The sequence below is a fragment of the Triticum dicoccoides genome, chromosome 5A, assembly GCF_002162155.2.
Source record: "Triticum dicoccoides isolate Atlit2015 ecotype Zavitan chromosome 5A, WEW_v2.0, whole genome shotgun sequence".
Classification (NCBI taxonomy): domain Eukaryota; kingdom Viridiplantae; phylum Streptophyta; class Magnoliopsida; order Poales; family Poaceae; genus Triticum; species Triticum dicoccoides.
In genome coordinates this window covers 530,569,646-530,641,734 of record NC_041388.1, presented here as the reverse complement: position 1 = coordinate 530,641,734, position 72,089 = coordinate 530,569,646, and the positions used below count along the sequence as shown (strand labels likewise).

Below are 72,089 nucleotides of genomic sequence, written 5' to 3'. Positions count from 1 at the left end.
TATCACTAATGTGCAGTCGAATTGATCAGAAACTAAAATTACCAGCAGTCTCATGAACTCCGTCGTGACCGTGTTCGTCTCAGAAACCTTCTTCACTGGGTCCCAATGCTGTCGGGCCCTGAGGACATCACGCTCCTGTGGGACGGTGAACTCCGCCAAGGGGTCTGGGATGCCCAGACTCGCGGCTTTTGCGTCCTCCTTGGCCCATATGGACCTCTTCCCGCCGTAACCACGGCTTCCGAGGTGGTGGCACCCAATGTTCCTCTGTTGAAGCCCCTTCATGTACTTCGACTTTTTTTGGCAGCTTCGGCCTCGCAAGCCGCCTTGAATATTTGAAAGTGCTCTGCCATGATTGTCGGATTATCCTTTACAATCTCGGAGTAGGGTTCCTTTTTGTTGACGATCTGATATTTCACCCTTGATTTCCAAGCGGCCAACGCGTCGCTAAACTTGGTCATGGCGTGTTTGTTTATCTTCTTCATTGCCGGGTCCTTATCTGGATCCTTATAATCCTTTTCATTCCGGCCCGGGAACAAGAATATCTGGTGCAGCTTCTTTACGAGAGGGAGGGCCTCATATTATCTATCTTCTTTAGTTTCTCATCATTGATGGTGGCGGTTGTCTGTATGATGCAGCCTATTTGATTGGCATAGCACGCACACGCTTCCTCGGGCGCGTTTGGCTCAAAATTGTCGCCGTCCACCTCCGTGACCACCAGTCTAGTAGTCCTGAGCTTGTTAGGAAGCCGTTGCCTCTTTGCTTTCGGTTCTATACCGGCTCCGCTAGTCTCAGCGCCGGTCTCAATGCCGGTCTCAGTATCAGTGTCGGTCTCAGTCTCAGCGCCGGTCTCGATGTCGGTCTCAATCTCTGATGTGACAGGTGGACCCAACAACATCAACTCTTGATCATCGGCTTCCCTCAAAAATTCTTCTGCCGCCAGGTAGACATTGTCGCAGTCACCAGAACTCTGTCCTTCATCATTGCTAGCCATGTTTCCTATGATTAAATCTAGTCAATTAATTCTAGACCTAATAAAATGAATAATGACATGAAAAAGACCGATGCTTTGCAGGAACGTTGACTCCTTCCCGGTGCGGCAAACCCCAGGCACTCGATATGTCCTAGTTTGTAGCACAAGTCATGCCGAAATTCACGGAAAATTTCGGCATGACTTTTGCTAAGAACTGGACAAATTGAGAACCTGAATTTTGCCGGAACAGAAATGAATCAACATTCCGGCAAAACATATACCACTCGACTTCATTCCATGGAAACAACAAAGCCACTTGGGCACAATCAAACCACTGCAATGAAAAGATATAACATGAGCAAACACTATTGAGGAATTTGCATATAACATGGCCACTTCAATGAAAAGATATAATCAACAATAATGGAATATGCAAATGAACATCAATGACATATATCATATAACAACAATCTTGTTTTTTGTTTGCATAGCAACAATTAGTTTAACCAAGGTTTTGAAAAGAAAAACAATTTTGTTTTTTTGTTTATAGCTAAATGCCATAGCTAATGTTTTTTATTTATAGCTAAATACTTTTGTTTTTTGTCTAAAGCTAAAAGTCTAGGAACTCCATTTTATCTAACCCTTCTGACCTCACCAAAATTTCTGCAGCAAGACCTTAGTACCTACACCCAATTTCTTCAAAAATATTCAGGTCCATAGTCCAAATAATTCAAATTTCATTTGAATGAAATTTGGAACAGATTCAGGTCCATAGTCCAAATAATTTTTTATAGCAAAGTGTTTTTTTGTTTATAGCCTCTATTAATTTAAATCTAAATGCTACTATTATTTACATACCCTCTAATAATTTAAAGCTAAATGGAATTACTGTTTAGGCATTTTCATAAAAAAATCCCTAGCTAATTTCCTAAAGAATTGCTAATCATTTTTCCTAAATGCTAAAAATACCTACTGCCCTAAAGAAATCTAAGGTTCATATGAACACCTAGGGTTCATATGAACATCAACACAGCATCAACATATATATGAATTGCCCTAGCAGAGAGAGAGAGGAGGGTAGGGGAGAGGAGAGGCAGAGCCTTACGGCCGGCGGCAAGGGCAGGCTCTGGCTCGGGCGGCGGAGGTCCTGGGCGGGCTCGGGTGGCGGTGGTGAGGTCGAGGGCGGCGGCGGTGAGCTCGAGGGAGGCGACGGTGAGGTCGACGACGGCCTCAGGCGGCGGCTGTGAGGTCGAGGGCGGCCTCGGGCGGCGGCGGTGTGGTCGAAGGCGGCAGGGCGATGGCGATGATGGAGCAGTTGGGGGAGAGGGAGGAGTTGAGGGGGAAGGACTTAGCGAAATTTTGAGCCCGCGCGGCCGGGGGTTAAGTCAAACTAGTAGTAGCGCTTTTTGCCGAAATGCGCTATAGCTAAGTTAGCTATAGCATTTTCCAGCAAAACGCGCTACATCTATTCCTTTCTGTTTTATTTTTCTTTTGTTTTCTCTACATTTTCTTTTTCATTTCTTCTTTTTCTATTTCTTTCATTTTCATTTACTTTGCTACTTATTTTTATATTTATTTTCTTTTTCATAGCAGTAGCGCTCTACAGCATAAACGCGCTGCTACAAAGTTATTAGCAGTAGCGTGCTGCTGGAAGAACCGCTACTACTATTCCTAGCCTACCGGCACCACCGAGGGAATTATAGTAGTAGCGCTTTTCCGCGCAGACGCACTACTGCTACAACAATGGTTGTAGCGTGCTTTTGTAACAAGCGCTACTAATAAGTAGCAATAGCGTCGTGTTTTGACCAGCGCCACTGCTATACCTCTCTGTATAAGGTTTTCCCTAGTAGTGTCTCCTCAGGATGTTGTTCTTCCCTTGTAACTGTTCATCCTCAGCCCGAGAGGCAATCCACCACACCACACTGGAGTATGGTATTACACCACGTCGATGGCCCGAACCAGTATAAACTCTTGTGTCTCTTGTTCGTTGGGTTTGTCGAGCTAGGTCGTGAGATCATGATGTGCGCGAGCTAGCGGGAGGAGAGATCTTCATGCGCACCCCAGTGTTCGAACCTTGCTAGCTCTTGAGCACTTGCCTTGGTTTTCCCTTGAAGAGGAAAGGGTGGTGCAGCAAAGTAGCATAAGTATTTCCCTCAGTTTTTGAGAACCAAGGTATCAATCCAGTAGGAGGCTACGCGCGAGTCCCTCGCACCTACACAAAACAAATAAATCCTCGCAACCAACGCGATAAGGGGTTGTCAATCCCTACACGGTCACTTACGAGAGTGAGATCTGATAGATATGATAAGATAATATTTTTGGTATTTTTATGATAAAGATGCAAAGTAAAATAAAAGCAATGAAAATAACTAAGTATTAGAAGATTTAATATGATGAAGATAGACCCGGGGGCCATAGGTTTCACTAGTGGCTTCTCTCAAGAGCATAAGTATTTTACGGTGGGTGAACAAATTACTGTTGAGCAATTAACAGAATTGAGGATAGTTATGAGAATATGTAGGTATGATCATGTATATAGGCATCACGTCCGAGACAAGTAGACCGACTCCTGCCTGCATCTACTACTATTACTCCACACATCGACCGGTATCCAGCATGCATCTAGAGTATTAAGTTCATAAGAACAGAGTAACGCTTTAAGCAAGATGACATGATGTAGAGGGATAAACTCATGCAATATGATGAAAACCCCATCTTGTTATCCTCGATGGCAATAATACAATATGTGCCTTGCTGCCCCTACTGTCACTGGGAAAGGACACCGCAAGATTGAACCCAAAGCTAAACACTTCTCCCATTGCAAGAAAGATCAATCTAGTAGGCCAAACCAAACTAATAATTCGAAGAGACTTGCAAAGATAACCAATCATACATAAAAGAATTCAGAGAAGACTCAAATATTGTTCATAGATAAACTTGATCATAAACCCACAATTCATCGGTCTCAACAAACACACCGCAAAAGAAGATTACATTGAATAGATCTCCACAAGAGAGGGGGAGAACTTTGTATTGAGATCCAAAAAGAGAGAAGAAGCCATCTAGCTAATAACTATGGACCCGAAAGTCTGAGGTAAACTACTCACACTTCATAGGAGAGGCTATGGTGTTGATGTAGAAGCCCTCCGTGATCGATGCCCCCTCCGGCGGAGCTCCGGAACAGGCCCCAAGATGGGATCTCATGGATACAGAAAGTTACGGTGATGGAATTAGGGTTTTGGCTCCGTATCTGGTAGTTTGGGTGTACGTAGGTATATATAGGAGGAAGGAGTACGTTGGTGGAGCAACAGGGGGCCCACGAGGGTGGAGGGCACGCCCAGGGGGTAGGCGCGCCCACCTACCTCGTGCCCTCCTTGTTGATTGCTTGACGTGGGGTCCAAATCCTGTGGATCATGTTCGTTCCAAAAATCACGTTCCCGAAGGTTTCATTCCGTTTGGACTCCGTTTGATATTCTTTTTCTGCGAAACCCTAAAATAGGCAAAAACAGCAATTCTGGACTGGGCCTCCGGTTAATAGGTTAGTCCCAAAAACAATATAAAAGTGGAAAATAAAGCCCAATAATGTCCAAAACAGAATATAATATAGCATGGAACAATCAAAAATTATAGATACGTTGGAGACGTATCAAGCATCCCCAAGCTTAATTCCTGCTCGTCCTCGAGTAGGTAAATGATAAAAACAGAATTTTTGATGTGGAATGCTACTTGGCATAATTTCAATGTAATTCTTCTTCATTGTGGTATGAATATTCAGATCTGAAAGATTCAAGACAAAAGTTCAATATTGACATAGAAATAATAATACTTCAAGCATACTAACTAAGCAATTATGTCTCTTCAAAATAACATGGCCAAAGAAAGGTATCCCTACAAAATCATATAGTCTGGCTACGCTCTATCTTCACCACACAAAGTATTTAAATCATGCACCACCCTTATGACAAGCCAAGCAATTGTTTCATACTTTTGGTGTTCTCAAACTTTTTCAATCTTCACGCAATACATGAGCGTGATCCATGGACATAGCACTTTAGGTGGAATAGAGTGGTGGTTGTGGAGGAGACAAAAAAAGGGGAAAGATAGTCTCACATCAACTAGGCGTATCAACGGGCTATGGAGATGCCCATCAATAAATATCAATGTGAGTGAGTAGGGATTGCCATGCAACAGATGCACTAGAGCTAGAAGTATATGAAAGCTCAACAAAAGAAACTAAGTGGGTGTGCATCCAACTCGCTTGCTCACGAAGACCTAGGTCATTTTGAGGAAGCCCATCATTGGAATATACAAGCCAAGTTCTATAATGAAAAATTCCCACTAGTATATGAAAGTGATAACATAGGAGACTCTCTATTATGAAGATCATGGTGCTACTTTGAAGCACAAGTGTGGTAAAAGAATAGTAGCATTGTCCCTTCTCTCTTTTTCTCTCATATTCTTTTATTTGGGCCTTTTTTATGGCCTCTTTTTTTTCGTCCGGAGTCTCATCCCGACTTGTGGAGGAATCATAGTCTCCATCATCCTTTCTTCACTGGGACAATGCTCTAATAATGATGATCATCACACTTTTATTTTCTTACAACTCAAGAATTACAACTCGATACTTAGAACAAAATATGACTCTATGTGAATGCCTCCGGTGGTGTACCGGGATATGCAATGACTCATGAGTGACATGTATGAAAGAATTATGAACGGTGGCTTTGCCATAAATACAATGTCAACTACATGATCATGCAAAGCAATATGACAATGATGAAGTGTGTTATAATAAGCGGAACGGTGGAAAGTTGCATGGCAATATATCTCGGAATGGCTATGGAAATGCCATGATAGGTAGGTATGGTGGCTGTTTTGAGGAAGGTATATGGTGGGTGTATGATACCGGCGAAAGGTGCGCGGTATTAGAGAGGCTAGCAATGGTGGAAGGGTGAGAGTGTGTATAGTCCATGGACTCAACATTAGTCATAAAGAACTCATATACTTATTGCAAAAATCTACAAGTTATCAAAGCAAAATATTACGTGCATGCTCCTAGGGGGATATATTGGTAGGAAAAGACCATCGCTCGTCCCCGACCACCACTCATAAGGAAGACAATCAATAAATAAATCATGCTCCGACTTCATCACATAACAATTCACCATACGTGCATGCTATGGGAATCACAAACTTTAACACAAGTATTTCTCAAATTCACAACTACTCAACTAGCATGACTCTAATATCGCCATCTCCATATCTCAAAACAATTATCAAGTATCCAACTTCTCATAGTATTCAACACACTCATAAGAGAATTTTATTATTAATCTTGTATACCTAGCATATTAGGATTATTTAAGCAAATTACCATGCTATTTCAGACTCTCAAAATAATCTAAGTGAATCATGAGAGATCAATACTTTCTATAAAACAAATCCACCACCGTGCTCTAAAAGATATAAGTGAAGTACTAGAGCAAAACTATATAACTCAAAAGATATAAGTGAAGCACATAGAGTATTCTAATAATTTCTGAATCATGTGTGTCTCTCTCAAAAGGTGTGTACATCAAAGATGATTGTGGTAAACTAAAAAGCAAAGACTCAAATAATACAAGACGCTCCAAGCGAAACACATATCATGTGGTGAATAAAAATATAGCTCCAAGTAAAGTTACCGATGGAAGTAGACGAAAGAGGTGATGCCTTCCGGGGCATCCCCAAGCTTTGGCTTTTAGGTGTCCTTAGATTATCTTGTGAGTGCCATGGTCATCCCCGATCTTAGGCTCTTGCCACTCCTTGTTCCATAATCCATCAAATCTTTACCCAAAACTTGAAAACTTCACAACACAAAACTTAAAGTAGAAAATCTCGTGAGCTCCGTTAGCGAAAGGAAACAAAAGACCACTTCAAGGTACTGTAATGAACTCATTCTTTATTTATATTGGTGTTAAACCTACTGTATTCCAACTTCTCTATGGTTTGTAAACTATTTTACTAGCCATAGATTCATCAAAATAAGCAAACAACACACGAAAAACAGAATCTGTCAAAAACAGATCAGTCTGTAGTAATCTGTAGCTAGCGCAAGATCTGGAACCCCAAATATTCTAAAATAAATTTTTGTACGTGAGGAATTTATCTATTAATCATCTTCAAAACGAATTAACTAAATATCACTTTCCAACTAAAAATGGCAGCAGTTCTCGTGAGCGCTAAAGTTTCTGTTTTTTACAGCAAGATTAACAAGACTCCCCCCAAGTCTTCCCAACGGTTCTACTTGGCACAAACATTAATTAAACACAAAAACACAACCAAAACATAGGCTAGATAAATTATTTATTACTAAACAGGATAAAAAAGAAAGGAATAAAAATAAAATTGGGTTGCCTCACAACAAGCGCTATCGTTTAACGCCCCTAGCTAGGCATAAAAAGCAAGGATAGATCTAGGTATTGCCATCTTTGGTAGGAAATCCATAAGTGGCTCTCATAATAGATTAATAAGGTAATTTAATTTTATTTCTAGGAAAGTGTTCCATGCCTTTCCTTAATGGAAATTTGAATCTAATATATCCTTCCTTCATATCAATAATTGCACCAATCGTTCTAAGGAAAGGTCTACCAAGAATAATAGGACATGAAGGATTGCAATCTATATCAAGAACGATAAAATCTACGGGCACATAATTCCTATTTGCAACAATAAGAACATCATTAATTCTTCCCATAGGTTTCTTAATAGTGGAATCCGCAAGGTGCAAGTTTAAAGAGCAATCATCAAAATCACGGAAACCTAACAAATGACACAAAGTCTTTGGAATCGTGGAAACACTAGCACCCAAATCACACAAAGCATAGCATTCATTATCTTTAGTTTTAATTTTACTAGTTGGTTCCCACTCATCATAAAGTTTTCTAGGGATATAAACTTCCAACTCAAGTTTTTCTTCATAAGATAGCATCAAAGCATCAACGATATGTTTGGTAAAAGCTTTATTTTGACTATAAGCATGAGGAGAATTTAGCACGGATTGCAACAAGGAAATACAATCTATCAAAGAGAAATTATCATAATTAAATTACTTGAAATCCAAAATAGTAGGTTCATTACTATTTAAAGTTTTGATTTCTTCAATCCCACTTTTATCAAATTTAGCATCAAGATCTAAAAACTCCAAATTTTTGGAACGCCTTCTAGGTAAAGGTGGATCATATTCAGTCCCATCTTTATCAAGATTCATATTGCAAAACAAAGATTTAATAGGGGACACATCAATAACTTTTAGATCTTCATCTTTATTATCATGGTCTTTTGGTTTAGTGGCCATCTTATTAACTAAGGTAGCCTGCTTATCCGAAACTTCAACAATTAACTTCTCAAGACAAGCAATTTGGGATCTCAAACCATCAAATTCTTTAGACATATCATCAAGCTCTTTATTCATATAACTCATAAAGCTTTTTTGTTCTTTAAGCTCGTTTCTAAAGAAACTATTATGCTCAAATTGCAAGACCATAAAACTCCTAACGTTGCTTTCGGTTTCTTCCAACCTTTTAAGGTGAAGATCACCAAATCGGGGAAGAGACATCAAGGCAACCAAGCAATCCAACACACAAGCAAACGAGCAATGGGCAAAAAGAGGCAAATAGAGAAAGAGAGGGAGGATAGAGAGAGAGGGCGAATAAAACGGCAAGGGTGAAGTGGGGGAGAGGAAAACGAGAGGCAAATGGAAAATAATGTAATGTGGGAGATAAGGGTTTGTGATGGGTACTTGGTATGTTGACTTTTGTGTAGACCTCCCCGACAACGGCGCCAGAAATCCTTCTTGCTACCTCTTGAGCACTTGCGTTGGTTTTCCCTTGAAGAGGAAAGGGTGGTGCAGCAAAGTAGCATAAGTATTTCCCTCAGTTTTTGAGAACCAAGGTATCAATCCAGTAGGAGGCTACGCGCGAGTCCCTCGCACCTACACAAAATAAATAAATCCTAGCAACCAACACGATAAGGGGTTGTCAATCCCTACATGGTCACTTACGAGAGTGAGTTCTGATAGATATGATAAGATAATATTTTTGGTATTTTTATGATAAAGATGCAAAGTAAAATAAAAGCAATGAAAATAACTAAGTATTGGAAGATTTAATATGATGAAGATAGACACGGGGCCATAGGTTTCACTAGTGGCTTCTCTCAAGAGCATAAGTATTTTACGGTGGGTGAACAAATTACTGTTGAGCAATTGACAGAATTGAGCATAGTTATGAGAATATCTAGGTATGATCATGTATATAGGCATCACGTCCAAAACAAGTAGACCAACTCCTGCCTGCATCTACTACTAGTACTCCACACATCGACCGCTATCCAGCATGCATCTAGAGTATTAAGTTCATAAAAACAGAGTAACGCTTTAAGCAAGATGACATGATGTAGAGGGATAAACTCGTGCAATATGATGAAAACCCCATCTTGTTATCCTCGATGGCAACAATACAATACGTGCCTTGCTGCCTCTACTGTCACTGGGAAAGGACACCGCAAGATTGAACCCAAAGCTAAACACTTCTCCCATTGCAAGAAAGATCAATCTAGTAGGCCAAACCAAACTGATAATTCGAAGAGACTTGCAAAGATAACCAATCATACATAAAAGAATTCAGAGAAGATTCAAATATTGTTCATAGATAAAATTTGATCATAAACCCACAATTCATCGGTCTCAACAAACACACCACAAAAGAATATTACATTGAATATATCTCCACAAGAGAGGGGGAGAACTTTGTATTGAGATCCAAAAAGAGAGAAGAAGCCATCTAGTTAATAACTATGGACCCAAAGGTCTGAGGTAAACTACTCACACTTCATCGGAGAGGCTATGGTGTTGATGTAGAAGCCCTCTGTGATCGATGCCCCCTCCGGCGGAGCTCCGGAACAGGCCCCAAGATGGGATCTCGTGGATATAGAAAGTTACGTCGGTGGAATTAGGGTTTTGGCTCCGTATCTGGTAGCTTGAGGGTACGTAGGTATATATAGGAGGAAGGAGTACGTCGGTGGAGAAACAGGGGGCCAACGAGGGTGGAAGGCGCGCCCCCCTACCTCGTGCCCTCCTCGTTGATTGCTTGACGTAGGGTCCAAGTCCTTTAGATCATGTTCGTTCCGAAAATCATGTTCCCGAAGGTTTCATTCCGTTTGGACTCCATTTGATATTCTTTTTCTGCGAAACCCTAAAATAGGCCAAAAAAATAGCAATTCTGGGTTGGGCCTTTGGTTAATAGGTTAGTCCCAAAAATAATATAAAAGTGTATAATAAAACCCAATAATGTCCAAAACAGAATATAATATAGCATGGAACAATCAAAAATTATAGATACGTTGGAGACGTATCAAACCTCAAGGGTTTTGCCGGAACCCGAAATCCGACAGATACAGCCCGAGGGTTTTGTCGATCAGACTAGCACTAGTAAAGTATGCAAGCTCAAGAGATCCATTTATGGGTTGAGGCAAGCATCTCGGAGTTGGAACATTCATTTTGATGAGGTCGTCACTGGTCTCGGTTTCATCAAAAGCGATGAGGACGCTTGTTTATACAAGCAGTTAAGTGGGAGCTCGATTGTGTTTTTGATCTTGTATGTAGATGACATACTACTGATCGGAAATGATGTTTCGATGCTGAACTCGGTCAAGGAATCATTCAATGGCAAGTTTTCAATGAAGGACCTTGGTGAGGCAGTTTACATTTTAGAAATCAAGATCTATAGAGATAGATCGAGGAGGCTGCTTGGCTTGAGCCAAAGCACGTACATAGATAAAGTGTTGAAGCGGTTCAACATGAGTGAGGCCAAGAAAGGGTTCTTGCCTGTCTCACATGGTATAAGGCTAAGCAATACTTAGAGTCTAAGACATCTGATGAGCGAAGTAGGATGAGTCGAATTTTGTATGCCTCGGAAATTGGATCCATCATGTATGCCATGATATCTACATGACCTGATGTTGCTTTTGCAACAAGCCTAACAAGTAGATACCAGGCCAACCCAGGTGAGAGTCACTGGGCAGCGGTAAAGACTATTTTGAAGTACCTGAAAAGGACTAAAGAGATGTTCCTAGATTATGGAGGTGAGGAAAAGCTCGTTGTAAGGGGTTATGCCAATGCTAGTTTCCAAACCTACATAGATGATTGTCGATCACAGTCCGGATTCGTGTATGTCATGAACGAAGGAGCAGTGAGCTGGATGAGTTCCAAGCAAGATACGGTGGCCGATTCTACCACAGAAGCCGAATACATTGCAGCTTGTGAAGCTGCAAAGGAAGGTGTTTGGATCCGGAACTTTCTGGATGATCTTGGTATTTTCCCAGCCTCGGTAAAACCGTTGGACCTTTATTGTGATAATTCTAGTGCCATCGCACAAGCCAAGGAGCCGAGGGATCACCACAAGACCATACACATAGATCGGAAATATCACCTGATACGAAAGATCGTAAAGAATGGTGATGTTGAGTTATGCAAAATTCACACGGATGCAAATGTTGCAGATCCGTTGACTAAGCCGCTTCCACAAACCAAGCATCAGGGGCACGTTAGAGCTATGGGCATTCGATGTCTATTTGATTGACTCTAGTGCAAGTGGGAGACTGTTGGAGATATGCCCTAAAGGCAATCATGTATGATGGTATTTCCTATGTATTTATGAATAAAGATAGTCCTTGGACATTATCAATGATGTGTATTAGCAAGTACGTGACTTGTTTGTGGGACTATGCATTGTATGATGAATGTCCTAAAAGGTCCCTAGTCGAAAGGGGTGTGTGGACGCGTGGCCGACTAGACTAGCATATGACACGGTCGATGGCTTGGTCTCACTAGCCATGGGGCATTGGATGCTAACCAGATAATATGGACTTGGAAGGATCTGGTCGGATTCGACACAGTCGGATTCGACGCAGTCGGATTCGACGCAGTCGGATTCGAGTCGAGATAAGGTCCGAGTCAGACAGATGTAACATCCCAAATTTCCCATTTGGAATGTTATACATAGGTCATCATATGCATATCATATTTCATTTGCATTTCTGCTTTGTGATCCCAAAATCCTAAGCAACACAAAGACCCATTGAGAGAGTTGGGGATTTTATTGTTTTCATTTTGAATTCTCTCAAATATTGAAAAGTGGATCATTTTGGTTTTAATTATTTTTCTCTCCAAATAATATTTCTAATATGAAAACTATATGAGAGGAGATAATATGACTTCTCCAAAATAAATGAAATATTGGAGGAAAATTATTAAAACCAAATAAATTATTTTATTTGGTTTTTATTGCTATTTTATTTGCATTAGAAAAATATGCATTTTTCAAAATTGCATTTTAGGCCAAGAAAATGTTCACTTTTTTCTAAATACTTTATTTAGATGGTGAAAATTTGTTTTGGCATTTTTAGATTTTATTTTTATTTTATTTAGGATTTTTCTCAGCAAAATCTATTTTAAAAAAATGTTCTGGACCGACACGTCCGAAGCCCAGCCGGCCCACTCCCGCGCCGCCGTCCCCGTTGTCCCCGACACGGAATCCTGAAGGAGTCCGACGCCGCTACGCCGCCGCCCGCCCCCTCCCGCACACCAGCCCCCCTCTCGGGCCTTTAAAGGACAGAGTCGCCGCCCCTCCGCCCCACACCTCCCCGCCACTTGGCCCGCACCGTGTCGTCGCCTCGCGCCGCACACCGCGCCGCCGCTGCCGCATCCCGCTGCCGCACCGCCGTTGCCTAGCCGCCGGAGCCGCCTCCCCACGCCGCCTGCCCGCCGGAATCGAGCCGCCGAAGCCGCCGGATCCGTCGCTGTTTTTTTTGGTTTAGGTAAAAACCGCCCGGTTTTTCTTCAAAACCCTAGATTGGTTTTTTATTTAGATCGGTTCGGTTTTTCTTCGGTTTATGTTTTTAGCGGACGCTCGTCCGTTCGTTCATTTTAACGAACATTGTTCGCCGGTTAGGTTCAGACAGCAAACGTTCGTTTGTTAGTCCTTTCTTTTTTTTCGGCCAGGGACCTATCCATGATTATTTTTATTGTAGATTAGGCCCTGATCTTCAAACCCTCGTCGTTTCTTAACCGTTTATCCAAATCCAGTGAAACCAACGCCAAAATCTTCGTCTCGAACCCCTCTTTCTGTTTAATCAACTTGAACAAGGTTTTCGCAATTTAAAATTTGGTTCCAAGCAGATTTCTATTCTAAGTTCTTTTGACCGTAGTTTTAGTTCCGTACCTCCGTTTTGATCGTTTCCTTTTGCAAATCGAACCTTTTCAGTTGAACTTTCAGTTTGGATCTTCTTATTTGAAGTTTTACCCTTGCATATTTGCTTGAGTGCTTATGTATGTTATTGTTTGTTTGCGATAGAATTCCTGGAGTCCGCAGCGTGCTACTATGAGTCACTAGGTTTTGCAGATCATCAGCAAGGCAAGTAACACATTGATCATACCCCTTTATTACCCAGTTTTTATGCATTAGTTACAACCCTCAGACATTGCATGACTAGGATCTCTTAACATGTGGGTTTTGGGAAGTAGATGATGAGGTAGAACCTATTGCCCTTTTATTATCAAACCCTTGGGAGTTACTTATATGTTATGCTTATACTGCCATTCTATGCTCGTAGACATAGAATGGGTTTGAGTGATCCATCACAGATGTGAGATTATTAATTAATGGTTAACTTAAGGTGGATACTTAAATACACATCTGGGTGGATTGGTTGCGGGGACCTGGAGAATCTAGTGTTGTCCTAGGATATCCCGGAGTACCCGTGTGATCATCCTATGGTTCGCCACCTAGGCTCAAAGGGATCATAAGATTATTCATGCTAGAAACTTCCGTGTGCAGCCACAAGCTATTATGGGCTCTAGCATAGTTGAGTACGTTGCATGACCTCTTTCAGTGGTGGGCTAGCAGATGTAGGGGAAAGTAGGTGTAACTGTTGAGCCAGAGTAAAGAGTTAATGTTTCTGAAAGACTGTGTCTCGGTCATGCATTTCTCAAACACCATGTAGTGCGAGAAATGCAACATAGGAGATTGAGTCTTGTGGGGAAAAGTGTGCAAACCTCTGCAGAGTGTACAAACTAATCATGGTTAGCCGTGTCCCCGGTTATGGACATCTTGATTATCTGGTTCTTGGATTATCATGCTGATCTCATCACTCTAAATTAATTTGTTGGGTTGTTAATACTGCTTAATGGGGATTGCGTTGGAGGAACCTTCTCAATGTTTAACAACTACCATGATGGTTAAATAAAATATATTCCTTTGTTGTTGGGAAAAATTGGCTTTTCGCAAAAACACTGTAACCATAGAGCCTCCACCATCCATATATGCATGTAGTGATAGCTTTTATTCTGTTCATTACTTTACTGTGTTACATTGCCAGCATATTCCATGTGCTGACCCGTTTTTGAGCTGCAACGTATCATGTTGTAGACTTTTCAGACGAAGAGTAAGGTGCGCTAGGTCGTTGTCGAGCACTCGGCTATGCCGTTGGAGTTGATGGACTCACTTTATCTTCCAAGCCTTCCGCTTTATCATAATTAGATAGCCTTAAGCCATATTTATTGTATTAAGTTCTCTCCTGAGACTATCGATGTAATAAGTGTGTGATTGCTACTCTGTTATAAATCCTTCGAAGTACTGTGTGTGTCAGCATTACCGATCCAGGGATGACACTTATGCACAGAGATTCGACCGTTTGAGGTTGGATCGCTACAAGATGGTATCAGAGCACACACTGACTGTAGGACACGACCACTAAGATGAGCCATAGGTCACTCTACTCTACTCATTTATGACTTCTCTCCATCTTCTACTCTATAGGATGGCGGACACAAGGAACAAGTTTGCACAGCCGGATGAAGACACATCTTTTGGAAGACACTTGAAGGAAGTCACTAGGTACCTGAACATTAGAATACCAAGCTTCACCGGGACCTACACCGCCACTTTACCAGAAGAGCAGCATTGGATGATTCGAGTTCAAGTTCTAGGAAGGACATTCACTCCAGTAACTGAGCCCATAGAGTTTTCCTTTGATACACTAACTTGGAGCCTAGGAAAGAGCATGGCAGCCCACATCGCTATAGGACGCATCGGCGAAGTCTATCACAAGGATCTTAAGGACACCATCTACCAGATATGTGGGCTCCGAGATGAGCAATGGGAGATGATCAGCACCAGGAAAGGCAGGTCCATTGCAGCTTACATCCAGGAGTTAAACCAGCACATTCATCGCCAGGAGAACCAGATGTGCACTAGCATGATAGACCTGAAGAAGTTGATGACTAGGAACATGGAGCTGGAAGAGGAACTCAAGTCTACCCACGATGGATACAAGGAGGAAATCACCGTACTAGTGAAGATGAATGACGACCTGACAAGGAAGCTAGGAGTATTCATGGGAGACCCTGCGCCAGGAGGAGATGACGACCATCCCGAGGACTATATCATCATCGACGACATCGACTCTGGTCCCGACAGTAGTGATGATGATTATGAAGACAAAGACAAAGCTGGAGCAGATATCATGGAGTCTTCTACCGATCAATTTTTTTAGTAGACCACCATATTATTAGTAGTATCCCCCCATGTATATATTAGTAGTCCGAGCACTGTAACAATAGTTAGATCGATTGTATGCCCTTGCTTGAAATTGATTTGGTGTGATATGATTGTGTTTGTCTCATGTTCATATGGGTAGTACTTTCTCACTAGACCTCATTCTATTCTAACCTATCCCCTCTATACCCATCAGATGACTCCGAGACGTGACCCCGGATTTGTCTTCCCACCGGAGCTCACTCAGTTGATCCAATAGCAGAATACACTAATGCAGTGCTAGTTCAGAATCAAGGCAACAACAACAACAATAACAACAACAATGGACCGCCGCCACCTCCAGTTGACAACTTAGCCCATTTTCTGAGGTTACAACAGCTGGTGTTTTCCAGTAGCACCGAGCCCATAGTTGCTGATGACTGGCTACACGGGATTGGAAGGGAGTTGACCACTGCAGGTTGCACAGATGCTGAGAAGGTGCGTTTTGCCGCACATCAATTGGATGTTTTATATGCATTTATATGCTATTTTATATGATTATTGGGACTAACCTATTAACCTAGATCCTAGTGCCAGTTTCTGTCTTTTTCCTTGTTTTAGAGTATCGCAGAAAAGGAAAATCAAATGGAGTCCAATTGACCTGAAACTTCACGGAACTTATTTTTGGAACGGAAGCAATCTAGGAGACTTGGAGTAGACGTCAGGGAAGCTTCGAGGGAGGCACAAGGCAGGGAGGCGCACCCTACCCCCCTGGGTGTGCCCCCACCCTCGTGGGCCCCTCGTGGCTCCCCTGACTAACTTCTTTCGCCTATATATGTCCATATACCCTAAAAACATCAGGGAGCAGAATAGAACGGGAGTTCCGCCGCCAGAAGCCTCCGTAGCCACCGAAAACCAATCTAGACCCGTTTCGGCACCCTGTCGGAGGGGGGAATCCCTCTCTGGTGGCCATCTTCATCATCCCGGCGCTCTCCATGACGAGGAGGGAGTAGTTCTCCCTCAGGGCTGAGGGTATGTACCAGTAGTTGGCGACCGTATCTTTGGGGCGTATTCGCATGGATCACTACAGCATCAAGTTCTTGTTGGACCAGCGCCTCTTCACCGTGCCGCAACATCAGTGGATCATCAAGATCTTTGGCTTCGACTTCACCATCGAGTACCGTCCGGGTTGCCTCAACACCGTGGCTGATGCACTGTCCTGCTGCGACACCGACCACAACACAGACGCCATCGACCCCCGCGGTTGTGGTCCTCCGCATCCGCTCGGGGCCCTCCTTCGCCTTCATCGACGACATCCGCCGGGCCACCGCGAGCACCACGGACCCGCAACACCTTCGTTAGTGCCTCGAGGCCAGTGACCTAGAGGAGCCGTGGCACCTGGATGATGTCCTGCTCCTACACGGGCGATGGCTCTTCGTGCCGGATCACGGTGACCTCCGTCACCAGGCCTTGTTGCTGGCCCACTCGATTGACCACGAGGGTGTGTAGAAGATCCTTCAGCGTCTCCAAGCTGATTTCTACATCCCCGGCGACTGAGCATTGGTGCGAGACTGGGTGTGGTCTTGTGTGATGCTACCTCTTGAGCTTGCGTTGGTTTTTCCCTTGAAGAGAAAAGGGTTATGCAGCAAAGTAGAGTAACTATTTCCCTCAGCTTTTGAGAACCAAGGTATCAATCCAGTAGGAGACAACGCACAAGACACTGAATACCTGCACAAACAAACACCAACTTGCACCCAACGCGATAAGGGGTTGTTAATCCCTTCACGGTTATTTGCAAAGTGAGATCTGATATAGATGGATAAATGGTAAAGTAATATTTTTGGTATTTTTGGTTTATGGAATGGAAAGTAAAATATTGCAAAGAAAGTAAATAGGAAATAAAATTGTAGATCAGAAACTTATATGATGGAAAGTAGAAGATTATATGATGGAAAATAGACCCGGGGGCCATAGGTTTCACTAGAGGCTTCTCTCAAGATAGAAAATATCACGATGGGTGAACAAATTATTGCCAAGCAACTGAAAGAAAAGCGCAAAGTTATGATGATATCTAAGGCAATGATCATGAATATAGGCATCACGTCCGTATCAAGTAGACCAACTCCTGCCTGCATCTACTACCATTACTCCACACATCGACCGACTCCTGCCTACATCTAGAGTATTATGTTCATAGAACGGAGTAATGCATTAAGTAAGGTGACATGATGTAGCGGGATAAACTCATGCAATATGATGAAAACCCCATCTTGTTATCCTCGATGGCAACAATACAATACGTGTCGGTTCCCCTTCTATACTAGGATCGAACACCGCAAGATTGAACCCAAAGCTAACAACTTCTCCCATTGCAAGAAAAACCAATCTAGTTGGCCAAACCAAATCGATAGTTCGAAGAGACTTGCAAAGATATTAAATCATGCATATAAGAATTCAAACGAGATTCAAATAATATTCATAGATAAGTTGACCATAAATCCACAATTCATCGGATCTCGGCAAACACACCGCAAAAAAGTATTACATCAAATAGATCTCCAAGAACATCGAGGAGAAAATGGTATTGAGAATCAAAGAGGGAGAAGAAGCCATCTAGCTACTAGCTATGGACTCGTAGGTCTGTGGTAAACTACTCACGCTTCATCGGAGAGGCAATGGTGTTGATGTAGAAGACCTCCGTGATCGAATCCCCCTCCGTCAGGATGCCGGAAAAGGCCCCTAGATGGGATCTCATGGGTACAAAAGGTTGCGGCGGTGGAAAAGTGGTTTCATGGCTCCCCTTAAAGGTTTTGGGACACTTGAGAATATATATAGGCAGAAGAAATAGGTCGGTGGAGCCATGAGGGGCCCACAAGGGTGGGGGCGTGCCCTACCCCTGGGCGCGCCTCCCGACCTTGTGGCCGCCTCGTGGCTTTCCTGACATGCACTCCATGCCCTCTGGATGTCTTCTGGTCCAAGAAAAATCACCACGAAAGTTTCATTCCGTTTGGACTCGGTTTGGTATTCCTTTTCTGCGAAACTCTAAAACAAGGGAAAAAGAGGAACATGCACTGGGCTCTAGGTTAATATGTTAGTCCCAAAAACAATATAAAATAGCATATTAATGCATATAAAACATCCAAAACAGATAATATAATAGCATGGAACAATCAAAAATTATAGATACGTGGAGACGTATCACGTGACGTGCCAGCACAACAAGACGGAGACATTGCGGCCGGTGGGGCTGCTATAGCCCCTTGAGGTGCCTTCTTAGGTTTGGGCCGACATCTCCATGGACTTCACCGAGGGCCTTCCCAAGGTGGTCGGCAAGTCCGTCATCCTTACGGTGGTCGACCGCTTCTCCAAGTATGCGCACTTCATCGCGCTCGGCCATCCCTACACCACAGCCTCTATGGCACGTGCCTTCTTCGACGACATCGTACGCCTCCACGGGTTTCCCTCTTTGATTGTCAGAGACCGTGACCCGGTGTTCATTGGTCATGTCTGGCGTGATCTTCTTCGGATGGCGGGCGTGAAACTGTGCCTGAGTACGGCATTCCACCCTTAAACGAACGTCCAATCTGAGGTGGTCAGCAAGGTTATTGCTATGTATTTGTGATGTGTTACAGGTAATCGTCCCTGGGCTTGGGTGGACTGGCTAGCTTGGGCGGAGTACTGCTACAACACCTGCTACCACTCCGCCCTGCGCGCCACAACCTTCGAGGTGGTCTACGGCTGTCCTCCACCACCCATCTTGCTGTTTCAGCTCGGGAGAGCTCGGACAGAGGCGGCACGCGACCTTCTCCGTGGTAGGGATGAGATCCTTGCCGAGGTGCGCCAGCGTATTCTCCAGGCCTAGTAGTTGTCCAAGAAATACTATGACAGCCACCACTACGAGGCAGAGTTTGCGGTGGGCGACTGGGTGTGGCTGTGGCTCCTTCACCGCCCCACGCAGTCACTGGACCCGCACGCTAAGCGCAAGCTGGGCCCTCGCTACGCCGGACTGTTTTCCGTGTTGGAACACATCGGCAAGGTCGCATACCACCTTCAGCTTCCACCTGGCGCCCGCATCCATAGCGTCTTCCATGTGGGCTTGTTGAAGCCTTTCCGCGGTGATCCGCCGGCAGATGCGCCGGTGCTTCCTCTAGCCTCCGATGGACGTCTCCTTTCGGGTCCAAAGAAGGTGTTGAAGGCCCAGCAGAGCCGAGGAGTATGGCGTTTGTTGATCCAGTGGCAAGGCCTTCTGGAGGAGGACGCCACTTGGGAGCACCTCGAGGAGTTCCGCCAGCATTTTCTAGACTTCCAGCTCGAGGACGAGCTATTTGCGCAGGCGAGGAGAGATGTTATGACCGGCATTACTTATAGCCGGAGGAGGCACAATGCCGCGTCTAGTTAGGGGCTTGGCCCAACTTATCTTTATTTTTATTAGCTCATCGAGGATTATATAAACACTTGTAAGGACACGTTTTGGAATTAAGCAATAAGTCATAACAATTACCCGGCTCACTTCAGGATCGGAACCCTAAACCCTAGCCACCCCTCGCGCCCACCACCTCCCCATCCTCCCTTCCACCCGCACAACTTGAGGGCTAGGCTTGGTAGGATCCCAGCTCCTATCATGTGCTCTCATTTTCTTTTCATGTCTTGGAGGAGTAGAAATGTCAAACACAATGAGTTCTTCAGCGACTCTAACATCACCAATGACAATATCGTTAGAATCCTTTGAATGCGTTTCACAAAAATATGATCTTGACCTTGATGCCTGACATGAGGTAAACACAATGTTAATTGATTGCTCCAATGATACATTTAAATTTCAGAAATACCATGTAAAAAAAATGAAAATAATGATAATCCAAAGTTCCATATTTGTTATAAACCCATGTCTTTCGCAATATAGCCAGGCCACATCATCTATCTATCTATTTATATACTAAAAGCAAAACACGGTAGAAATAGAAAGGTAGACTTGAAATTCTCACAAAAATGCAAAAATCACACCGTTTGTTGAACAGGCCAGCTTATTGATCAAATTTTGACACAAATTGTTCCATTTAGAAAAGAAAGGAAAAAATTTGAGCACAAACTGCATGTTCCGCATCCTACCATTGTTAATCCTCACATACCTGTCATTTTTATAATGCATGGCAACAACGCACCTAAAAAAATGGTGCTTCCACTTTTAGGAGAAGCAACATACACAAAGTTATCTATTCTTGATGATTTCTTCGACAACAATAGATCACATGGGACGTAGGCAGTGATAGCCAAATAAAGAATTCTTTTGGACAATTGTAACTGTAGAGGGATCACGATCTGATATAGCCATTATCCCTTAATATCTAAAAACATGAGTGATGGAATCCAGTAACTAGTATTGCAACATGTAAAGACAATGCAAGCATCTTGACACTCTAGTCAGTGTCGCCCAACCCTTCTCTTCAACCAGAAATATAAACTAAATGTATATTGCATATACATAGGCAAAACATGGTAAGCATTGGACTAACTAAACTGTAGTACAGTCCTTAGATGTAGAAAAGTTTGTTTTAATTAGATCCATAAATTCCATACAGAAGGGTCCTAGTTCTATGTAGTCAACATTTGAAATAGTGGTTGTACCAACTGTGAAGATGGCATACTAATGCCCTATTATTTACCATCGCAAATTAAAAGAAGCAGTTCAAATGTTCAATATGTACTAAAATCTCCAGGTCTTCAAAGCTAAATGCTTAATTATGGCCATTGATCATTATAGAGGCAGTCCTTCATGCTGTTTTGTTCATAGAAATTAAATAGATTACCCAACAATCTTGAGTTGATGTTGAAATAAGCGCATGACATGACCGGTGCAAAGAATATGTTAGGGGGATCCATACAAGGAATGATGGGACAAATAGCTATGTGTAGGAAGAATCCAACAACTGTAATTAGAGTGTATAATACAAATACATGATACTAAAATAATACATTTGGATTTCTTTTTATATCACACACGCACGGAAAATGGAAAAAAACTCGCTAGAAGGAGGGATTGAACCTCCGACCTTGTGGTTAACAACCACACACTCTAGCCAACTAAGCTATTCCAGCTATTTGGATACAAAAAGTATTTAACTGTACGTAATATCACTAAGGCAAGTTGTAACATACAAAAGTTATATGATATCTTCCGTGGCGAATTCCATATCAAGTAATTGCAAAAGTTATCTATTTTGTAAATATTAATCTCAATCCATGAGATTGGAGAAAGTCATAATTCGCCCACCAAACATAAACCTTTACTTTTGTTAAACATTTGTAATAAAAAAATTTTGGATGCTCACAAAAAGTTTGAATGTTTGATCCACTGTCGCATACTGTCTTGTATGGGTCACGCAGATACATGATAAGTTACAATATGAAATAACAAACTAGAGCATCTCATACAACATGCAACTTATAATACCAATTCCACTTCTAATATAGGCTCATCATATCATATCAGGTAAGGCCCAAGAAACAATCAAGTTGTCCATTCTCGTTCATGAGGAAACAAAGGCAAAGGAAGCAGTTGCAAATTGAAGGTTTTGGATTGATATTGAAGAAACCAAAACCCACAAAGATGCATTAGTTGACCTCGAGCCAGCAAATAATTGAAGGACCAATTTGAGCGAATATTTGTCATGTATGCCAAACAAATAACCTGCAAAAATAAGCATCCCATTTTGTTTGAAGCCCACAACTGAACAAGTGTCGGCTTCATGCTATAGGCTCATATGTAAAAATATGTACTATAGTACGATAGTGAGTCACATACAAAGTATTGCACCAACAGTAGAAAGCCTGAAATTGACCATCTAGGGAACAAAATTTGATGTGCTAAAATACTAAGGAATGAAAAATAGTGGTAGCAATACGAGGCACTTGTCACAACATTTAGGTTAGAGCTATCTGCCAGATGCTGGATATCAAATGAATAAATTCATATAAGGAAAGATGTATGATACATAAAAAATTTAGTAAACACATAACCTACTGGAAGTGAAAGATGGCAGAAAAGAACATGGCAAATGGAGAGTTATTTACCCAAGACCACAACACTTGGGGCTAAGGTACCAACTTGGTACAACATTCAAGCCAGGGCACAAAAAACCACCAGGAATGTGCCTATGCGTAACACGGAGCACTGATGCTGGAATTTAGTTGCGAAACCAGCAAAATCGACAGGTGGGGTCCGCCTGCCAGGCTGATGTGGCATGCTTATGTGGAAAATTAGCGGAGGTGGACAAGGGTCCCACATGTCAATGACTTAGAGTGTTTATCTATTTTCCATTTTTTTCCTTTTTCTCTTGGGCATTTCAAAAAACAGGTAATGGGCACTTACCTACACACTGCACGTTGCCGGCGCCGCTCGCTAGTTGATGGTCATCCGACCTGGCTGCCACTGTCAGGCCGCTGGAGCTCCCCTTGTCGCCCTATCCTTTCCTTCCTCTCTGACCTCTCTCTCTCTCTCAAGCAGGAGCCACCTCCCATGCCCTCCGCCATGGATGAACTCGAGCTTGCCGCGCTACCCCATCGTCGTTGCACTGCCCCAGCCCTCTGCAGCACCTGGATCCGACGAGTTTTGGTCGCGAACTCGCGCGCGCCATGGTGGAGCGTCAGGGCCGCGCCTGCGGGCAGGCCCTGGTCGCGCATGCTGTCATGGAGCGCCATGGTCGCGCCTGTGTTCACGGCGCCCGTCGGGAAACCCTGGCCGTGCGTGCTGTCAGGGGCGCCATGGACATACCCGTGCTCGCCGCGAGAGCCATGGCCGCACCCGCCCGGAGTCCCTGGCCGCGCGCGCCATCGTGGAATGCCATGGCCATGGCCATGCTCGCCGCACCACCCTAGTCGCGCGCGTGCTCAAGCAAGCAGCAAGTGGCGGCAGAGGCAAGAACACACGAGGAGACGTCCTCTTTGACTCGGCGCCGGCGCCAGGCAGCGGTGTGGGCGGCGGGGCGGATCCTCGCTGGATCCGAGCGGCCGCTGGTGCCCGATGATGCATCCACCTTCATGGAGGTAGACTGAGGTCCAGTGGGGTGGCACAGCGTGGATGGCAGGTAGCCGTGGCGGTGGGGCAGCTCACCAGTGGTGGGATGGCTCGCCGGGGTTGGGCTCCGACAGTGGCGCAGGATATGGCAATGGTCGGGTCTTTTGCTTTTTTGATAGGAAGAGAGGGGAAGAGATGCATCCGACAGGTGGGGCATTGGGCCACCTCAGCCAATTATCCACATAGGTACGCCATGTCATCCCGACAGGTGGGGCCAACTTGTCAGTTTCACTGTTTTTGTGCGCAAATCAAACAATAGGTTCTCAGCGTTATGCATTAGGCACATTCCAGGTGGTTTTTTGAGCCCTGGCTTGAATGTGATACCAAGTTGTTACCCTAGCCCGAAGTGTGGCGATTTTGGGTAAATAACTCGCAAATGGATGTATCGTGCATGCAGATTCTAGAATGTTAACTCTAGCTCAGTAAGAACACGAAAGTTGTGCAACCAAATATTGAAACAACCAACAAGGATTGACAACTACCATAAGTACCTACATAAGAGTCACAATTTAGGCAAACAATGATATCGATGCAAAGGATGTGCAAACGATACTTCAAAAGATTTAGTGACATTAGTATTAAGTAGGATACTAGAATGTAGGAGACACAACTTAGATGACAAAAATGTTATAGTCACCTTGCAGAGACTTCATGACAGAAAACGCCAGGGCAGGAGTTTCTAAGAGAACATAAGCTATTATGTGTCTACTATTATATCCTCTTTGACCAGCCTTACTTCACATAACCCGGTAAAAGGGCAAAATATATGTAGAGAAGCAAGAATCAAGGAGCTGAAGCACTAAATGGTGAAAACAAAACAGAAAAGAAAAGATTGAGACATAGCTTGGTAAGGACATAAACATAAAATATAGTTCAGTTATGAACAAAATGACAAAAAATAATAATAGCAAGAGAATCATATGCATAAAGGGATACGTGCAAGCTCCTGTCAAGTACAGTTGGATGGGAGACTTTCAACATGTAGAGTGTTTGATGCATGTGAAGGAAGAGAAGGCCCATAAGAACCAATATAAGGTATCTGTAAAGATGTACCAAGTCAAGTATTTCCTATTTCTTTTGGTTCTAGAGGAGCCTTACTTGACAATAATGACAATATCGAACGATCGGAAAGCCATATATACATGGTGTATGTACAGCAGCCAGCCTGCCTTCACCTTGCATACAAAAAGCCTTGATGTCCTAGCACATCGTCCTGTTGTCCAGCAGCTCATTCCCACTGTTGTTGATATCAATTTCGTTCAGCTGGAAGTCCTCCGATGTGCAGCGCTGCTCGCTCCATTCAAACCACAGCTTTGGTATCACCTTCTTCAATGCAGTTTCATAGGTGTTCTCCAGAGAATCAGCTGCTACGAGCCAACCCTTTCTTTTGCTTCCCAGGCCAGTACGCCGGCCCGACTGCCTGATAGGTAATAGAGGGGTTCAAGTGAACATCTAGAATGATGACTCTTGATGCGCCCACCAGGGAGATGACCTCCCCACATGCCTTGGTAGAGCCAAACAGGACTTTTGCATCAATAGAGTTGTTAAACTGATCGATTGTTAGTTCTCTATCTTCTGAAGTAGATTTATTATCACCATGCATCACAAAGAACTCTAATACTTGCCAGCCCCTTGTCTTAACCAATAGGCTTTCCAAAAAATTCATGGGAAGTAATGTACTAACTAAATGCAATGACCTTCTCTGCCGCAGATTCCACAAGTGCCAGGATATTGGTGAAAAATCCGGCCTTCACAACGTTGGACACGTTGATATACCAGACCAGACTATCAATAGTTACATTTGTCAAGCTGGAAGCCCTATCTACAGCATCAACTTGTAATATTTTTGACAGACATGGATGCATGTACAGGGCAGTTCCTACTACGTATTTTTTACTTCTTATAGTCTTCCAACTTATGAACGATTTCTTTCTTAAGACACTGAAGTCCACTAGGTCAGGTAGTTCATCCAAGATATCACCCTTGTAGTAAGCATGCCTTTTGTTATTTCTCTGAGCCTTCTAATGAGATGTGCTTTTCTCGTTTAGTTATCATCATGTAGTAGGCCCTCTTCTACTAACTTAGTGAATTTATTAGTGGCCCCTTTTCAAATCCTGCGACCTGATATTGAATTATTGATCTTGATTCATTATCAACAATAGGATATATGCTACTATTTTGAGAAACTTTGGGCATAAAAGGTTCAAGATGTTGAACACATCTGCGACGTGATTCTGGGAAAGTGTAAGGACCAATTACGTGGAGTATGTACTCTGTGCAGTGATTATAAGTAGGTTAGGCACCATTAGCAACATGTCCCAGCATGCAGCTGCGAAGATGACAAACCCATCACTGTTAATGATCCAAGAGAACTGGGTGTATCCAACCAAGAGGATACTCCTATTGGTTTGCCAAGCGTTAAGGATTTCCAACTGGTCTCTCTATCACCCTTGACAGAGCACAAATCATACAGTGGTATGTCCTCCACTTGCCACCGTTGAAATTCCCGTTTCCATGTACTCCCTCCGTCCCAAAATTCTTCTCTTAGATTTGTCTAGATACAAATGTATCTAATACTAAAACGTGACTTGATACATTCGTATTTAGACAAATCTAAGACAAGAATTTTAGGACGGAGGGAGTACCTAGTATGCCTTTAGGGAGTACTACGAGAGGCCATCCAGAGGGATACTTTGCGAAGAAGCTCTGAATAAAACTAACCAGCATACATGTTTTCCCCGAACAGGGGCATAGCTAGAATGCAACCTCTTGGTTTGTCAGAGACTAAATTCTTAACCAGAAAGTGGAAACCTGCCAACTGATGTGGTCTCATTTGCTTTTCATGTCTTAGATGAATAACAATGTCTAATGCATTCAGTTCTTCAGCGATTCTAACATCCCCAGTGACAATCTCATCAGAATCCTTTGAACGATTTTCAGAGAAATATGATCTTGACCTTGATGCCTGACATGAGGTACACATAATGTCAATTGATTGTTCCAGTCATACATTTGAACTTCAATTCATTCCAAAGTTTATATTATGCCATCATGACATTTCTAAAAAATTATAATGCATAACAGTAGATATCGAATATCAGAAAATAACAACTACATGTGCTATACTAGAAAAGTTTCTTCATGCTCGAAATACAGGAATAACCAAAATAACAACCCATGAGGTCTAGCGTCAGGCTCTGCGGCATGAGCAAATGTGTCAATTTTGTGCGATAAGATGAGCAAATGTGTCAATTCTCAGGTATGATTGGCATATTGTGCCCCTTTAGGCACTTCGCTCTTACAAAAAGAGATTTTTTTCAAACAACGTAGTAGTGTAATACAAAATAAAAAATGTATTTCAAAGTAGTTTCAGCACACCAAATGGGAATCCCACACGTGCCTGTAGGCCACTTTGCTTGTTGCTAAAAAGGATATTCGCTAAGAACTTGCGAAAAAATAAAACTGCATATGTTGCGAAACGGCCTTGGAGTTATAGAAGCATCATCACATATCTTAAACAAATAACATACCTTTCTCCACTGGTTATCAATGATTGTTTCAGGCCTTCTCACAATCATACCATGGACACAGCATACATGGCCCAGATCTTCATGAATCTGTATTTCATGATTGCCGACGTTGTTCACCTCTTTCTCATTGGCTGCCTCTTCAAGTGTGTCGAGCTGGCCAATAAATATAACTAAATCATTATGGCAAACAACATAAATCCAAAAAAACAATTTACTGAAGATAAAGTTTGCAGATTTCTCTTATTGAGCTGAGCTCATCTATTCTCAAACTTAACAAGTTGAATAAATTTGCAGACAGAGCACGCTATTATAAGCACAACTATAAAATTACAAAATGATATGTTTCAAAATGCTACAGCAGAGTACTCATTCCAAAAATCTTCAAGACCATCACTTTCCTTTTCTTGTATATGTTCTTCCTCCATAGGCTCGTCTTCCCCCACAGGATTGTAAGGTTCTGAGAGCAAATCAAATACTGCTGGATTTGCTTCATTATTTCTTTTTCTTTGCACAATTTCAACATCCCCATCTACTTGGGAATTTGGATCAACTTTTCGTTTATTTTTCTCTCCTTAGGAAGTGAAGGGAAAACTTGTGTTTCTGCTATTTTCTCCTTGAGTAGCGACCTACATTGCACAGTAAGAGTTACGGCTCGAAGATGAGAACTTTCAGCATTGAATTGGAATAGATTTAGAAAATATCAAGCAATTATACTCCATTATTTTCAGTACAAGAGAAAGGGGTACTTTTGAACTAAGATGTGTCAAATAATTATGGATGAACATTAAAAAATTTAAAAACAAAGATAACAGTTTCGCAGTGCCCTTCAGAGATACTGATGAGGCAGTGCAAAGGTGATGCTACTAGTTTGTCATTACAAACATGTAGAACAAAAAACAACAATATAACTGTCAGTAACAAAATGCAAGTGAAAAGTACATACAGCCAGATCATGGATACGTTCCTCCTCAGGACTTATCTGCAATATAACTCTCTCAAATAGCAATGCTGATGGTTGACAGCTGGCCTAAGGATACTGATCATTCATTAAAGTTGCACTTGGAATATATGGAACAATATGACTGTTTTAGTCTCTATCAAGCATTGTCTCATTTACTTCATCAATTCCTTCGATTGGCACTCTCATGAGAGCACCAGCCTGTTCTGATGGTATCAGCTGTTTATTTTTCTCAGGCGCCGGTTGTTTGTGTGCTCCTGTGCTTTCATCATCATCATCCGAATCAAGAACTATTATGTCACTCTTTTTCTGTTTCTCTTTGCTCCATAGAATTGGCATATTAGTTTCAACACTCGGCCCATAACTCAGAGCGGGCTCGGGTAGAGTAGAAAGGAAAGTTAACAATTGGACCTTCTGAGCATACAAGATGTCCCACTCCTCGGTAACACTGCCACATCCCCAACTGCGAATCGTATTTGCAGTAAGTGAAATATAATTGATGGGGTCGGAAGGCTTTCTTTTTCCGCGGTAATACATGCCTACAGAAACAGATGACTAATTAGTTATTATCATATACTCCCTCCGTCCAGTGAAGAGTGTACATCTAGAAATTTTAGGACAAATTATGGAGTTAAGTAAAAAATGCATTGGAAAGATGCAAGTCACCATCTCTCTCCTCTTTAATCACCAACCCCCAATGAACTAAGTGCATGTAAAAACTAAGAAGACCATATGTAGATTGCTATTTGTCTTGATAACCGTGTGATGAGAGAGAAGTATTTTTTTTTCTACTCTAAAGTGCATTGGTAAGGTAGAAGTACACTTTTTTGTGGACAAATTTTGAAGCTAGATGTACACTCTTCACCGGACGGAGGGAGTAAGAGAGAAGAAATAAATCTGCACCAGCAATGGAAGTAGCACTTCTGCTGATGTTGCATATAAGCCCCATGCAAGGTGGACAAGAAAAATGTGGGATGCGTACAACGCAATCATAAGTAGAAGCACATACAGTTACATGTGGAGAACTATAATGGTCATAAAATGTTGCGGCCATTATGTAGTAGTCAACCCACTAATTGTTTAACACAAGCATAGTAATTGATGAACAAATAGGCACCTTATTCATCAATTCTTCTCCTAGGTTTACTAGGTATCCTTACTTTTGGCATCGAGCTCTGTATTTCACCTGGTACAATCCAATTCAAGTAGTAATGAAACTTTATGCATATAAAGCTAGTAGCTAGTAGCTACTAGAGATACACTAGAAATATCACCTACAGTAAATTCAGTCCAAATTCAAATACTGTTCTTTGCTTCTAATCATGCACAGAATACCCAGAAAAGGAGTGTCTAAAGAAAAGATAAACACAAAGGTGATGTGAGTGTACAGGGCAGTGGAAATACTTCAACTGGGCAAACTATATTCACACTAGCATTTCAAAGAGCAAAGTTGCTTCAATACCTACAAATATACAAGCTTGCAAACAACAATGTACTAGCAGGAAACAGATCACCACAATAACACCCATGACCTTATCCAGCATAGCAAAGAACAATACTCATGAAACAACCAGAAAGTGGAAACCTGCCAACTGATGTGGTCTCATTTGCTTTTCATGTCTTGGATGAATAGCAATGTCTAACGCAATGAGTTCTTCAGCGACTCTAACATCACCAACGGCAATATCGTCACAATCCTTTCAACGCATTTCACAGAAATATGATCTTGACCTTGATGCCTGACATGAGGTAAACTCAATTCCAATGATACATTTAAATTTCATGAATGCCATGAAAAACATTGAAAATAATGATAAGCCAAAGTTCCATATTTGTTACTAGACCCATGTCATGCGCAATATTGCCAGGCAACATCATCTATCTATCTATTTATACTAAAAGCACAATATGGTAGAGATAGAAAAGTAGACTATAAATTCTCACAAAAAGGCAAAACATCCAACCGTTGGTTGAACAGACCAGCTTATTGATCAAATTTTTGCACAAACTATTCTGTTTCAAAAAAAACATGTTTGAGCACAAACTGCATGAACCACATCCTACCATTGTTTATCCTCGCATACCTGACATTTTTATAATGCATGGCAACAATGCATCTAAAAAAAGTGGTGCTTCCACTTTTGGAGAAGCAGGAAATAATAATCTGCCATGCTTATGTTCTAGATTCTCGTTAACAAATCCAAACATGTATTAGTCTACAAAACAATATCTCAAATATCCCTGTTAAGCTAGAAAACAACCACAAAATTGACTATTAAGCTTCCCACAAATAATATTTGAAGATAGGGCTATACTGCTACTGTAGACCTATGTTTTTTGTAGACAAACAGAAAGCCAGGCATACACACAGCCAACAAATAGACAATTGCATAAGCTACAATCATAAGCATCGACAAAATCTATTGTATTAACTACTAGCATAAGCATCAACAAAATCTGATACGATTCCATTTATCTATGCTAAACTACCACATCTATTACCATTGTCCCTTACACTTTTATATGAATCTCAAAGAACAAAACAAACAATTAATCTACATAGGCAAAGAAATGAGGAGTAAACAAGCACAAACCAAATTCAGGAAGTCAAGATTAATGCACATACCTCAGCGAAACACAAGGGCCTTCATATTATGGTTTCCCATTAGCATACAGAACTACAAAAGGCAGCAGATCAGCACTCCTCACTGTACACACAAGAGTCAGGCCAGGCAGAAGTTAGAATCGCATCACAATATGACATGGTCAAATTTGAGCACCAATATTTATCTTGTTTTTTTAATCTTTTATGCATGGAAACACTACACCTAAAGAAGTGGTGCTTCCACTTTTGGACAAGCATCATACATGAAGTCGTTTATTCTTTACAATTTCTTCGACAAGAAACCCTAGCTGCCCTCTGCCTCTGACCGACGATCCGTTGTTGCGGCGCGGAGGGGAGAGGATTCTCTTTATCATCCTTTGTGCACTAGGTTTTGGTCCATGATGGCGGTGTCATCTCGAATAAAAGTCCTCCGGCTCCAATCCCATCTCGGTGATGCCTATTGCGGCGTTGTTGAGGTGCCTGGAAGTTTTCATCTCCATTTTTCGTTATGGACGATGGGCTGGTTATTTGTGTTGTCCGTCAGCATGGATCCATGTGCATCGTCAAGGAAACATCGTGTTCTTTACCAACCTCTTCTCTCAAGCCTTTGCAAGCAAGAACGTCGACTTGGTCTGACGATGCTAGCCCCGATGGCATCTTGACACTGGTCTAGTTAGGGTCGCTCAGCCCTTCTCTTGAGCCCGAGATATAACTAAATGTGTATCGCCATGCAATTATATGCAGGCTAAATTAGAAGGTAAGCATTGGACTACCCGAACTACATGTCAACATGGTCCTTAGATGCAGAAAGACTGTTTTGATTTGATCCAGTAATTCCATACAAAAGGGTCCTAGTTCTATGTAGTCAAATCTGAATGGCAAAACAAACAACACTTTACTGGCTGTACCAACTACCAAGATAGCATACCAGTACTAATGAGGGTCCTATTGTTTACCATTGCAAATTAAAAGATGTACACACTAAATCTGCAGGTCTTCAAAGCTACTGTGTTTAACTGTGGACAGCCATTGGCCTTTATACAAAGTCTCCAGCATGATGTCTTGTCATACAAAATAAATAGATTGCCAAACAATGTTCAGTTTATGTTGAAATAAGCGCATGACATGACCAGAGCGGAGAATACATTAGAGGCATCCAGATAAGGCATGATGGGAAAATAGCTCTGTGCAGAAAGAATCCAACAGCTAAATTAGTGTGTCTACTATAATGCATTAAGGCATATTCGAATAACCAGAGGATTGCACAAAGAATACACTAATATAATCACAATAGTAAACTGACAGGGAAATGTAAGTATGATATGGCAATGACTTGAATCAAACATACTGGTCTTTGTGTAGACAAACCAAACATCCATTTAACTACTATGTCATGCAATCTAATCCAATCCAATTCAAATTCATGGATAAATTTGAAAAACATTGCAAGGTCAAATTGATGGGAAAATAGGTTCATGTTTTTAGGGTCATGGACAAATAATTTCCTCTGAACTAACGCACACTCAACATTTCTGCTTGAGTTGCACATTTGTACAGAGCAGTCGCAGTGTCGCACCATCTGAGAATAATTTTACAGAGCTAGCATCTCCTACTTTTGTTCTTTCTAGAATAAACATGGAAAGATGCATCATTTTCTTAGAAGAAGAGCCAAAGCGGCTGATACAACATTTTTTGGCCTACTGTGCTAACCTGCGGGATTAGCAACCAAAATTGGCAATTTCTATTGACAAATGCAGTGACAGCTGACAAGAGAAGTATACAGAAACTAAGGGACGATTGCGGCTTGCCTCAGCTCCCTAGCGGTTGCTGCTTCACCCGTGGTGCGGGTGCGGCCATGCGCCACGACGCTGCCTGTTGCTCAGCCTCCCAACCATCCTCCTACGCGGCACGCTCTCTCCATCGCTGACCGCAAATACGATGCCACACCACACCTACCGCCGCCATCTACCTCTCCGTCTCCTAGAGGGGCCCTCTGTGTGCGCCCACCCGTCAGACAGCAGTGGCTCTCAGTGGGCTTTCCCGACTAGGCCTCCATAATGTACATCTAACACAATTAAGAGGCCCAGTACCAACCTCAAACGCCATCACCATTAAGGCTCATCATCTCGCCATCTTCCTCCTCAGCTCGAATCCTCCCATGACCCATTCTAAACAAAAAATGACTCCTCGCCGTTTCCTCCTTCCTCGCCGGCGGCACGGTTGGACAGAGAGATCCCCTACTATCTGCCACGGGCGGCAGGTACACGCACCCGCCACCAATGAGGTCACAGTACGACACAATACAACCAAAAAGATCTTCACAATTCCCAAGCATCCACGGGAAATCAGGACGCTCGGCGGGCAGTTCCATGCATCCCTCCCCTGCCAACGCGAGGCTCGCCCAAAACCGCAAGGAATCCTACCACCCCAACCCCGTGCGGCGCCCACACACAGAGGAACATGGATCGAGAGTCATGTCATATGGTTACTTGGTTGGCCGAAGTGTGATGGACACAATTGTGGTAATTTAGCCAAAAGAGCATGATGGGTGGGCTAGGTGACTAAGTGATTATGAAGCGAACACAATTGATCTTGCCTGAGTAACCCAACAACAGAAAACATCATTGGACCAAACAGAACTTTGCTTATCTTCAAGATAAGCAGCGTAAAGAGCACCAGGCACATGCCATGTCATGGCCCTTGTGTAATCCACAATAAAACTATATTGATGTAATATTCCCACCAAACAGAAACCTTTTACTTTTGTAAAATATTGGTGATATGAAACCTTCAGTTGCTCATAACTGTATTGTATGGGCCACGCAGATACATGATAAGTTACGGTACAAAATGACAAACTAGAGCATCTCATACAACATTTAACTTTAAATAACCAATTCCAGTTCTAATATAGGCTCGTCATAGTGTATCAGGTAAAGCCTAAAAAACAATTTAATCAAGTTGTCCATTCCCACCCATGAGGTAACATAAGCAAGGAAGAATTTGCAAATTGATGGATTCAGATTGATATATAAGAAACTGAGACCCACAAGGTTTATCGCCTAGCACGAGCCATCAGTTTACCTTGGACGGACCAGGAAGGAACTGGAGGTCCAATTTGACTGATTATCGGTCATGCATGTCAAACAAATAACCTGCAAAAAGAAGCGCCATTGTTTATTTCAAGCCCACAACCAAACAGGTGTGAATTTCATGCTATAACACTGACATTTTTTGGATAGTGAGAAACAAACAAAATAAGGGATTATGCTAACTGTAGAAAGTATGAAATCAATCATCTAGGGAACAAAGTTGAAGCACTAAAATACTAAAAAAAGGAAAAATAGTAGTAGCAATACAAGGCACTTATCTCAATATTCAGGTAAAAGTTATCTGGCAGATGCTGGATATGAAATGAATAAATGCTACACTTATATTTGCAAGATGTGTGATATATAAACAATAGTTAACACGCAACCTACTGGAAGTGAAACATAGCAGAAAAGAATAGAGCAAAGGGATGTATTATCTATTCTGCATGCAGATTCTAGCATGTAAACTCTAGCTCAGTAAGAACAGGAAAGTTATGCAAAGAAAAAATGAAACAATCAACAAGGGTTGACAACAGCTGTAAGTACTTATGTAAGAGTCACAACTTGGGAACACAACGATATTGATACAAAGGATGTGCAGACCAAAGCTCAAAAGAATTGGTAACGTAAGTATCAGGTATAGAATACTAGTAGAATGTAAGGGACACAGTTTCGGCTGACAATGATGTTATATTCACCTTGCAGAGACTTCTTGGCAGAGAAGGCTTGTGCAGGAGTTTCAAAGTCAACATAAGCTATTACATGTCGATTATTATATCCTGTGTTGACCAGCCTTACTGCACAGAACCCAGTAAAAGGGAGAACTATATCTAGAGAAGCAAGAGTCAAGTAGGTGAAGCACTAAATGGTGCAAGCTAAAACACAAAAGGAAAGACTGAGACACAAGATTGGTAAGAACATAAACATACAACATAGTTCCCTTATTAATAAAATGACAAATAAACTGAAAATAATAATGGCAAAGGATACGTGCAAGTTCCCGTCTAGTACAGTTGGGTGGGAAACCTTCAACATGTAGGGTGCTTGATGCGTCTAAAGGAAGATGTGGCTCATAAGAACCAACAGAAGGCATCTGTAAAGATGCACCAGGTCAAATAAAATAATCCACTACTTCACATTTACTGATGAAGCTGCTAGTCTTAATGAGGAACAAGGAATTATTGTGTTACCTCATTGTTTATGTAAGGCCCATAAGGCAGTCCCGTCGATTCATCAAATCCAGCCATTTCAGCTCAAAACCAGTCATTCGCGGTCCAAAAGGCATGTCTACAGAAGGGTGTAATAACTAAATTATATGCATGTATATGTTACTGGGAATGAATGAACTTCTAAAAGCCATTGAGCGCCACGTGACTCATGATTGCTAACAATCAGGGCTAAAGGGGGATGGATCCCTCCCTTAACTGCCCACTGTTAGGTAGAAGTGAGACCACTCCACCAATAAATGCGGATAGCACCCAAGCAGATAGGTAGAAGTGGGACCGCTCCACGAATAAACATGGATAGCACCCAAGTGGAGTCCCCGTGGCGATTCAAACACAGATATGTAGGTTCAACAACCTGAACTCCTACCATTGGGCTAGCGCTCAGTTCTCAACTCATGATTGCTTGAAATTATTAATTATACCTACCATTTAAAAAGCAAGCCCGATAAAAATAAACAGGACAACATTAACTAAAGTGTGGATCTAACTATATCACATATATCAAGAAATGAACATCTGGAGAGGGGGAAAAGGCAATCTCGTTGTTACAGCATTACCAATGTGAAAGGGATTTAAATAAGTTTAAAAAATGACGAGCATGTCAACGTTTCAGTATCATTTGCTAATGATGACCTCATTTGTCATCTATGAGGTTAAAATGGACATATGCACACTGATTTTTCATAACACGCATTAATAGGATAGCATTAACTAAAGTGTGGATCTAACTATATCACAGATCAAGAAAGGGACATCTGGAGAGGGGGAAAGGCAATCTCACTATTACAGCATTACCAATGTGAAAACGGTTTAAATAAGTTAAAAATGACGAGCATATCAACGTTTCAGTATCGTTTGCTAATGATGACCTCATTTGTCATCCATGAGGTTGAAATGGACATATGCACGCTGATTTTTCAAAACACGCGTTAACATGAGAGCATTAACTGAAGTGTGGATCTAACTATATCACATATCAAGAAAGGGACATCTGGAGAGGGGGAAAGGCAATCTCACTGTTACGGCGTTACCAATGTGAAAAGGGTTTAAACAAGTTAAAAAAAGAGGAGCATATCATCTACGAGGTAAAAATGGACATATGCACGCTGATTTTTCATAACAAGCATTAAAGATATTCACACGCATTGATAAATGTAAGGGACTTTGTGAGATGACAAAAATCTAAGCTGCCAACTGAAGAGATGGTGATTTATTTAACCTATCATGCAGCTCAGCGATGACAACAAATATACAACTAATGCCCAAATGGCAATTAGTCATACTCAATAAAATATTGGAAGGGTACTGATAGGAAAGAGGAACTAGCTTTATTAAACTATTAATTGCTGCGTCAAAAGTAAGGGTCCGACCGTGCTACGACGCAGCAGCATGCAAAACCTAAGCTAGATCGACCAGATTGACATAAGCACTCTTGACCAATTCAAATTTTTAATGATTTATAATATATTTGGTCATATGATGTCCATTTCAAAGCTCTTTAGAACAATAGTAGAAATATGTGCTGTCGGTTTTGCGCCAATGTTTTTAACATAGCAAAAGCTGGGAAACACTTAATCCACATGACAAAATGGTACCAACACCACAGAGAGAAAAATCCCAGAACTGTATCCTATAACTATCCTACTTATGTCCTCAATTCTCATTAACAAATCCAAACCTTCAGTCTAGAAACCTGATGCCGTGATTCTTAAAAACAGGTGCAATCTAACAATCAACAACATCTCGATTATCGATGTTGAACCATGCATAAGAGAAACAACCGCAGCGTTGACCATTAAGCTTCCCAGAAAAAATCAAAGATATGTCTGTAGCCATATGCTTTTTACATAGACATAACCAAAAGCCTAACCGTACATATGGCCAACAAATAGACAATTGTATAAGCTACCAACATAATAATAATAATAATAATAATAATAATAATAATAATAAACTATTGTATAAACTACAACCATAAGCATCAACAAAATCTACTCGATAAACTACAACCATAAGCATAAAAAAAACTGATAAGGTTGCATTTCTCTTTGCTAAACTTTTATATGAATCTGCAGGAACAAAACAAATAATTAATCTAACAGAGGCAGAGCATTGAGCAGTAAGCACAAACCAAAGTAGTCACTATGGTGACGCTTGAGAGGAGGGGGGCCAGCTGGCAAAGGCGGCTGTGCCACCATGTGTAAGGCCTGTGGGTGATGCAGCGCTGCCACCGGTGGAGGTCTGGCACACAACAACGGCTGGCCCACCATGTAATCGGCATGTGGAGGCTGCTGCACCGTCATTGGTGAAGCGACATCATAGAAGGACGGAGGTGCCATCATGGATGGAGGACCCCCGGGGAAAGGCAGAGGTGCCATCACAGGTCTGCCTTGTAGGGGCACGGTCATGAGCAGCTCCCGCAGGGGCATCGGCACCACCGTGTTTGCCCGTTGCATCATCGGGGGTCCTTGCAGGGGCGTCGGAGCCATCATGTTCACGCCCTGGACCGTCTTCATCACAGGCGTGCCTTGTGGCAGCGGCGGCGGCGGGGGCGGTAGCACTGTCAAAGACCCTTGCTCGGTTGGGAGGGCCCTAGGAGTGCCATACAACCCCGCCGCCGCCGCCGCGCTGGCCTGGTGGACCGGGTTGGCGGCGAGCACCAGAGAGTTGGGGTTGGCCACGGCAGCCTGGTGGACCGGGTCGGCGGCGGGCGCGGGCGAGTTGGGGGCGGCGACGGAATCCTGGTGGACCGGATGTGCGGCGGACGCAGATGAATTGCGAGCGGCCATCTCTGGCGGCTGGTGGCGGAGAGAGCAGGACGTGCCGGATCTACTCGCCAGAGTGGGTTAGGGTTTCGGGGGCCGGCGGCGAGTGCGGGTCGGAGGAGGCGTGGGCTAGGGCTAGGAAAACGAGGCATCCTTATATACGACGGCGCGCGCTCCGGGTTGCCGATTTTGGCATCCGGCCGTGGCATCGGGGTCGCCGTTGAGGAAGGAAACGCGGAGACGGCGATGTGCCTGGCGAGTGTTGAGCGCGCGGTGGCGGCAGTGCGAAATGGGTGCGAGGGTTTCGCGTGCGGGGCCTGGGTAGGTTTCTGGTGCAAACTCTATGGGCCCAGAGTGCAGGTTTTTGACTGTCCATGGCACAGAATTGGATACCGACCCTCACAAAAATAGGAGGCCGATGCTAGGCACCGGGGCATCGGCCGAAAGTTTTGGCCGGTCTTCCCCAGCCCTTGGATGCGAGCCCGCGTGGCCATTGGATGCAGCAAAAAAACGATTCGTCCTAGGCTTCTTCTACTTCGGGTTAGATCTGCAGCTCCTTCTCGGTGTCCTCGTCGCCACACCTCCAATCCCCTCTGGTGGTCGTCCTCGTCGCCAGTCTCCGTCCTCATCGCTGGCTCGTGGCCCTCGCCCCCTGTCGCCGTCCCTGTTGCCGCCAGGTCGCTGTCCTTGCCCCCGCTTGCCGATCTCCATCCGTGTTGCCGCATGGTCATCGTCCTCGCCCCTGGTCGCCGCCCTCGTTGCCTCCGGTCGCCGTCCTTGCCGCCCCCGGTCGCCGGTCGCCGTCCTCGTTGCCACCGGTCATTCGGCCGGCTCCCCTGGTTGAAACTTTTTTGTCATTATCGCTTGAAGCTTTTTCTCCTGGCGGTTGAAGCTTTTTCATTGCCGTTTGAAGCTTTTTCCACCATTGAAGCTTTTTCCCGCGGTGGACGATTTTTTCTCATGCCACTCTTGAAACTTTTCCTCTAGCTGGATGAAGCTTTTCCACAAAAGGTTTAAGCATTTTATTCCTTGGTGGAAGCTAGACACTTGACTAGTTCCAGCAAAAAACGATGTCGGTTGTAGCAAAAAACGATACCGGATGTAGTGAAATCTGTTGGTCCAGCAAAAAACAGATGTCGTTGTAGCAAAAAAAGCCCGCTAGATGCAGCTCCGATGCATGTCACCACTTGTTGTAGCATCTGTCACCGCATCTGTTGTAGCAAAAACCGAGGCTGTTGCAACAAAAATGTCGTCCTCGTCGTCGCCGGTCAACACCTCTGTTGTAAAAAAGCGTCTTGACCACATGAATGGATGTAGAAAAACAGACAGATGGTAGTAGCAAAAAATTGACATGATTGTAGCTTTTCTCTCAATGGTTGAAGCTTTCCCCTCTATGGTGGAAGCTTTTCTGTAAACAATTGAAACTTTTTTCGTTTTGAGCAGCGTTTGGGTGAAATCTTCCTCTATCATTCGGTTGCAGCAAAATCACAGAGAGACGCCATGGCCGTCGTCGAGGAAGATTTGTCAATCTCTGGTTGAAGCTTTTTCATCTGCGGGTTGACGCTTTTTGTCAAACGGTTGTAACTTTTCCTGTATTTTGTTGTCTGGTTGAAGCTTTTTTATCTACTGGATGTAGCTTTTTGTGTCCATGGTTGTAGCACGGGAAAACGCCGTTTGCAACTCTCCTAGTACCACGTTTGTAACATCCCAAATTTTCAATTTGGAATGTTATACATTAGATCATCATGCATATCATATTTTATTTTGCTTTTGCTTTTGATCCTAGAAAATCCTAAGCAACTCAAGGACCCACGGAGAGAGTTGGGGATTTCGTTATTTACATATTTGAGTTTTCTCAAATTATGTAAACAAGATCACTTGATTTTATTTATTTTATCATCAATTATTTCTATTACAAAAATATGAGAGCGGGAATAAAATGACTTTCCCAAAATATAGAAATATTGAGGATTTAATAAAAAAATCAAATAAGATTTATTTCGGAGTTTTTCGGTATTTTATTTGAATTTAGGAAAAATGTGCGTTTTTCAAAGTTGTAGTTTGGGCCCAGATAAATGTTCACTTTATCGGGCTTGATTTTAGAAACCCGGCAAAATTTATTTCGTGATTTTTGGAGTCCGTTTAGTATTTCTTTTTATTTTTCTTCTGAGTGGAATTATTAAAAAAAGAAAAAAAACGCGGAACAAACTTTGGGCCGTACTCGGCCAGGACTCCGCCTGGCCGGGGCCTTTATAAGGCGCGCCCGAGGCCCGAGCCGAGCCAGCCCACCACCGCCGCCCTAACCCTAGCCGCCGCCAGCTGCCACCGCCGCCGCCGCCGGAGTTGCGCGCCGCCCGAGGTTCGCCGCCGCCTCGTTTTCCGTGCTGTTTAAAAAAAATGTTCGTCGTTTTTCTTTTTCATTGGATTTTTCTGCGGTTATTTTCTGATCGCGATTTCGGATCCGATTTTTGTTTTGGTATAACTTTTCGCTCGTTTGTCGGAATCAGGCGATTCAAGCGCCTGGAGTTTTGTCTGGAAACCCGCTTTCCGAATAATCAACTTAAACATGTTTTTGCTACTGTAAAATTTGCCCTAGATCCAGATTACTAGAACAAAGTTGTTTTCTTTCGCCGTTTGATTTCTTTTGCTTCGTTCGATTTGATTCTTTTGCAAACCAGGGTTCTTAAGTTGAACTTTCGGGTTAGATCTTCTATTTGAGTTTTACCTGTGCATTAGATGAGTACTTATTGTATGCTTGTTGTTTGTCTGCGATAGAATACCTGGAGTGCGCCGCCTGTTACTTCGAATCTCTAGGTTTCGCGGATCATCAGCAAGGCAAGTAACACTTTGATCATGCCTTTTTCTACAACCCAGTTTTATGCATTAGATCAATCCTCACACATTGCATGAATAGGATCTAATTAAATTGTGGGATGGGAAGTAGATGAGGTAGTACCTATTACCTGTTTATTATCAAACCTTTGGGAGTTACTTCTACGTTTGCTTATTATGCCATGTTATGCTAGTAGACGTGGATTGGGTGAGTGATATCCATGATAGATGTGAGATTCTTAATTAATGGTTTATCTAAGGTGGCAACCTAACATACATCTGGGTGGATTGAGGCACCTGGGGTTTCCAGGACTTGCCTGTTTTTCTTTTGGACCGCCACCCAGGCTCAAAGGGATCATGAGATTATTCATACTAGAAACTTCCGTGTGCAGCCACAAGCCATTATGCGCTCTGGCATAGTTAACTAAGTTGTGCGAACTCTTATAGTGGTAGACTAGCAGATGTAGGGGATGTAGGTGGTACAGTCTACCCGATCGTAAGGTGCTAGCTGTTGGAAATATGCCCTAGAGGCAATAATAAAAGCATTATTATTATATTTCCTTGTTCATGATAATTGTCTTTATTCATGCTATAATTGTGTTATCCGGAAATCATAATACATGTGTGAATAATAGACACCAACATGTCCCTAGTAAGCCTCTAGTTGACTAGCTCGTTGATCAACAGATAGTCATGGTTTCCTGACTATGGGCATTGGATGTCATTGATAACGAGATCACATCATTAGGAGAATGATGTGATGGACAAGACCCAATCCTAAACATAGCATAAGATCGTATAGTTCGTTTGCTAGAGTTTTCCAATGTCAAGTATCCTTTCCTTAGACCATGAGATCGTGTAACTCCCGGATACCGTAGGAGTGCTTTGGGTATACCAAACGTCACAACGTAACTGGGTGACTATAAAGGTATACTACAGGTATCTCTGAAAGTGTCTGTTGGGTTGACATGGATCAAGACTGGGATTTGTCACTCCGTATGACGGAGAGGTATCACTAGGCCCACTCGGTGATGCATCATCATAATGAGCTCAAAGTGACCAAGTGTCTGGTCACGGGATCATGCATTAGGGTACGAGTAAAGTGACTTGCCGGTAACGAGATTGAACGAGGTATTGGGATACCGACGATCAGATCTCGGGCAAGTAACATACCGATTGACAAAGGGAATTGTATACGGGGTTGCTTGAATCCTCGACATCGTGGTTCATCCAATGAGATCATCGAGGAGCATGTGGGAACCAACATGGGTATCCAGATCCCGTTGTTGGTTATTTACCGGAGAGCGATCTCGGTCATGTCTACATGTCTCCCGAACCCGTAGGGTCTACACACTTAAGGTTCGATGACGCTAGGGTTGTAGGGATATGTATATGCAGTAACCCGAATGTTGTTCGGAGTCCCGGATGAGATCCCGGAATGGTCCGGAGGTAAAGAATTATATATAGGAAGTGCTATTGCGGGCATCGGGACAAGTTTCGGGGTCACCGGTATTGTACCGGGACCACCGAAAGGGTCCCGGGGGTCCACCGGGTGGGGCCACCTATCCCGGAGGGCCCCATGGGCTGAAGTGGGAAGGGATCCAGCCCAAAGTGGGCTGGGGCGCCACTTCCCCCTAGGGCCCATGCGCCTAGGGTGGGGGAAACCCTAAAGGAAGAGTCCTAGGAGGGGAAGGCACCTCCTAGGTGCCTTGGGGAGGAGGGATTCCTCCCTTGGCCGCACCCCCCCTAGGAGATTGGATCTCCTAGGGCCCCCCCCCCTTGGACTCCCTATATATAGTGGGGAAAGGAGGGCCTCTCATACCCTTGCCTTTTGTGCCTCCCTCTCCCTCTCCAACACCTCCTCCTCCTCCATAGTGCTTGGCGAAGCCCTGCCGGAGTACTGCAGCTCCATCACCACCATGCCGTCGTGCTGCTGCTGGAGCCATCTTCCTCAACCTCTCCTTCCCCTTGCTGGATCAAGAAGGAGGAGACGTTACGCTGACCATACATGTGTTGAACGCGGAGGTGCCGTCCGTTCGGCGCTAGGATCTCCGGTGATTTGGATCACGTCGAGTACGCCTTCCTCATCCCCGTTCTTTGAACGCTTCCGCGCGTGATCTACAAAGATATGTAGATTCAATCCGATCACTCGTTGCTAGATGAACTCCTAGATGGATCTTGGTGAAACCGTAGGAAAATTTTTGTTTTCTGCAACGTTCCCCAAAGTGGCATCATGAGCTAGGTCTATGCGTAGTTCTCTTGCACGAGTAGAACACAATTTGTTGTGGGTGTTGATGTTGTCAACTTTCTTGCCGCTACTAGTCTTATCTTGCTTCAACGGTATTGTGGGATGAAGCGGCCCGGACCAACCTTACACGTATGCTTACGTGAGACCAGTTCCATGGACTAACATGCACTAGTTGCATAAGGTGGTTGGCGGGTGTCTGTCTCTCCCACTTTAGTTGGAGCGGATTCGATGAAAAGGGTCCTTATGAAGGGTAAATAGAAGTTGACAAATCATGTTGTGGCTTTCACGTAGGTAAGAAAACGTTCTTGCTAGAACCCTACTTCAGCCACGTAAAACATGCAACAACAATTAGAGGACGTCTAACTTGTTTTTGCAGCAAGTGCTTTGTGATATGATATGGCCAAAGTTGTGATGAATGATGAATGATATATATGTGATGTATGAGATGTTCATGCTATTGTAATAGGAATCACGACTTGCATGTCGATGAGTATGACAACCGGCAGGAGCCATAGGAGTTGTCTTTATTTTTTGTATGACCTGCGTGTCATTGAGAAACGCCATGTAAATTACTTTACTTTATTGCTAAACGCGTTAGCCATAGTAGTAGAAGTAATAGTTGGTGAGCAGCTTCATGGAGACACGATGATGGAGATCATGATGATGGAGATCATGGTGTCATGCCGGTGACAAGATGATCATGGAGCCCCAAGATGGAGATCAAAGGAGCTATGTGATATTGGCCATATCATGTCACTATTATTATTTGATTGCATGAGATGTTTATCATGTTTTTGCATCTTGTTTACTTAGAACGACGGTAGTAAATAATATGATCCCTCATAATAATTTCAAGAAAGTGTTCCCGCTAACTATGCACGGTTGCGACAGTTTGTTGTTTCGAAGCACCACATGATGATCGGGTGTGATAGATTCTAACGTTCACATACAACGGGTGTAAGACAGATTTACACATGCAAACACTTAGGTTGACTTGACGAGCCTAGCATGTACAGACATGGCCTCAGAACACAGAAGACCGAAAGGTCGAGCATGAGTCGTATAGAAGATACGATCAACATGAAGATGTTCACCGATGTTGACTAGTCCGTCTCACGTGATGATCGGACACGGCCTAGTTAACTCGGATCATGTTATACTTAGATTACAGGAGGGATGTCTATCTAAGTGGGAGTTCATTGAATAATTTGATTAGATGAACTTAATTATCATGAACTTAGTCTAAATATTTTACAATATGTCTTGTAGATCAAATGGCCAACGTAGTCCTCAACTTTAACGCGTTCCTAGAGAAAACCAAGCTGAAAGACGATGGCAGCAACTACACGGACTGGGTCCGGAACCTAAGGATAATCCTCATAGCTGCCAAGAAAGATTATGTCCTACAAGCACCGCTGGGTGACGCACCTGTTCTCCCTGCAGAACAAGACGTTATGAACGCTTGGCAGGCACGTACCGATGACTACTCCCTCGTTCAGTGCGGCATGCTTTACAGCTTAGAGCTGGGGCTCCAAAAGCGTTTTGAGAGACATGGAGCATATGAGATGTTCGAAGAGCTAAAAATGGTTTTCCAAGATCATGCCCGAGTCGAGAGATATCAAGTCTCCGACAAGTTCTTCAGCTGTAAGATGGAGGAAAACAGTTCTGTCAGTGAGCACATACTCACTATGTCTGGGTTGCATAACCGCTTCACTCAGCTGGGAGTTAATCTCCCGGATGACGCGGTCATTGACAGAATCCTTCAGTCGCTTCCACCGAGCTACAAGAGCTTTGTGATGAACTTCAATATGCAGGGGATGGAAAAGACCATTCCTGAAGTATTTGCAATGCTGAAATCAGCAGAGGTAGAAGTCAAAAAGGAACATCAAGTGTTGATGGTGAATAAAACCACTAAGTTCAAGAAGGGCAAGGGTAAGAAAGCCTTCAAGAAGGACGGCAAGGGAGTTGCCGCGCCCGGCAAGCAAGCTACCGGGAAGAAGCCAAAGAATGGACCCAAGCCCGAGACTGAGTGCTTTTATTGCAAGGAGAGTGGTCACTGGAAGCGGAACTGCCCCAAATACTTAGCGGACAAGAAGGCCGGCAAAACAAAAGGTATATGTGATATACATGTAATTGATGTGTACCTTACCAATACTCGTAGTAGCTCCTGGGTATTTGATACCGGTGCGGTTGCTCACATTTGTAACTCAAAGCAGGAGCTGTGGAATAAGCGGAGACTGGCGAAGGACGAGGTGACGATGCGCGTCGGGAATGGTTCCAAGGTCGATGTGATCGCCGTCGGCACACTACCTCTACATTTACCTACGGGATTAGTTTTGAACCTCAATAATTGTTATTTGGTGCCAAGTTTGAGCATGAACATTGTATCAGGATCTCGTTTAATTCGAGATGGCTACTCATTTAAATCCGAGAATAATGGTTGTTCTATTTATATGAGAGATATGTTTTATGGTCATGCTCCGATGGTGAATGGTTTATTCTTAATGAATCTCGAGCGTAATGCTACACATATTCATAGTGTGAATACCAAAAGATGTCAGATTGATAATGATAGTCCCACATACTTGTGGCACTGCCGCCTTGGTCACATAGGTGTCAAACGCATGAAGAAGCTCCATGCTGATGGACTTTTAGAGTCTCTTGATTATGAATCATTTGACACGTGCGAACCATGCCTCATGGGTAAAATGACCAAGACTCCGTTCTCAGGAACAATGGAGCGAGCAACCAACTTATTGGAAATCATACATACTGATGTGTGCGGTCCAATGAGCGTTGAGGCTCGTGGTGGCTATCGTTATGTTCTCACCCTCACTGATGACTTGAGTAGATATGGGTATGTCTACTTAATGAAACACAAGTCTGAGACCTTTGAAAAGTTCAAGGAATTTCAGAGTGAGGTTGAGAATCAAGGTGACAGGAAAATCAAGTTCCTGCGATCAGATCGTGGAGGAGAATACTTGAGTCATGAGTTTGGCACACACTTAAGAAAATGTGGAATAGTTTCACAACTGACGCCGACTGGAACACCTCAGCGTAATGGTGTGTCCGAACGTCGTAATCACACTCTATTAGATATGGTGCGATCTATGATGTCTCTTGCCGATTTACCGCTATCTTTTTGGGGCTATGCTTTAGAGACTGCCGCATTCACTTTAAATAGGGCTCCGTCGAAATCCGTTGAGACGACACCGTATGAATTATGGTTTGGGAAGAAACCTAAGCTGTCGTTTCTAAAAGTTTGGGGATGCGATGCTTATGTCAAGAAACTTCAACCTGAAAAGCTCGAACCCAAGTCGGAAAAATGCGTCTTCATAGGATACCCTAAAGAAACTATTGGGTATACCTTCTACCTCAGATCCGAAGGCAAGATCTTTGTTGCCAAGAATGGATCCTTTCTATAGAAAGAGTTTCTCTCGAAAGAAGTAAGTGGGAGGAAAGTAGAACTTGATGAAGTATTACCTCTTGAACCGGAAAATGGCGCAACTCAAGAAAATGTTCTTGAGGTGCCTGCACCGACTAGAGAGGAAGTTAATGATGATGATCATGAAACTTCAGATCAAGTTGCTACTGAACTTCGTAGGTCCAGAAGGACACGTTCCGCACCAGAGTAGTACGGCAACCCTGTCTTGGAAATCATGTTGTTAGACAACGGTGAACCTTCGAACTATGAAGAAGCGATGGCGGGACCGGATTCCAACAAATGGCTAGAAGCCATGAAATCCGAGATAGGATCCATGTATGAAAACGAAGTATGGACTTTGACTGACTTGCCCGTTGAGCGGCGAGCCATAGAAAATAAATGGATCTTTAAGAAGAAGACAGACACGGATGGTAATGTGACCATCTATAAAGCTCGGCTTGTCGCTAAGGGTTATCGACAAGTTCAAGGGGTTGACTACGATGAGACTTTCTCACCGGTAGCGAAGCTAAAGTCCGTCCGAATCATGTTAGCAATTGCCGCATTCTATGATTATGAGATATGGCAAATGGACGTCAAAACGTCATTCCTTAATGGTTTCCTTAAGGAAGAATTGTATATGATGCAGCCGGAAGGTTTTGTCGATCCTAAGAATGCTGACAAGGTATGCAAGCTCCAACGCTCGATTTATGGGCTGGTGCAAGCATCTCGGAGTTGGAACATTCGCTTTGATGAGATGATCAAAGCGTTTGGGTTTACGCAGACTTATGGAGAAGCCTGTGTTTACAAGAAAGTGAGTGGGAGCTCTGTAGCATTTCTCATATTATATGTAGATGACATACTTTTGATGGGAAATGATATAGAACTCTTGGACAACATTAAGGCCTACTTGGATAAGAGTTTTTCAATGAAGGACCTTGGAGAAGCTGCTTATATATTAGACATCAAGATCTACAGAGATAGATCAAGACGCCTCATAGGTCTTTCACAAAGCACATACCTTGATAAGATATTGAAGAAGTTCAATATGGATCAGTCTAAGAAGGGGTTCTTGCCTGTGTTGCAAGGTGTGAAATTGAGCTCAGCTCAATGTCCGACCACGGCAGAAGATATAGAAGAGATGAGTGTCATCCCCTATGCCTCAGCCATAGGTTCTATTATGTATGCCATGCTGTGTACCAGACCTGATGTAAACCTTGCCGTAAGTTTGGTAGGTAGGTACCAAAGTAATCCCGGCAAGGAACACTGGACAGCAGTCAAGAATATCCTGAAGTACCTGAAAAGGACTAAGGAAATGTTTCTCGTTTATGGAGGTGACGAAGAGCTCGTCGTAAAAGGTTACGTCGATGCTAGCTTCGACACAGATCTGGATGACTCTAAGTCACAAACCGGATACGTGTATATTTTAAATGGTGGGGCAGTAAGCTGGTGCAGTTGCAAGTAGAGCGTCATGGCGGGATCTACATGTGAAGCGGAGTACATGGCAGCCTCAGAGGCAGCGCATGAAGCAATTTGGGTGAAGGAGTTCATCATCGACCTAGGAGTCATACCCAATGCGTCGGGGCCAATCAAACTCTTTTGTGACAACACTGGAGCTATTGCACTTGCAAAGGAGCCCAGGTTTCACAAGAAGACAAGGCACATCAAGCGTCGCTTCAACTCCATTCGTGAAAATGTTCAAGATGGAGACGTAGATATTTGTAAAGTACATACGGACCTGAATATAGCAGATCCGTTGACTAAACCTCTCCCTAGAGCAAAACATGATCAACAACAGAATTCCATGGGTGTTCGATTCATCACAATGTAACTAGATTATTGACTCTAGTGCAAGTGGGAGACTGTTGGAAATATGCCCTAGAGGCAATAATAAAAGCATTATTATTATATTTCCTTGTTCATGATAATTGTTTTTATTCATGCTATAATTGTGTTATCCGGAAATCGTAATACATGTGTGAATAATAGACACCAACATGTCCCTAGTAAGCCTCTAGTTGACTAGCTCGTTGATCAACAGATAGTCATGGTTTCCTGACTATGGGCATTGGATGTCATTGATAATGAGATCACATCATTAGGAGAATGATGTGATGGACAAGACCCAATCCTAAACATAGCATAAGATCGTATAGTTCGTTTGCTAGAGTTTTCCAATGTCAAGTAACCTTTCCTTAGACCATGAGATCGTGTAACTCCCGGATACCGTAGGAGTGTTTTGGGTATACCAAACGTCACAACGTAACTGGGTGACTATAAAGGTATACTACGGGTATCTCCGAAAGTGTCTGTTGGGTTGACACGGATCAAGACTGGGATTTGTCACTCCGTATGACGGAGAGGTATCACTGGGCCCACTCGGTGATGCATCATCATAATGAGCTCAAAGTGACCAAGTGTCTGGTCACGGGATCATGCATTACGGTACGAGTAAAGTGACTTGCCGGTAATGAGATTGAACGAGGTATTGGGATACCAACGATCAGATCTCGGGCAAGTAACATACCGATTGACAAAGGGAATTATATACGGGGTTGCTTGAATCCTCGACATCGTGGTTCATCCGATGAGATCATCGAGGAGCATGTGGGAACCAACATGGGTATCCAGATCCCGCTGTTGGTTATTGACCGGAGAGCGATCTCGGTCATGTCTACATGTCTCCCGAACCCGTAGGGTCTACACACTTAAGGTTCGGTGACGCTAGGGTTGTAGGGATATGTATATGCAGTAACCCGAATGTTGTTCGGTGTCCCAGATGAGATCCCGGACGTCACGAGGAGTTCCGGAATGGTCCAGAGGTAAAGAATTATATATAGGAAGTGCTATTGCGGGCATCGAGACAAGTTTCGGGGTCACCGGTATTGTACCGGGACCACCGAAAGGGTCCCGGGGGTCCACCGGGTGGGGCCACCTATCCCGGAGGGCCCCATGGGCTGAAGTGGGAAGGGATCCAGCCCAAAGTGGGCTGGGGCGCCACTTCCCCCTAGGGCCCATGCGCCTAGGGTGGGGGAAACCCTAAAGGAAGAGTCCTAGGAGGGGAAGGCACCTCCTAGGTGCCTTGGGGAGGAGGGATTCCTCCCTTGGCCGCACCCCCCCTAGGAGATTGGATCTCCTAGGGCCGGCGCCCCCCCCCCCACCTTGGACTCCCTATATATAGTGGGGAAAGGAGGGCCTCTCATACCCTTGCCTTTTGTGCCTCCCTCTCCCTCTCCAACACCTCCTCCTCCTCCATAGTGCTTGGCGAAGCCCTACCGGAGTACTGCAGCTCCATCACCACCACGCCGTCGTGCTGCTGTTGGAGCCATCTTCCTCAACCTCTCCTTCCCCCTTGCTGGATCAAGAAGGAGGAGACGTTACGCTGACCGTACGTGTGTTGAACCCGGAGGTGCCGTCCGTTCGGCGCTAGGATCTCCGGTGATTTGGATCACGTCGAGTACGCCTTCCTCATCCCCGTTCTTTGAACGCTTCCGCGCGTGATCTACAAAGGTATATAGATGCAATGCGATCACTCGTTGCTAGATGAACTCCTAGATGGATCTTGGTGAAACTGTAGGAAATTTTTCGTTTTCTGCAACGTTCCCCAACACTAGCGCTTCTGAAAGACTATGTCTCGGTCATCCGTCTTCTCAAACACCCTGTAGTGCGAGAAACCAAACGGAGGCGATCGAGTCTTGTGGGGAAAAGTGTGCAAACCTCTGCAGAGTGTAATAAACTAATCATGGTTAGTCGTGTCCCCGGTTATGGACATCTAGAGTATCTAGTACCTGGATTATCATGTGAATCTCAACATGTTACTCTAAAATTAATTTTGTTGGGTTTTAATGATGTTACTTAATTGGGATTGAGAATGCTGTCAACCATTCTCAATGTTTAATAACCACCATGATAGTAATTAAATTTATTCCTTTGAAGTAGGGAAAAATTGGCTTTACGCAAAAACTGTAACCATAGAGCTTTCCACCAGCCAAATATGCATATAGTATAGCTGTTGCATTCCATTACTCTCTATGTGTTACCTTGCCAGCATATTCCATGTGCTGAGCCGTTTTCGGGCTGCAACGTTAATGTTGCAGACTTTTCAGACGACGATTAAGGAGTTTTTAGGTCGTGGTTCTATACTCAGTGATGCCATTGGAGTTGATGGACTCACTTATCTTCCAAGCCTTCCGCTTTTATCGTTATTAGAAGGCCTTAAGCCATATTTATTGTAATAAGTTCTCTTTTGAGACACTCGATGTAATAAGTGTGTGATTGCTACTCTGCTATAAATCCTCCGAGTACTGTGTGGTGTCAGCATTACTGATCCAGGGATGACGCCGGAGCACAGAGATCAGACTGTTTGAGGTCTGGTCGCTACAGAGATGGTATCAGAGCACACGCTGACTGTAGGACACGACCACTAAGCTAAGAGACCTAGATCACTACCCACTCTCTTCTCTTCTAACTTCTCATCTTTTCTACTCTTTAGGATGGCGGATCCAAGGAACAAGTTCACACAACCGGATGAAGATACACCCTTTGGACGCCACTTGAAGGAAGTCACTAGATACCTGAACATAGGAGTACCAAGCTTCACGGGAACCTACAACGCCACTTTACCTGAAGAAGAGCGCTGGATGATTCAAGTTCAAGTTCCAGGAAGGACGTTCATGCCAGTCACTAAGCCCATAGAGTTTTCTTTTGATGCACCAACTTGGAGTCTAGGAAAGAGTATGGCAGCTCACATCGCCATGGGACGCATTGGAGAAGTCTACCGCAAGGATCTTAAGGATACTATCTACCAGATTTGTGGGCGCCGAGATGAACACTGGGAGATGATCAGCACCAGGAAATATAGATCAATTGCAGCTTTTATCCAGGAGTTAAACCGGCACATTCGACGACAAGAGAATCAGATGTGCGCCGACATGATAGATCTGAAGAAGGCTAAAACTAGAATCAAGGAACTGGAGGAAGAACTCAAGGTTACACGTGAAGATTCTGAATAAGAAATTGAAGTATTGGTGGAGAAGAATGACGATCTTATCAAGAAGATTGGAATATTTACGGGAGGCCCGACACCAGTAGATGAAGACGAAGAACCCAAGGAGATTAGCCCGGAAGACTACATCATCATCGACGGCACCGACTCGGAAGCAGATAGTAGCGATGATGACTATGTTGACGAAGCTGGAGCCGATATCATGGAGTCTACAGCCGTAGAATATTTCTAGTAGACCACCTCATCAGTAGTAGTAGACCACCATGTAAATTTAGTAGTCCGAGCACTTTGCGATAGTTAGATCGATTGTATGCCTTGTTTGTTTGAATGAAGTGAATTGTGTGCTTTTGCCTCATGTGCATATGGGTAGTGATTTCTCTTTAGACCCCCTCTATTCTTATATCTCATCTTTTCTAAACCTCAGATGCCTCCGAGACGTGACCCCGGATTTGCCTTTCCGCCGGAGCTCACCCAGTTGATCCAGCAGCAGAACACCTTGAGGCAGTTGCTAGTTCAGAATCAGAATCAGGGGAACAACAACAACACCCCACCACCACCACCACCACCTGTTGACCACTTAGCCCGTTTTCTTAGGCTAAATCTGCCGGTGTTTTCCAGTAGCACCGAGCCGATAGTAGCAGATGATTGGCTCCACAAGATAGCTAGGGAGTTGACCACAGCAGGATGCACAGATGTGGAGAAGGTTAAGTTTGCCGCACATCAGTTAGAAGGACCCGTAGCATCTTGGTGGGAGAATTTCACAGCCACCTTCCCAGTCGACACTGTCACATGGGACCAGTTTCAGCAGGCTTTTCGTACTTCCCATGTTTCAGCAGGAGCAATGGCCATGAAGAAGCGTGAGTTTCGTAACTTGTGCCAAGGAGGACGGACAGTTGGCCAGTATGTGGAGGAGTTTAGTAAGCTAGCACGATATGCCCCAGATGACGTTGCTACAGATGCAGCTAAGCAGGAGAAATTCCTGGAAGGATTGAATGATGAGTTGAGTATGCAGTTGATGGTAGCCACCTTCAACAACTACCAGGAGTTGGTAGATCGTGCTCTTATGATTGAAGGGAAGCAGCAGCAAATTGAGAACCGCAAGAGGAAGTATGGACAAGGAAAGTATAATTCAGGAGCTCAGCAGAAGCCTCGTTTTACCCCTAGGCCGGGAGGACATTTTCAGCATACCCATGGAGTAGGTAGCTCGCACAATCACAATGGCACCAAGAATGGTAATGGGAATGGAGGAAGCAACGGACAGAACCGCAGCACCCCATCAACCCAGCCAAGAAGGACTTGAGCCACGTCACTTGCTATAAGTGTTTGAAGCTAGGACACTATGCAAATGAATGTCCTGAAGGCCAAAACGGCAATGGAAGCTCTGGAAAGAAGCCGAACCCTTTCAACAAGGGACAGGTGAACCACGTTAATGTGGAGGAGGTTGAAGCTCAGCCCGATGCAGTAATAGGTAAGTTTTTGGTTAAGTCATTTACTGCAGTCGTTCTTTTTGATACTAGTGCATCGCATTCATACATATCAAGGGGATTTGTGGATAAGTATAACCTACCAACCCAAGCCCTTAGGTCACCCATGTTAGTAACCTCACCAGGAGCAGAGTATGTGGCAAGTCTATGGTGTGATCGGTTACCATTAAGGATTGGTAACTATGTTTTTCCCTCAGACCTAATAGTATTGGAATCTCAAGGATTGGATGTGATATTAGGCATGGATTGGTTATCAAAGTATGAAGGGAATATTGAGTGTGCTAGTAAGTCAATTTTTCTTACCACACCAGAAGGGAGAAGGATCAAGTATGTATCCCAGCATGTACCAAAGAGGACACAAGTAAATTCCTTATCAGGAGTTGTGCAGGAGGAAGTACCAGTGGTAAAGGATTTTCCTGATGTATTTCCCGAAGAGTTGCCAGGCATGCCACCGGATAGAGACATTGAGTTTTTGATTGAGCTTTTGCCAGGCACTGGGCCAATATCGAAGAGACCATATAGGATGCCAGCAAAAGATTTGGTGGAAATTAAGAAGCAGATTAAGGAGTTACTGGATAAAGGTTACATTCGCCCAAGTTCTTCGCCTTGGGGATCACCAGTACTTCTAGTAGAGAAGAAGGATGGATCGTTATGGATGGTTGTTGACTATCGAGGATTGAATGAAGTAACAATCAAGAACAAGTACCCACTACCAATGATCAATGATCTGTTTGATCGATTGCAAGGAGTTAAAGTGTTTTCCAAGATCGATTTGCGTTCAGGGTACCATCAGTTGAAGATTCGAGAGCAGGACATACCTAAGACAGCATTCACCACAAGATATGGACTGTATGAGTATACCGTTATGTCATTTGGACTGACTAACGCACCTGCCTATTTTATGAACATGATGAACAAAGTGTTTATGGAGCTTTTGGATAAGTTCGTCGTAGTGTTCATTGATGATATCCTGGTTTATTCAAAGAATGAAGAGGAACATAAGGAGCATTTGCATTTGGCACTTGGAAAGCTCAAAGAACATCAATTATATGCCAAGTTCAGCAAATGTGAGTTTTGGTTGAAGGAAGTAGGATTCCTCAGACACGTTATATCTGGAGAAGGTATAGCTGTTGATCCCGCTAAAGTTGAAACCGTGACCAAGTGGGAAGCCCCAACTACCGTTGGAGAGATCCGGAGTTTTCTTGGACTCGCAGGATACTACCGGAGGTTTATTGAGAATTTCTCAAGGATTGCGAAGCCTATGACGGAGTTGTTGAAGAAGGATACTAAGTTCAAATGGACTGATGAGTGTGAGGCAAGTTTCCAGGAGTTGAAGAAACATTTGGTTATCTCACCAGTGTTGATTTTGCCAGATCAAACCAAGGACTATGAGGTGTATTGCGACGCTTCACGTCGAGGACTTGGAGCAGTGCTTATGCAGGAAGGGAGAGTTGTTTCGTATGCTTCACGACAACTGAAGCCTCACGAATTGAATTATGCTACGCATGATTTGGAGTTAGCAGCCGTAGTGCATGCATTGAAGACATGGAGACATTTCCTCATTGGAAATCATTGTGAGGTGTACACGGATCATAAGAGTCTGAAGTACATTTTCACGCAGAAGGAGTTGAACCTCAGACAAAGGAGATGGTTGGAGCTCATCAAGGATTATGATATGAAATTACATTACCATCCCGGAAAAGCTAATGTAGTAGCTGATGCATTAAGCCGCAAGAGCAATGTCAATAGGTTAATGACGGGAGAAATACCCAAGGAGTTAGCAGAAAATCTTCGTGAACTATGTTTGGAAATAGTTCCAAGAGGCTATGTAGCAGCATTGGAAATTCAGTCAACTTTGATGGATAGAATCAGAGAAGCTCAGAAAACTAACAAAGAGATTTCCGCTAAAAAGGAGAAACTGAGCAAGGGAAAAGCTAAAGGATTTCGTGAGGATGAGCATGACACCCTATGGTTTGAAGACCGTGTTTACGTGCCCAATGACCCGGAGATCAAAAAGTTGATTCTGCAAGAGGCACATGATTCACCGTATTCGATTCACCCAGGAAATACCAAGATGTATTTGGATTTGAAGGATATTTTCTGGTGGACCGGAATGAAAAAGGATATTGCAGAGTATGTAGCAATTTGTGACGTATGTCAGAGAGTAAAGGCAGAGCATCAGAAGCCAGCAGGATTGTTGCAACCATTGCCGATACCCGAATGGAAGTGGGATAAGCTAGGCATGGATTTTATCACGGGATTACCAAGGACTCGTTCAGGCTATGACTCGATTTGGGTCTTAGTTGATCGATTGACGAAGGTAGCTCATTTCATCCCCGTAAAGACCACTTACACCAGTGCTAGGTTGGCAAAGATATACATGACCAGGATCGTATGTTTGCATGGAGTTCCGAGGAGCATCGTATCAGATAGAGGAACCCAGTTTACCTCAAAGTTTTGGAAGCAGTTGCATGAGACTTTGGGTACTAGGCTAGAATTTAGTACAGCTTTTCATCCGCAGACAGATGGACAGACTGAGAGAGTCAATCAGATTTTGGAGGATATGCTGAGAGCTTGTGCGCTAGATTATGGATCTAGTTGGGACGATAATTTGCCATATGCAGAGTTCTCTTACAATAATAGCTATCAGACCAGTTTGAAGATGGCCCCTTTCGAGGCTTTGTACGGAAGGAGGTGCAGGACACCGTTGTCATGGAACGAAGTTGGAGACCGCCAGTTGTTTGGACCAGATTTGATTAAGGAGTCTGAACAGAAGGTGAAGTTGATTCGTGATAGGCTCAAGGTAGCCCAGTCCAGGCAGAAGAGCTACGCAGATTCTAAACGCAAGGAGACAATTTACGAAGTTGGAGATAGAGCTTATCTTCGAGTATCCCCACTTCGAGGGATTAAGCGCTTTGGAGTTAAGGGGAAGTTAGCGCCACGATTTGTAGGACCATATCGAGTTTTGGAGCGTATGGGAGAAGTGGCCTACAAGTTGGATTTGCCAGAAGGATTAACAGGAGTTCATGATGTGTTTCACGTTTCTCAGTTGAAGAAGTGTCACGCGGAGATGGCTGACATACCTTTGAGAGACACAGTGCCATTGGAAACAATTCAGTTGGATAACAATTTGACCTATGAGGAGAAACCAGTCAAGATTCTCGAGTTTGCCAGCCGAGTTACTCGTAGCAAGGTTATCAAGTTTTGCAAAGTTCAGTGGAGCCACCACACGGAGGATGAAGCCACCTGGGAGCGAGAGGAAGATTTGCTCAAAGACCACCCTCACCTATTTTCTAGCCAACACGAATCTCGAGAGTGAGACTCATCTTAAGGGGGGTAGGTTTGTAACATCCCAAATTTTCAATTTGGAATGTTATACATTAGATCATCATGCATATCATATTTTATTTTGCTTTTGGTTTTGATCCTAGAAAATCCTAAGCAACTCAAGGACCCACGGAGAGAGTTGGGGATTTCGTTATTTACATATTTGAGTTTTCTCAAATTATGTAAACAGGATCATTTGATTTTATTTATTTTATCATCAATTATTTCTATTACAAAAATATGAGTGCGGGAATAAAATGACTTTCCCAAAATATAGAAATATTGAGGATTTAATAAAAAAAATCAAATAAGATTTATTTTGGAGTTTTTCGGTATTTTATTTGAATTTAGGAAAAATGCGCGTTTTTCAAAGTCGTAGTTTGGGCCCACATAAATGTTCAATTTATCGGGCTTGATTTCAGAAACCCGGGAAAATTTATTTCGTGATTTTTGGAGTCGGTTTAGTATTTCTTTTTATTTTTCTTCCGAGCGAAATTATTAAAAAAAGAAAAAAAACGCGGAACCGACTTTGGGCCGTACTCGGCCAGGACTCCGCCTGGCCGGGGCCTTTATAAGGCGCGCCCGAGGCCCGAGCCGAGCCAGCCCACCACCGCCGCCCTAACCCTAGCCGCCGCCAGCCGCCGCCGCCGCCGCTGGAGTTGCGCAGCCCGAGGTTCGCCGCCGCCTCGTGTTCCGTGCTGTTTAAAAAAATGTTCGTCATTTTTCTTTTTCATCGGATTTTTCCGCGGTTATTTTCTGATCACGATTTCTGATCCGATTTTCGTTTTGGTATAACTTTTCGCTCGTTTGTCGGAATCAGGCGATTCAAGTGCCTGGAGTTTCGTCTCGAAACCCTCTTTCCGAATAATCAACTTAAACATGTTTTTGCTACTGTAAAATTTGCCCTAGATCCAGATTACTAGAACGAAGTTGCTTTCTTTCGCCGTTTGATTTCTTTTGCTTCGTTCGATTTGATTCTTTTGCAAACCAGGGTTCTTAAGTTGAACTTTCTGGTTAGATCTTCTATTTGAGTTTTACCTGTGCATTAGATGAGTACTTATTGTATGCTTGTTGTATGTCTGCGATAGAATACCCGGAGTGCGCCGCCTGTTACTTCGAATCTCTAGGTTTCGCGGATCATCGGCAAGGCAAGTAACACTTTGATCATGCCTTTTTCTACAACCCAGTTTTATTGCATTAGATCAATCCTCACACATTGCATGAATAGGATCTAATTAAATTGTGGGATGGGAAGTAGATGAGGTAGTACCTATTACCTGTTTATTATCAAACCTTTGGGAGTTACTTCTATGTTTGCTTATTATGCCATGCTATGCTAGTAGACGTGGATTGGGTGAGTGATATCCATGACAGATGTGAGATTGTTAATTAATGGTTTATCTAAGGTGGCAACCTAACATACATCTAGGTGGATTGAGGCACCTTGGGTTTCCAGGACTTGCCTGTTTTTCTTTTGGACCGCCACCCAGGCTCAAAGGGATCATGAGATTATTCATACTAGAAACTTCCGTGTGCAGCCACAAGCCATTATGGGCTCTGGCATAGTTGACTAAGTTGTGCGAACTCTTACAGACTAGCAGATGTAGGGGATGTAGGTGGTACGGTCTACCTGATCGTAAGGTGCTAGTGCTTCTGAAAGACTATGTCTCGGTCATCCGTCTTCTCAAACACCCTGTAGTGCGAGAAACCAAACGGAGGCGATCGAGTCTTGTGGGGAAAAGTGCGCAAACCTCTGCAGAGTGTAATAAACTAATCATGGTTAGCCGTGTCCCCGGTTATGGACATCTAGAGTATCTAGTACCTGGATTATCATGTGAATCTCAACATGTTACTCTAAAATTAATTTTGTTGGGTTTTAATGATGTTACTTAATTGGGATTGAGAATGCTGTCAACCATTCTCAATGTTTAACAACCACCATGATAGTAATTAAATTTATTCCTTTGAAGTAGGGAAAAATTGGCTTTACGCAAAAACTGTAACCATAGAGCTTTCCACCAGCCAAATATGCATATAGTATAGTTGTTGCATTCCATTACTCTCTATGTGTTACCTTGCCAGCATATTCCATGTGCTGACCCGTTTTCGGGCTGCAACGTTAATGTTGCAGACTTTTCAGACGACGATTAAGGAGTTTTTAGGTCGTGGTTCTATACTCAGTGATGCCGTTGGAGTTGATGGACTCACTTATCTTCCAAGCCTTCCGATGTTATCGTTATTAGATGGCCTTAAGCCATACTTATTGTAATAAGTTCTCTTTTAAGACACTCGATGTAATAAGTGTGTGATTGCTACTCCGCTATAATCCTCCGAGTACTGTGTGGTGTCAGCATTACTGATCCAGGGATGATGCCGGAGCACAGAGATCAGACTGTTTGAGGTCTGGTCGCTACAACGGTTGTAGCTCCTCCCTATGGCCATGGTTGTAGCACGGGCATCTCGGACCTCCCGACATTTTGCCTGACGCCGGTTGCAACAAAAGGGGAAGAGAGGAGGAGGAAAAGGGAAGAGAGGGAGAAGGAAGAAAAAAGAGGTGGGAATGCGAGCGGGGCTGCAACCTCTATATCCATGGCCAACGACGAGCTGCTCCACGCGCTACAATGAAGGAGGCGAGATAGGATCAAACGGAGGCAGAAGGAAGAAGAAGCAAAGAAAAAGAAAAAAAAGTAAAACACGTTTGGGTCAACAAAGCGCGTGTGTGCCAGCGTGTCCCGCGCGTGAAAAAAAGGAAGCGATCGGCCGAGCGCTTCGTCCGGCGCACCATCCCCAAACACTTACCAAAACAAAATTGAATACCGAGGGACAGCTAAAACGACCAATTGTATCCACTGTCCAAACCCCGCCCACTCGTGTATACCAAGGGAGCTCATCGAGAGTGCTACGGCGTCATGGAGGGAGGACTTGTTCGCTCGATTTTTCACCCCTTTTGACGCAGAACATCTACTCAGAATTCCACTATGCACTAGTAGAATCTCAGACTTTTGGGCGCGGAACAAAAAACATCGAGGCATATTTACAGTCCGCTCGGCCTACCGCATGATTGTGAGAACAAAACTTAACATAGAAGAATGGCTTGAAGAAAGGGTAGGCTCATCTCACACTACTTCAGAAAACAGTGAGTGGAATTCGATATGGAATGTTTAGGTTTCATCAAAACTTCAAGTGTTCATTTGGTGACTAGCGCAACACTCAATTTCATCTGGCGAAGTGCTTCATCGCAGGAACATGGCTACCGCGGGAGCATGAGCTCCGTGTGGGGCGCATGATACTTGACGGCATGCTGTTTTAAGTTGTCCCATGTCCCGTTGTACCTAGGCCCTATCTTTGGATCCCGTGGTCGAACAGTTGAGTATGAACCAGAAGGAGAATGCAAGGCATTGTAGATTCACCATGCATGCCACTCTTCAGACTAACGATTTTGTTCGGCTTATGGTCACATTATGGGTGATTTGGGGGGCTTGAAGGTAAGCTCGACAGAATGGTATATTTCAAAGCCCCCGTGCTATCAATGGTTTCATCACATTTTACCTGGAGGAAATTCAAAGGTTGGCAAAACCTACGCGAACTGCTTCTACTTGGGTTGCACCAACTAATAACAGGTGGTTATCCTCTCTAGTAAGCTTTTTGAAAGTGAACGTTGATGCCACGGTGGGACAGAGTGGAACTCATGGGGCAGTGACGACAATGAGTAGAGATTAAAATGGGGTGTTCAAAGGAGCCTTGACAATTGTCTTCCCTACTATTTCAGACCCAACTACACTTGAAACTATGGCGGTGAGAGAGGCATTGGCTCTTTCAGAAGATCTTTACAATCAACGCATACATGTGGCCTCCTATTGCAAGATTGTGGTGGAAAAAGTCAGGAGTGGAAGTTGCGCACAATATGGTGCAATCATTCGGGAAATCAAATAACGTGCTAGTGATGTTATTTCATGTAATATGGTCCATGAATTTAGGAGTTCAAACTATGAAACTCACAGTCTAGCGAAGCATCAAGCATGCATTAACTTTAGGGGTTGGCCACCATGTTTGGTTAGGTTAGCCCAGTAAATTTCCTTTCATCCTTGTAAACGTTGTGATGAATTAATAAAGCTTCGCGAGATTTTCTCAAAAAAATTAACTTGTCTAAAAAAAGTAGATTTGGCTAAAAAAAGTAAAATTGCCTCAAAAATAGAAAATGTTCTTAAAAATGGGAACATGGTACCCCGCAGCCGATTGAACGTCAGTCGTGATCTGGTGGTTTTTTCTGATGTTGCATGCATTCGTCCAACACATTACAATCTCATATTTGTTTGCTCCAAGCATACAATGATCTGCTGCTCTAGGTGTCAGCTTCAAATGTTGCATTCATGTTGCAGTTTGTTTTTTGCATTGATGCAAGCATTAGCTTGTGTGTTGAATACGTGCACCAATAGAGATTTGTGAACTTTTGGCTTTTCGTGAGACAGGATGAAACCTCTCGATGGGACTGAACGATGATGACCTAAGCACTTTCACACTTCGGTGTCACCAATTGAAACCACTTGAAAATTTCGATTGAATTTCAATTGGCAATAGAAGGTTGGCAAGTGCTCTTCGGTGGGACCGAAGGGCCATCTCGGTGAGACCGAGGCGCTATGGTTTAAAAAGTGTATCTCGATGGGTCCGGCTACATGTGCTTCAGTGGGACCTAGAATGACTTTAGATTTAGGAGATAGATGAATGTGAGGGTGTGATTGAGAATTTTGGAGCAATATCTCTAAGCACTTAAGCAGTTACACCATAATAATCCTACATCTACGTAAGGCTTACAAAGACTAACGTAACCTTCCTAACTAATTAACTTTGCCCCCTGATTTTCGGGTGGGTGGGGCCCCTTCCTCCCCTTTCTCCAACACTAGTTACCCACGTTGCATTTAACATAAAACATGTAACATTTTTTACTTAAGTGTAGCATTACCCATTACACCATGATCAAAACCTCATCCTCTTTTAATAATATTGGCTTTCCTATGGGATCAATGTGATCTTAGATCACTAAACCATAAATTTAGAGTCTTGAAGTTTTGTCAATATCATTCCTTAGCATTTTGTTGGTCCACATTCACATCACATTGACATACCTAAATTGAACTTTCCTGAAATATTCTTTGAGTAGGCATTAGTTCAGTGATGTTGTTATGAATTACCAAAATCATCTGGGGATTAGTTGCACTTTCACTTGCGACCCGCGCTGCCGTGCACCACCTCAACACCGCCATACACACGAACGAGGCACCACATCTGGCCACCTCACGCCTCAGAGCATGCGATGGCGAGACGATGGAGGCTTGGGTGGAAAGGTGTGGCAACGAATAGGGTTTTCGCCCCTGAGTCGGTAGGGAGAGAGACACGGGTGGGGGAGGGCATCAATTAGTGCGTGTTACATGGACAAAATGATAAGAGGACAATAGATAGACGAAAGCAACCCCCTTGTGGTTCCCTCCTCATTTTGTACCACCATGGATCATTGTTTATGTTCTTCGAGACTAGGGATTGTTTTTTTAGCTCCAAATCTAGCTCACCCAATTACATGAGAGAGACATGCCACTTCTGAACCTTTACAGTTGAGCTAAAGAACTCTAATGTCCAAACATTCTCTTCAACACCCTCTCGATGGACAGCAACAACCGTGTTGTTGAACTTGAGCAACTTTTTGGCCCTGCACAACCTCATGACGCCATGCCAACCGACACCGAGCGCTGACAGCCCAGCAGCAACGCCGAACGCCCTCCACCCGGCCACCACACAGACATAGGCCAGGAAAGCCGACGGCACGGCACACATGGCCACAAGCACACACAGCAATAGTGGCACATGGTAGGGGCGCTTCAGCATCAGGTGCTTGGCACGGAGCCAGAAGGAGGTGAACTCGAGCAACGTGCCCAAGCTATATAGGAAGTTGGCGACATAATCGAAGCCAAGGAAGGAGACGGTGATCATGACAACGGTCGATGCGGCGATGGCGACCCACGGGATCCCGGTGTAGGAGGTGCGGCGAGCAAAAACAGCCGGGAGGAGGCTGAGTTCCGCCATCCCGAGGAGCTAGAATGAGCCACTGCTCATCTGGGCTTTAAACATGCCGATGGAGGAGATTGCCACCTTCCAATACTTGAGCCATGGGCCCCCTATGATGCTTGCCAGAATAGACAAAATTATATTTCCTTTGAAGGAGCAAAAAAAAAAGATAGTCAGATCATAAACTGCCTTGGTTGTATTCAGCACGGCTTGATTCTAGAACAAGCATCTCTACAGTTTTATTATGTCCCCTAAAATAACATATCTACGGTTTTATGTCTCAAGAAGGCATTAAAATATTGGTTTGCTAATACTAAGTTGCCGAAGTTTTTCTTATGTCTCCAAAAAAAGGGCAACTAGGTGGAAATGTATGCGGTGCACTTTTCACTAAACTAAACTCAAATAGTACAAAGTTGTACTAAAGCAGTATCAATTAATATTGATCAAAGGGAGTATCACATTTTAGAATTGCAGGCATAGAAAAACCTAGTCAACTTTGATATAGAATCCAATACTCCAAAGTGGACTTACATGCAAAATCCATATATCGCCCTCTTTGCGCTCACTCTTCAAAGTCATGATATTTTTAAAATATATTAAATAGTGTTCGTCGTGATTTAACATGTACACTTGCAACATTTGGTGGAACAACATACTACGTGTCTCAGATGGAAAAACAATAAACCTAGAATTTGAGTAGTCAATATATATAAGTTATTCAGGCACGCAAAATAAGTGTTTTTTACTATGCAAGTGTACATTTTATATCATGGGAACATCGATGAAACTTTGCAAAATTAGCATCTTTTCGGAGTAAGCAAAGAGAAGAAACTATGGATTTTGTGTAAAACCCTCTGCAAACTCCGAGAGCATATATTTTATACATTTTTTGCATAAACCCATTAATATAAAATAGTATAATCACTAAAGTTAAGCTAGATGCACATCATAAAACTAGAATTTCCCTGATTAGCAATTTCACAGAAGAAAAACATGTTTCAGAAATGTGACGTATACCCTCATGTAAGGAGACCGTTGTATAAGCCCAACAATATCGACCAAGAAAAAAACTAGGCACAGATACAAAGGAATATGAGCGGCGGCAGCAAGTATATATATTTATTTGCAAGGAGGCGGCAGTACGTATATTGATACATAGATATCCTATGTTTTTGTCTCTAATGTATAAGATAGATGATTGCTATTACCTTCGTCTCAAGATATAAGACGTTTGTGTCGGCACATGATAAAAAACAAAGGAAGCAAAGGAGAATGAGAACAAACAAAATGATGAAAAACTTTTGCCCCACAACGATAAGAACAACCTGTAATAATTCTGATACTAAGCGGCATTTGTACGTGCCTGCGGCGTCGGCCAAGTAGCCATTGACACAGGTATCCGGCGGTGCGTCCGGCAGCAGGTAACTGATAGCAATCAGAACAACCGCTACTGCCAGCGCCCGGGTGAATGTCCGCTCCGGCCGCTCCACCTTGCCGGCCATGGTGCTTGCGCTATCCCACTAGTCGAGGTTCCAGAACATTATGGGACGGGGAAGTACATGGCAGTTCCTACTGCGGGTTTTTTGAACTTCTCAAAGGCTTTCAACTTATGAACGATTTCTTTTTGCTTGGGACTGAGTTTCAAGAAGACACTGAAGTCTACTAGGCCAGGTAGTTTATCCAAAATATCACCCTTGTAGTAGTGAAGCACGTATTTTGTTAGTTCTCCGAGACTTCTAATAACATGTGCTTTCCTTGTGAAGTTATCGTCATTGCAGCAGGGTCTCTTTCACTGACTTGGTGAATTTATCAGTGACTCCTTTTGAAATCCTGCGAGCTGATATTGATACTTGACTCATTATACAGTCAAGATGATACTATCTTAAAAAACTTTGGGCATACAAGGTTCAAGATGTTGAACACTTCTGCGACGTGATTCTGAGAAAGTGTATCAGATAGGACTAACATGGAGTATGTACTCTGCGTAGTGATTCTAGCACATTAGTCGACTCATTCCAAGCTGTATGGGCCTCATCCATTATAAGTAGGTTAGGGAACATAAGCAACATGTTCCAGAAGCTGCAACGGTGCCACCCCCATCACTGTCAATGATCCAAGAGAACCGAGTGTATCCAACCATGAGGATACTCCTATTGGCTTGCCAAGAGTTAAGGATTTCCAACTGATCTGCTTTGTCACCCTTGACAAATACAAATCATACAGTAGTATGTCCTCCACTTGCCACCGTTGAAATTCCCTTTTCCATGTACCTAATATGCCTTTAGGAAGTACAACAGGAGGCCTTCCAGAGGGATACTTTGCCAGGAAGCTCTGAATGAAACTAATCAGCATAAATGTTTTCCCCGAACCAGGGGCATGAGCTAGAATGGTACCTCCTGATTTGTCAGAGACTAAATTTTTAAACAGAAAGTGGAAACCTGCCAACTGATGTGCTCTCATCTGCTTTTCATGTCTTGGATGAATAGAAATGTCTAACGCAATGAGTTCTTCAGCGACTCTAACATCACTAATGACAATATCATCAGAATCCTTTAACGCATTTCACAAAAATATGATCTTGACCTTGATGCCTGACATGAGGTAAACACAATGTTAATTGATTGTTCCAATGATACATTTAAATTTCACGAATACCATGTAAAAAAATGAAATAATGATAATCCAAAGTTCCGTATTTGTTACTAAACCCATGTCTTGCACAATGTAGCCAAGCCACGTCATCTATCTATCTATTATTTGTACTAAAAGCAAGACACGGTAAAAATAGAAAGGTAGACTTGAAAAAGTGCAAAACATCCCACCGTTCGTTGAATAGAACAGCTTATTGATCAAATTTTGGCACAAACTGTTCCGTTTCAAAAAGGAAAGTAAAAATTTGAGCGCAAATTGCATGTTCCACATCCTACCATTGTTTATCCTCACATACCTGTCATTTGTAAAATGCACGGAAACAACGCACCTTAAAAGAGTTGTGCTTCCACTTTTGAGAGAAGCAACATACACTAAGTCATATATTCTTGACGATTTCTTCAACAACACTAGCTCATGAGGAACGTAGGAGCCAAATAAAGAATTCTTTTGGACAAATACGACTGTAAAGGGATCACGATCTGATATAGCCATCATTCCATAATATCTAAAAACATGAGTGATGGAATCCGGTAACTAGTATTGTACTAACATGTAAAGTAAGTTAAAGACAATGCAAGCATCTTGACACTGTAGTTAGTGTCGCCCAACCTTTCTCTTCAACCAGAAATATAACTAAATGTATTTTGCATATACACAGGCAAAACATGGTAAGCACTGGACTAACTAAACTGTAGTACAGTCCTTAGATGTAGAAAAGTTTATTTTAATTAGATCCAGAAATTCCGGACAGAAGGGTCCTAGTTCTATGTAGTCAAATTTGAATGGCAAAAGCAAGAACACTTGAGTGGTTGTACCAACTGTCAAGATGGCATACTAATACCCTATTATTTACCATCGCAAATTAAAAGAAGCAGTTGAAATGTTCAATATGTACTAAAATCTCCAGGTCTTCAAAGCTACATGCTTAATTATGGCCATTGATCATTATAGAGGCAGTCCTTCATGCTGTTTTGTTCATAGAAACTAAAAAAATTACCGAACATTATTGAGTTCATATTTAAATAAGCACATGACATGACCGACACAAAGAATATGTTAGGGGGTCTATACAAGGAATGATGGGATAAATAGCTATGTGTAGGAAGAATCCGACAACTATAATTAGAGTGTATAGTACAAATACATGATACTAAAAGAATACATTTAGTTTTCTTTTTGTATCGGACATGCACGAAAAGTAGAAAAAAACTCGCTAGAAGGAGGGCTTGAACCTCCGACCTTGTGGTTAACAGCCACACGCTCTGGCCAACTGAGCTATTCCAACTATTTTGATACAAAAAGTATTTAACCGTACATATAAAAGCTACATGATCTCTTTCATGGCAAATTCCATCTCAAGTGATTGCAAAAGGCATCAATTTTCCAAATATTGATGTCAATCCATGAGACTGGAGACAGGCATAATACGCTCACCAGACATAAACCTTTACTTTTGGTAATAAAAAAACCTTTCGATGCTCGCAAAAGTTTGAATGTTTGGTCCACTGTCGCATACTGTTTTGTATGGGTCACGCAGATACATGATAAGTTACAATACGAAATAACAAACTAGAGCATCTCATACAACATGCAACTTATAATACCAATTCCATTTCAAATATAGGCTCATCATAGCATATCAGGTAAGGCCGAAGAAACAATCAAGTTGTCCATTCTCGTTCATGAGGAAACAAAAGCAAAGGAAGCAGTTGCAAATTGAAGGTTTTAGATTGATATTAAAGAAACCGAAACCCACAAAGATGCTTCAGTTTACCTTAGACCAGCAAATAATTGAAGGTCCAATTTGAGCGAGTACTTGTAATGTATGTCAAACAAATAACATGCAAAAGGAAGCATCACATTTTGTTTGAAGCCCACAACTCAACAAGTATCAACTTCATGCTATACGCTCATATTTGAAAATATGTACTATAGTACGATAGTGAGTCACATATAAAGTATTACGCTAATAGTAGAAAGCCTGAAATTGATCATCTAGGGAACAAAGTTTGATGTGCTAAAATACTAAAGAAACGAAAAATAGTGGTAGCAATACGAGGCACTTGTCACAACATTTAGGTTAAAGTTATCTGCCAGATGCTGGGTATCACATGAATAAATTCATATAAGGAAAGATGTATGACACATAAAAAATACTAGACACATAACTTATTGGAAGTGAAACATAGCAGAAAAGAACATGGCAATTGGATGTATCATGCATGCAGATTCTAGAATGTTAACTCTAGCTCAGTAAGAACATGAAAGTTGTGCAACCAAATATTGAAACAACCAACAAGGATTGACAACTACCATAAGTACTTACATAAGAGTCACAATTTAGGCACACAATGATATCGATGCAAAGGATGTACAAACAACACTTCAAAAGATTGAGTGACATTAGTATTAAGTAGGATACTAGAATGTAGGAGACACACCTTAGGATGACAAAAATGTTATAGTCACCTAGCAGAGACTTCATGGCAGAAAACGCTGGGGCAAGAGTTTCTAAGCAACATAAGCTATTAGGTGTCTACTATTATATCCTCTTTGATCAGCCTTACTTCACAGAACCCGGTAAAAGGGCAAAATATATGTAGAGAAGCAAGAATCAAGGAGCTGAAGCACTAAATGGTGAAAACAAAAACAGAAAGTTAAAGATTGAGACATAGATTGGTAAGGACATAAACATAAAATATTGTTTAGTTATCTACAAAATGACAAAAAAATAGCAAGAGAATCATATGCATAAAGGGATACGTGCAAGCTCCTGTCTAGTACAGTTGGATGGGAGACTTTCAACATGTAGAGTGTTTGATGCATGTGAAGGAAGAGAAGGCCCATAAGAACCAATATAAGGTATCTGTAAAGATGTACCAAGTCAAGTATGTTTCCTCTTACTTTTGGTTCTAGAGGAGCCTTACTTGACAACAAGGACAATCTCGAACGATCGAAAAGCCATATATACATGGTGTACGTACAACAACCAGCCTGCCTTCACCTTGCATACAAAAAGCCTTGATGTCCTAGCACATCGTCCTGTTGTCCAGCAGCTCATCCCCGCTGTTGTGGATATCAACTTCTTTAGCTGGAAGTCCTTCAATTTGCAGCACTGCTCGCTCCATTCAAACCACAGCTTTGGTATCACCTTCTTGAATGCAGTTTCATAGGTGTTCTCCAGAGAATCAGCTGCTACGAGCCAACACTTTCTTTTGTTGCCCAGGCTAGTATGCCGACCCGATTGCTTGACATGTAACAGAGGGGTTCAAGTGAACATCTAGAATGACGACTCTTGATGCGCCCACCAGGGAGATGCCCTCCCGGCATGCCTTGGTAGAGCCAAACAAGACTTTTGCATCAATAGAGTTGTTAAACTGATCCATTGTCAGTTCTCTATCTTCTGAAGTAGATTTATTATCAGCACGGATCACAAAGAACTCTAATACTTGCCAGCCACTTGTCTTAACCAATAGACTTTCCAAAAAATTCGTGGGAAGTAATGTACTGACTAAATGCAATGACCTTCTCTACCGCAGATTCCACAAGTGCCAGGATATTGATGAAAAATCCGGCCTTCACACCATCGGTCACGTTGATAGACCGGACCAGACTATCAACAGTCACTACTGGAATCGCCCTATACGCCGAGTGCCACAGACACTCGGCAAACGCCCAAAAACCGCCGGCAACGCCTTTGCCGAGTGTCACCTTCGGCAAAAGCCACCCGGTGTAAACCTCTTCGGCAAACAGGAATTTGCCGAGAGCCATAACACGGGCACTCGGCAAAGCCTTTGCCGAGAGCTAAACAGCCCGTCTCGGCAAAATAAAGCAGCTAACGGATAAGTCCGTTAGCTCCAGACATGTGGGACCACATAAACTTTGCCGAGAGCCACTCTCGGCAAAAAGAAATACTAGGCACGTGTCGTGTCCTGACATGTGGGTCCACGCCAACAGGCCGAGCCCCGACTTTGCCGAGAGCCACTCTCGGCAAAGGGAACCATTAGGAGGCTGACACATGTCGCCTCCTAACATGTGGCCCCACGACCACAGGCCGAGGGACAACTTGGCCGAGAGCAACTCTCGGCAAAGAAAACCAGTAGGAGGCTGACACGTGTAGCCTCATGGCATGTGGGTTCACGACAACAGGCCAAGGGCCAACTTTGTTGAGAGCCACTCTCGGCAAAGAGAACCAATAGGAGGCTGACACGTGTCACCTCCTGACACGTGGGACCACGAGAGCAGGCCGAGGGCCAACTTTGCCGAGAGGCCCTCTCGGCAAAGGGAACCAGTAGGAGGCTGACTTGTGTCACCTCCTGACATGTGGGACCACGAGAACAGGACGAGGGCCAACTTTGCCGAGAGCCCCTCTCGGCAAAGAGAACCACTAGGAGGCTGACACGTGTCAACTCCTGACATGTGGGACCACGAGAACAGACCGAGGGCCAACTTTGCCAGGTGCCCCTCTCAGCAAAGAGAACCACTAGGAGGCCGAGGGCCAACTTTGCCGAGAGCCAACCTCGGCAATCCTTTTCCCTTTATCGAGCACCCCTCTCGGTAAAGTTGTCACGGGCACCATAGGTTATTATCGTTTACCGAGAGGCCTCTCGGTAAAGGTGTTAGGTTCTACTGGTTGGTACACGTTTACCGAGAGGCCTCTCGATAAAGGGTGCATTCTGGTCCAGTTTCACAGTCATTGCCGAGAGCCACCCTCGGTAATGGTGTGCCCAGGAGCCTTTTTTTCATGTTTCTGTTTCTTTCCTATAGCGAAACATATACAACAGCAGCATATAGTTCATCACACATAGAACATGTCACATATAGGCATTATTGAACAAAAGAAGCAATGATTGATTCTCAAAAACATTCCACATAAAAGCAATAGTGCATAAAAGGTGAAATAGTAGTGAAGTCACTCGACTACCACAAGTTTACAAGTCTCAAGATGCAAGAGTTCTCAACATACAAGGAACAGTTTCAAACATAACATAACATGAAGTTCACGCGATTTTGGAGATCGGAGTGATAACATCAACATTAGAAGGCATCATTCCGTTTGCTGCCCCAACTCCATCAATCGGAGTGATAACATCAACATTAGAAGGCATCATTCCGTTTGTTGCCCCAACTCCACCAAATTGAGGTGGAACTACCGGAACATTGTTCGACCCTTGTGATGGGTTGAGCTATGATGGATTGACCCAATAGTGAGATGAATGCATATGGTAATGCCAAAAATGGTGATAGAAATAGTTTGAAGGAAACTCACAATGATCCACTCTGGCGCCGGTGGCATCTCTGGCACTGGTTGGCCTTGCATGGAATAAAGATTGGCCACCATATGTTGTAAAGACTTCACTAGATCATCTTGTGCCTTCAGCTTGGCCCGGTTTTCATCTTGTTCTTTCTTGGTGTCAATCAGTCGAGTCTACAATATGGCAATGCAAATGTCATTCATGTTGAAATGCAAATATGCAGGACCATGAAGGATCAATGAAGAATCACTGACCTGAATATCCTCAATAATGCTCACGGAATGTGGTACGTGATGCTCTACGGTAGGAGTAGAGCCAGTACTCATAACACGGAGCGTGTTGACTCTCGGAAGGGAGGAGGTTATGACAGAATTGAGGTGAACCGCCATCCGGCCATTCGGTCTATCGCCTGCCATGACAATGGCCACAAGAGGGTCAAGCGGTAGCACGTGAGGATCAGCATCAGGCCCGTACGTCTCCTTCAATTTTTTGGTGTAGTTCTCTCCATCTGACCGGGCTTTAGAGCTGATCCAGTCCCTCTCTAGGTGGAGAGGGTCCTTGTCCTTGTCGTCTTTGGTACGTTTGATGGTCCATGCCTCGAAGTAAGTGATATCCTTGCCAGTGTCTTCTTTCTGCAAAAGAAAGCGATCCAAACAATCAAGGGAATGCTCACAAATGAAAGAGAACATGATGAAAAGAAAAGGATGTGGTTGCCTACATGTTTTGAGATGACACCTGGGATGGTGAGGTTGCCTTTACGGTGTCCTCGACCCCTCATCAAATTACGTTGTTCAGATATTGCTTTGTGTTCATCCTGCCACCTTGGATCTGTCCACCGTTCGACGATCTTCTCCCAGCACGGACGTTTGTCAGCGCACCACCGAGGAATCACCTATAAATTAAACAAATACATCTTAGTAAGGATTCTAATTTTGCGGTAATGTAGGGAATAGCAAGCATCCATCGTCAATTGCCTTGAAGTAATTGTCCCGTCAAAGATGCATCCCTCGAGCCTCCTGTTTGGAAATCCTATGGTTGAGATAGTCCGCGTGATACTTGACCACTAACCGGACGCGCTCCTCATAGTGCATGTCATGGACTAGTTTCTTGGCAATATTATCAACCACCACATTTTCACGATCCTTCTGACCCTCAACGCATGTATAGAAATCTTACAAAGATGCATACATGTGAGAAGGGTTAAATCATGACTATGGCAAATTTAAACCTTTTGGTATTGACATTTAGGTGTTTGAAAGGCCTTACCCAGAAATCGTTGACCACTCGCATGGCTCTGTTATCATAAACCCACTGACGCATATCCAGGAAATCCGGTGCAAGTTTGTAGTGATCCCATGACCAAGATGGCTCAATGATACCGTTCGGTAAAGTGAGCAGTCAAGGGTAATTTAACCTACAAAGACCCCCAATGATGCCACTCGGTGACCGTGGCAAACGCCTCTCACCGCCTTTTACTAAGCTTCTGCATTACGAAGAGTGAAGTCATATTATATGTGAGGAAATGACAAAAGGTACAATTTATATGGGATGAGTCAAGATAACCACTTACTTCTCTCCCATTGGTTTAATCAACACGTCTCTATGCACATATGGACGTCTTGGAATCTTTGAAGGACCACACAGCCACACTTTCCCTCTGGAAGTAGTGCTGATAGTCGAACCACTCGGTTGCAAACCGCTCACCTCGTGGTGCTTTGTCACCCGTGAGGGTCCATCCCTACCCTCAAAAATCTGACGACCAACCAGCCTCCTCTCGGCGGCGGCGGCCTCCACCACCTCCTCCTCCTCATCCTCCATCGCCTCCTCCACAAAATCCTCCTCGTCCTCCTCCTCCCACGCCTAATCCCCATCCTCTGTTTCCTCCTCCTGAGCATGGTGAAGCACTGCATCAGAGGGGCAAGGAGAAGAAAGAGGTGCTCTACTCCGGGCTGCTTTACGTACTCCTCGTCCGCCTCCTCCTCCTGCCTCACCTACTCCCCCTCCTCGTCCCCCTA

General features: G+C 43.4%; 2 non-coding genes and 1 pseudogene across 2 annotated transcripts; all 3 read right to left on the bottom strand.

Moving 5' to 3' along the window:
- Positions 1-21,565: 21,565 nt before the first annotated feature.
- On the bottom strand, positions 21,566-21,639 carry TRNAN-GUU. The gene has a single exon. It is a non-coding gene; the product is annotated as a tRNA-Asn (tRNA).
- A 3,061-nt stretch (positions 21,640-24,700) lies between these two features.
- Positions 24,701-37,817, bottom strand: LOC119299887 (annotated as a pseudogene).
- A 28,213-nt stretch (positions 37,818-66,030) lies between these two features.
- TRNAN-GUU lies at positions 66,031-66,104 on the bottom strand. The gene has a single exon. It is a non-coding gene; the product is annotated as a tRNA-Asn (tRNA).
- Positions 66,105-72,089: the final 5,985 nt, after the last annotated feature.